The sequence below is a fragment of the Protomyctophum bolini genome (assembly GCF_963924005.1).
Source record: "Protomyctophum bolini genome assembly, chromosome: 14".
Classification (NCBI taxonomy): domain Eukaryota; kingdom Metazoa; phylum Chordata; class Actinopteri; order Myctophiformes; family Myctophidae; genus Protomyctophum; species Protomyctophum bolini.
The window spans coordinates 33,003,133-33,075,221 of record NC_137875.1 but is presented as its reverse complement, the minus strand read 5'-3'; the positions used below and the strand labels follow the sequence as shown (position 1 = coordinate 33,075,221).

The 72,089-nt window shown below is 42.2% G+C and overlaps 3 protein-coding genes across 4 annotated transcripts; 2 read left to right on the top strand and 1 right to left on the bottom strand.

The window, feature by feature from the left end:
* The first annotated feature begins 29,796 nt into the window (after positions 1-29,796).
* LOC308328739 (carbohydrate sulfotransferase 15-like) lies at positions 29,797-49,703 on the top strand. Of its 2 annotated transcripts, none has more exons than XM_080782849.1 (9): positions 29,797-29,990; positions 32,470-32,588; positions 40,621-41,266; positions 41,411-41,750; positions 42,988-43,131; positions 43,843-43,999; positions 45,590-45,746; positions 47,617-47,764; positions 48,009-49,703. In XM_080782849.1, the coding sequence occupies exons 3-9, from the start codon at positions 40,835-40,837 to the stop codon at positions 48,185-48,187; spliced, it is 1,557 nt and encodes a 518-aa protein (XP_080638975.1). In that variant the 5' UTR covers positions 29,797-29,990; positions 32,470-32,588; positions 40,621-40,834; the 3' UTR covers positions 48,188-49,703. The 2 variants fall into 2 exon arrangements, with proteins under 2 accessions (XP_080638975.1, XP_080638974.1); XM_080782848.1 differs by having other exon boundaries at positions 32,470-32,592.
* A 7,492-nt stretch (positions 49,704-57,195) lies between these two features.
* LOC308328856 (leucine carboxyl methyltransferase 1-like) lies at positions 57,196-58,179 on the top strand (the record flags this gene model as incomplete). Its single annotated transcript, XM_080782963.1, has 1 exon — positions 57,196-58,179. One exon carries the CDS (start codon positions 57,196-57,198, stop codon positions 58,177-58,179), a length of 984 nt encoding a protein of 327 aa, XP_080639089.1.
* A 10,134-nt stretch (positions 58,180-68,313) lies between these two features.
* On the bottom strand, positions 68,314-71,360 carry LOC308328855 (G-protein coupled receptor 26-like; the record flags this gene model as incomplete). Its single annotated transcript, XM_080782962.1, has 3 exons — positions 68,314-68,701; positions 69,328-69,441; positions 70,681-71,360. The coding sequence occupies 3 exons, from the start codon at positions 71,358-71,360 to the stop codon at positions 68,314-68,316; spliced, it is 1,182 nt and encodes a 393-aa protein (XP_080639088.1).
* Positions 71,361-72,089: the final 729 nt, after the last annotated feature.

Below are 72,089 nucleotides of genomic sequence, written 5' to 3'. Positions count from 1 at the left end.
AAGCCCCAGCGATTAATTAAAATTCCTCTTGAATAAAGCACTATTTTTGCACACACACACACACACACACACACACACTGTTGCCTTGTACAGCTATACAGCATCTGAGGACGATGCAGAGTTGGACAGGGGAAAATAAAATTCACTGGCACAATTGAATATCGTATGAAGGGGTTTCAAACAGCTCTTACGCGTTTCTAAGATGTCACAATAGGGAGTTGGCTTTTGAATTGGCAGATTTACTAAAGGGTAACGTTACAGCAGCCTAGTTATTCTCCCAGAGTTAATATTCACACAGACATGGCAGTGGGGGTTGGAGAGTACAGCCCTGGGCTGGAAAAGACAGCGAAGACCGAACAGCATGGGGTGAGGCCGGGCATCAGATAACTGTTTATGCCGTGATCGGGCGAGTCGTGTGCATCTGCCCTCCTACAAATAAACAACGCATTACCAAGTGCACCCAAGTGCAACATTAACGTACACAGAAACACAATATTTACAACCATGTGTAATCTCCACTGCCAAACATTTGGCTCCGTTAGGCAGGCGGGCTTCAGCTGAAACCTGCTACTTGGCCCTTCTGGACCGCAATGGGAAATGTGAGAGGCCATAACCGAAGTTACCGAACCGAGAGAGAGAGACAGAGAGAGACAGAGAGAGAGAGAGAGAGAGAGAGAGAGAGGCAGCTGTTTGGGACGTGTAGTCAAACATTCCCATGTCTTTGAACAGGAGCGCTTGGTGGGAGTAGATTAGTAAAGTTTAGGCCAACTTGACCTCACCATGGCAGCTGTGCGTGCGTGCGTGCGCATGCACGTGCGTGCGTGCGCGTGTGCTCGCACGTCACCTGGATATGGCTCTACCACTTATCATAACCTTCCTTCAACTATCACCTGGAATGACCCAACACTGCTAGTGTTTATTCTTTAACATGAACAGGTGAGACGGAGACATGTACAGTTGGTACATTATGTGTTTGTGTCCTGCTGTCCTAAATCGTTCTGAAATCTCTATCACTCCTTGATATATGATAGTTCTTGTTTATATTCAGTGCCAGTCATCATTTCACAGTGTTGCACAACGCTGGGACAAACTGTGCTGCATCCAGCATGCATAAACACATGCACACGCGTGTGCACGTGCAATCGTGCATGTATACTGTAGCACGCCACATGTTTTCTCAATTCTGGTTTCAGTGGTGGTGAGCCCTACCTATATTTTAGAGTGAATCCCACGTAACAGCTAAAATAAGCAAGTAAAGCAAATCCATAAAGCAAAGCACATAGTGATTGTATATGATGTCATTTGTGATGTGGAGGTTTTCTGGGAAAGCACTTGGGTTCTGTTTATGGTTATATGAGCTGCCATAAGTAGTCACGAATGGCCCAAGTAGCCACAAGATGGCACCATCTCACTTTAAAATTTGCTCCAGAATACTTGGAATGCTTAAAATACTACTGCAGACTGTTTTGAGCCAACACTTTTTGTACTGTATAAAATATACAGTAATAGCTTGTGCAATACAAGATGATAGCCTGTTCATTACAGCATATACAGTGCATATACGCCTACAGTACACATATAGAGTTATAGACCTATACTCACTGCTTGTACCATTACTGCTTTTGACTTTTATACTGCTATTTATATAACGTTTTGTCTGTTGTGTCTGGGAGCAATGCACCAAGTCAAATTCCTTGTAGCCTATGGATATGGCCGGGTGATCAATAAACAGATTATTGTATTGCATTGATGTAGGTAAAATATTAATCTTAAAAGAAATACAGTTTACACAACTAAATATCTAACTGTTGTTAATGTCAGAGCACGTCATTATTTGGAGCAAGGCATCCATGTTGAGATCTCTGACATTACAGCACCCTCTTCTGACACAAAGAACACACTACGTAGCTCATTCCACAAGAGGACAATGGTCAAGCCTGGCACGGTTTCAGTCTATGGCAGTGGTGTTCAACCCTTTTCATATCAGCGCTCATTATTTATTCAGCATTTGAGACACGGACCGTAAGATTTAGCCTCTCAGACTCAAAACTTTGAATATTTTGTTATCGTTGGATTTGGATAAGATTCCATGCTGCATTGATGTGGTACCACAAGGAGTGATAACAGGCAAACGATCAAAAATAACAATTCTTAACTTCTCTAATCATGTACACTTACACAATATTTTGAGTGTCAAATTAATTTACACTCTCAAGAGTTAAAGATCTATATTAAAGGGTCCATTTGGTTACCAACTCCCCATCATTTAAGTTGACCTGGGGACCACCTGGAACCCCCTCAAGGACCACTGGTTGAAAATGAAAACCACTGGTGTATGGTCACACACACACACACACACACACACACACACACACACACACACACACACACACACACACACACACACACACACACACACACACACACACACACACACACACACACACACACACACACACACACACACCAGTGTCAATCAATGATGGGCTAGTTCCATCTGTCTAGCCGGTGTTAGAGGGCAGATAGCCTGAGCTAACGTGTTAGGTTTCTGGTCTAGAGGGGCGGGTCGCGGCTGAGATTTGCGCACGGCCTGATTGGATCTCATCGATCTGTCCGTCACCCCCGGCCCCTCCTTTCCCCCCTAGTGCAGCGCTACGTCACATAATTTGGAGCGACGCCCACCCGGAAGGGTTGACCTCCACTTTTAGACCAGAGCGGCCAATGCGTTCCTCCAGGCTTTTAATTTTTGCACCAACAAAAATGAAAGCCTGGTACCGAGGCTAGAGGGCAGACATCTCTCCTTCATTGGAAGTTAATAAAGATGACCTGCCATCACCAGAGATAATTTGAACAGGAGCAGACGTCACTGGAAGAAATAAAAGCCAATCTCAAGAAGCAAAGGATCTTCATAAGCTTCTCAAATAGCCTGAACTCTTACTGTGACAGTGGCATATTAGTATTCACTTTCTTTTTTAAACGCATGACAAAAAAGGAAATTACAATGGCTGTCCTTTTTCTTTTCTTTTTGAGTGGTGCAACCACTCAAAAAGCAATGTCCGTGTCAACTATGTATGTGTTCAACTATGTATGTGTTAATGAGCACGAGTATGACTATTAGTCATTAGTTATGCGCTTTGCCAACCGCACAACTCACTGATAGTCATCTCTCTAATGAGAGAGAGAGAGAGAGAGAGAGGAGGGGGAGAGAGGGGAATTGCACCACTCAGTTTTTATAGGTGTTTACCCGATTTAACTCAAGTAAACATTATTTTACTCAAGTAATGGGGCTGTGTAATTTGTTCACTGCTGTATTCTAGTCAACACAGCACAGAAAGGCACAACACAACACGATGCAGAAAACAACAATCAAAACATTGTCATATATGGTCGTTTTTTGTGTTTTTAGGCCACCACAATGCTTTTCCAATGGGAGTCACATGGTTTGATCAAACATTTTTGTTTGATGGGGGGGAGGGGGGCAGAAGTTAACATCACCAGCAATCAGCAATCAAACACAAATGTTTGGTCAAACCATGTGACTCCCATTGTCAAAGCATTGTGGTGGCCTAAAAAAACAAAAAAATGACCAAACATCTGTTTGATGGTGTTAGATACTTGTGAATGAAATGAGGCCTGAAGAATATTAATGTGTAGGCTATAGCTCAATGATTTTCAGTGAGCAACAAATTAGGCTTTTGTTGGGTGACTAACTCCTGACCATTGAATTAAATTGGCAGGGCTTTCTGTTAGAGTTTGTGCTATTGTACTAGGATTAACCTATTGATTAACCTATTGAGTGATCAATTTCCTTGAGAGATGTTTAACATTGTTGGGCCTCATTCACACGTATCAAACGCAATCAAACAAAGGTTTGGTCATTTTTTTGTTTTTTTGGGCCACCACTTTTCCAATGAGAGTCACATGGTTTGACCAAACATTTGTGTTTGATTGCTGATTGCTGGTGGTGTTCTGCCCCTCCCACCCGATCAAACAAAAATGTTTGGTCAAACCATGTGACTCCCATTGGCCTAATTTTTTTTTTGCTTGATTAGTGTTTGATACGTGTGAATGAGGGACCTGCAGGTTGCTGAAGTCACACAATTAGTGACTAAAATAGTACTAGTAATAGTGCAGATCTGGATCTGGCACTTTACGTCCAACACTGTTCTATTATTACCACTGATTGCCATGGTAACAATAATTACATGAAGATTAGATCAATTACGACTGCATGAGATCCTAACATCCTCATTATTACAATACTCTGTGATTCTGTAGCCTAGAGCTTCTTAGAGGAGGAGGAAGAATCGTCAGTGGTGTAAAGTAACTAAGTGTATGTACTTTACACTATTGAGGTATTTTGACTTTACTGGCGTATTTCCAAGTTTCAATACTTTCAATTGTACTCCACTACATCTCAGAGAAAGATACATTTGAAAAGTTGTGAAATGGGACATTCTGCATAATGAGTACTTTCTACTTTTGGTACTTCAAGTACATTTTGATAGCAATACTTTTGTACTTTTACTCAAGTGATTTTTTAATTCCGGACTTTTACATTGCAGTGAATTGACACTTTTACTAAAACATTTGAGTACTTTTTCCACCACTGAGAATTGTATTGCACAACGCAATCCAAAGTAGCCCTTTGAAGAAACGTGTCATAAAATACAACTATAAAACGTTCTGCGTTCTCCACAGATTCACATCATAGACCTTCCTAACTCTGGTTAGCGGTGCCGGAGACTAGCTGTTCACAGACGGACGGACGGACGGAGTGTAAAACATACTCTCTCCCCATGCCTTAATCCTGGCTGTTCGCCTCTTGAATGCTGACCCTCTTTTCACTCGCACTTTACAGCGTGAAGCTGCTTTGTAAAACGATGAACTGTGATGAATTTGCTATTTATTTATTCAACATGAATTGTAACATATGATGTCTGTACTTTTGTATCGTGTTCTGTCTGATTATGTGATGTGAATATGTGTATGTATCGTATGTATGTTTTTAGTGCACTGAAACAAATTCCAATCAACTCTGTTGACATGGCAATAAAGTCTTGAATCTTGAATCTTGAATCTTAAGTTCAGCATGGTGGAGACAAGACTCAGGATTTTGCTGTGTATGGTTCCCTCCTCTGGCGACTAGGAGTATGCTTTCCCTCTGCTTAGTGGGACTCAGTGAAGGTCCCAGGGGTCGTGTCAAATGCCCTGCTTGTTCCTTTCCTGCCCGTCCCACTGATGAGTGTCACCTGGCCAGAGAGATAGAGGTCTAATAGAGAGGTCCGCTCTGTTAAGTGATTGAGCTGTAAATACACATTGACCTGAACTAAGACTCTCATCATCTCCGAACTCATTCAACACTCCTTGTCCTCTCCCTTGACATCTGGCTCTAGAGGCATTGCAATCACTCAACTAAGAGCACAGAGAGAGAGAGAGAGAGAGAGAGAGAGAGAGAGAGGGGGGGACTTTCTCTGCTCATGACAACACTATGTGGGCTTGCATGCCAATGTAGGTGTGCATAAATGTGTACGCGAGCGTGTGTGTGTGTGTGTGTGTGCGTGTGTGTGTGTGTGTGTGTATGTGTGTATGTGTGTATGTGTGTATGTGTGTGTGAGAGAGAGAGAGAGAGAGAGCGCACCAGAGCGTCAAACAGCAGCACCAAGATCATCTCTCCTTCAGCCCAGGCAATGGCAGGCATTATTTATGGACACAGCCGTAAAATGTGAAGACTTCGGTAATGGGATATGTCGATAACACCTGCAGCGGCACAATGTATGGCAGTTTACTGAGGAGATGAGTGGTGCGCCTGTTAGACAACTCAAATCAAAATTTCTCAATAAAGGCCTTTGAGTAAACGAGCCTAAAGCTTACATAAATCACAAAACGGAATACAAGACCCCAAGGGCATATTAATCTAAATGGTATTTATTATATTATAGTGGCACAGAGCGTTTATGATGGCAATTCTATAATTGTGTGAGCTGTTTTGACTTAACTTTATGTCCTCCCTGTAATAAAACACAAACAAAGGTGACTTGTGACGTGCATAATCATCTCACACGTATACATTCCAGAACTGTAAACCATTTGATCAACAATTATTTTCCTGGGATTTCTGCTTCATTCTTAGTGACTATCAAGAGTGACTATCACAGGGACACAACTTGAACTGAAACTTATTTAAGAGTCAAGAAGTTTGCATTGGTGTGGTTGACCTTAAAACTGTTTTGTTGCAAGGAGTTGTTTGTGACTAGTTGCAACTGGTTGCAAGGAGTTGCAACAGTGGTGTGGTTTGGGCTTAAAACATAAAGAGCCACTAACAAGATGAACAACATGATGAGGAGTCAAACTGGATAATCTGTAATTTGCAGAGATAAAGGTGAATCTATCCTGACGAACCCCTACCACCCGAGACGTCTCCGATGAGCTAGTGGGGATGAAGAGCACTTTCAGCCGAGGGTCCATCCATTTATCTATCCAACCATCTATCCATCCTACCAACAAGGACTCCGTGAGCCAATACATAAGAACACATGTTGCTTTACCGTTAAGTATATGGAGCTCAGAATGTAGAACATTTGCTGCTAGGATTGGGAAGGTTCCACGTGCAATCACAGCTCCTCTTGGCGTTATGTCAAAATGTCCTCGAGGAAGATACCGAACAACAGCTCCCTGGGTGCTGTTTAGTAGCTGCCCACTGCTCCAAATAGTTAGGATGGGCTAAATGCAGAGGACAAATTCTGGGTATGTGCAAATATACTTGGCCACCAGATCAAATTTCAGCCTCCCTGTAGAGGGAAGGACCCCAACAGGCATTAAGGAGAATGGATTGCAGTGCCGTAAAAAGGGTTTAATGCAATAAATTCACCGTCATTGTCACACACCACTACTATGTTTCCCCCAGAAATGATTCCACATTTCACCCCACCCGAGAATACTAGCTGGCCAGAGTCAACCCAGTGGCTGCTGCTGATGTCTGGTGGTAGTAGGAGGTGCTCCACATGAGCAGTGATGCCTGCACAGAGGCAACCAGCCATCCAGAGCCAGGGGACGCATATGGAGCCAAGTGGCCCTCCTCCCCCAAGGGAAAAGAGGACCCACACTGATTTACTAGCAGTGAAGGACAATAATCGCTAAAGGACAACATTTATGCCCCAATCATTTCCGGATCTTTGTCAGAGTCATGGGCCAAAAGGTCTGAGGATTAAGGTTAGAGGGGAGTAGAAAATACCCTGCCCATGGGCCGAAATATTATTGGCTTTGACAACATATTTCATTATTATGCTGAAGACATTTGGAAGTATCCATAATGAGGCTTTAGATTACCCAAATGTTCTTACAAAAAGTAAACTAAAAACAAAACAGGATAAGTGGTTGAGTACCGGTAATTAGACTCCTATAAGAAAACATATGTGGTAGGCTATGTGTGGTTCAAATTTGAACAACATTTTGTAAACAAGCTGAAATCTCCTTCAGACGTCATGCCCCAACATTCATATTGCTCCTCTTCCCATCGAAATCACATCCAAAACACTTCTGATGAGATCTAATAATTTGAGGGTGCAAGAAATGAACACACTTGTGTCTCCTCTTCCCCCCCCCACCCCCCCCCCCCCTCGCGCAACTGATGAATGGGTGCTCACTGCTTCTGCAGCAAGTGTTGCAGTCTTAGATTGAGTCAGTGGTCATGCTCGGTGTCAGAGGTGAAACTGCTATGGGGGGAGTTTATAGGGCCTGGATCAACAGTAATCCTCGCACCATGGAGGTCACAGTCAAGTTGGGGAGGGAAGGATTCCCTCAGCTGTTTGCTGTACAACTTCCATTAGCAATCTGCTGCCGCTACCACAGTCCATTGAGAGGGAGGATTGAAACTCCAAGCTTCAGGGAACACACACACACAAACACGCGCATAAGCGCGCGCGCACACACACACACACACACACACACACACACACACACACACACACACACGAGGGGCTGCTTACGGCGCAGACCTTGTTTGATGAAAAAGAGCAATTAGGGGAGAAATGAGGGGGAATCATCAGGGGAAATGGCTGATGAAGACTTTATTGATTAAAGCAGCTTCACTGATCCAGCGCTCACTGTAGCAATTACCACTGGCTCCTGCCGTCGATGGGGGGCCCCTCACGGCGCAGGGGCCCCCCGCTCTGGTATACAGACCACACGGGCAAAAGATATTAGCAGGGATTGGGACGATGCATTTCTGGATTCTATTTGATCGGATTTCCAAAGTTCTGTTAGGCCATGCCAGATTTTATATTAAGTGTGGCTATATGGCTTCCAACAATTCCACAATAAATCAAATCGATTACTCGCGGCGATGGATTCCGTATATAATGTGACACACGTGACGTATGACACAGTCGTTACATTGAATATTCATGGGATTGATATAATATAGCAATTACTTACCGCCCACCAATTATGGTATACCAATTAGAGGAGAAAAGGAGAAAGAGCAAGAGGAGAAAAGAAAGTGGACATAGATAATAGAGAGTTAAGGGATGAGAATTATAATCAATGGCCTCAGGGAAAGGAGCATTTGATTAGCCCATTTTGGGCGAGAACCCCTTTTGGTGTTTTTAAACATTATGTTATAATTTAGCTATTGAAAAATAGCAGATCTACAAGCTCATAGATGAGATCTATGAGATCTATAGCTCAGATCTATGAGCTTGTAGATCTGCTATTTTTGAAAAATCGTGATTTTTCTTTTTAAATTTTTGAGGTCAGGCCAAAATGGGTTAGACCGCTTTGGGGCTGTTATGCTGGCCTGCTGAGGGGGTGCATGGGGCTGGCTATGGGGTGGCAGTAAAGGACGGGGGGGTTCTGCATGTGTAGTCTGTCTCGTCGTCCCCATGAATAGTTTATCTTTCCCTGTCGTTCTCTTTTAACGCAGCCGCTGACCTCTGGCCTGGCGTATGTTAAACACACGTATGGAAGAGTAGTAGGCTGAGCTCCAAGCATGACTAAAGCATGAATGAAGCTTTCTGTCTGTCTGTCTGTCTCTCTTCTCTCTCACACACACACACACACACACACACACACACACACACACACACAGAGCAAGCCCCAGCGATTAATTAAAATTCCTCTTGAATAAAGCAATAAATGTCTCATTGCGGTGCATCTGAGTCAACATGCCTACATACAGGAGAGGCAAGTCTGGTCTTTTCAATTAGTTTGTTTGCTCAGCTAAGATGGCATGGTATTTGTATTCAAATCAGACTCCTGCCTTCTCTTAAGAACAATGGGAACTCTTGGCATGTTGACGTCTACATTAACTTACCAATGTATTACCTTGTGGATGTGGACACTTGCATGTGTATGCTTTGCTGTGGTATCTTCCCTTTGCATGGAGGTGGGTTATCTGCTGGGTCACCTTTACCCTTACATGGCGACAACTCATTACATAAGTAATCAATCTTCCCCTGAACCCACAACAAGACTTCGCCAGAGTCATCGGGTGGAAACTGGAAAGGGACGGGATACATTTCAACGTGTCACAACGAAATTGCCATCGTCAACTAAAATGGTAGCTTGGTTGGCAACCGGATTAGGACCAGCTTCCTATAGTTCCTCTTGGCCGAGACATGAATTTCAAAAGGTCAGACCAGGTGGACTTGGGAGCAAGAGCAAATTGGAGGTGAGGGGCAGAGATCTAATTAGAACTCTGACCCGGCTTCACATGACAGATGATGGTGTTTGGGGAGAACATCTTTCCTTCATTGGCCATTAAACTGTGGATCATACTGACTGACCTGCAAGTCAATCAAGCACCTCTGAAGGTCTTTGACAGCATCATTCTTAGCATCGAGGGGAAGTCGTGAGATTTCACTGTAGCCTGCATACTGTACATAGCCCAGTGACTTGTTTAAAGCTCACACTTTAAGGGGTATTGTACTTTTAAACACTTCTGTGGTTATTTTAATGTCAACTACTGTATATGTGTACCCCCAGACAGTTTTAAGTTGCTTGATTGAATATTTAGATATTTTATAATAATTGTATCAGGGCCTGGGAGGTCCAGGCACCTTGGCTGGTAATCCAGTCTGGCAGTGTGCTGCGGGTTCGACTCTCGATCCTGACGGCCTTTACTGCATGTCTTCCTCCCATCTCTCTCCCCATTTCCTGTCAGCCTACTGTATATCCCCTCCAAAAATATATAAAATAAAGGCGAAAGCCACAAAAAAAAACACACACTCTTCCCATCGTACCTTCAAATTCCATTTTAACCAATAGATTCACTGAAAACACTTGTCCTTGGTTCTGGTGACTGATATTGATTGATATTGATAAAACTCACACTTAAGCTCACAACGCATTGCATCACAATGTTTGCAGATCTGCCATTTGCTATATTGTTGTTGTTGTTGTGCATGTGTGTGTGTGGGGGGGGGGGCTGAAACATTTTGAAAATGTTATAAAATAAAAAATATTTGGGTAATGTAGTCATTTTTTGTATTGTCACGTTAGCAATAGATACTGGTTTGACTATCTGGCAGTGTAGACCTATTGGTGCCCCAGCGATGTCTAACGCAGCTCCAACGTGCTACATTACTGTTTACTGCATCCCCAATGTCCGACAACCTGGTGGCCTATTTGGCAAGGACACAGAAACAAAAAAGAGATAATCGTCAATTGAGAAATATAAAGGGACAAACACAATCTGTTCTGCGCTAGATGGAGATAAATGGTGCATATAAGCCAAAGCTGCCTTCCATTGCGCCTACCCAGCCTGCACCACGGCCGCACCGTGCACTGCCACAATGATGATTCATCTCACCCCCACTATTTATATTTCCTAATTGTAATTAGTACGAATTATCAATTATGCTTAGTGCCTAATTGCCCTTCATAAAGACAGCTCCCCAGGTTTAAACGGGTCCATTTAAATAATGTAACTAATAGCTCCTGCCTTTACGTCGTGGATACATCTTCATTGTTCCACGGGCGGAGCGTGATGGTTGCTCGTAATTTAGAGGGGCAATCGAGTGAAGGAGTGCAGGTGGCAATGTGGGAGTAATTATTGTTAATGAATTATGATGTGACCTTCTCAGAACAATGGCTAATCAATGCTCACGTTGAGTGACAGTACACCCAGCTGCAGATGCCAGTGAACGCATAGTAGTCATTATGGGCAGGCCTCGGCTCTATGGAGAGGTGGCAGCAGTCTTCCTCTCTCTTTCTCCATCTCTCTCTCTTTTACACGCATGTGTGTGTGTGTGTGTGTGTGTGTGTGTGTGTGTGTGTGTGTGTGTGTGTGTGTGTGTGTGTGTGTGTGACTGTGTGTGTGTGTGTGTGTGACTGTGTGTGTGTGTGTGTGTGTGTGTGTGTGTGTGTGTGTGTGTGTGTGTGTGTGTGTGTGTGTGTGTGTGTGTGTGTGTGTGTGTGTGTGTGTGTGTGTGTGTGTGTGTGTGTGTGTGTGTGTGTGTGTGTGTGTGTGTGTGGAGTGGACACGCATGCCAAGCTACTAACATCTATTCATGTACAGACAGAACAAGAGCTGAAGTTGTAAGGCCTATACGTGGCTTTGTATACACATGCTGGACACTGGTCAGGTTTTGTGCCTAAAAGTCTCCTTGGGGGCCAAACTGGTGCAAGATAAACTTTCATCACAACTATCATACTTTGTTCATTATGTCATAAACAACCAGCCACCTTAAGAAATGAATACAGAAAGTCCACCACGAAAGTATACAATACAATAAACTCTGGCTTTTAGCTGACATTTATGTTGCAGACCCGTGGTGACGTGCAGTTCGCAATCAATGCGAACTGTGTGTGTTCTGGATGAGACATAATTCAATACAAATCACTGTCTTCCTACTGATGTAAATATATAGAAAAAGGAAAAGTAGTGTCAAAAGTAGTGAAAATAGCAAATCTTCGACCTGACAATGTGTCAGATAAACAAATCTATGTGGCACAATTCTACTCTCTTCAGGACAGTCTAACCAGGAGGAATCTGATTCCATGTGGTTTCTTCCTATTTGGAGCTGTAGAAGGAGTCAAGGAAATTCCAATCTGATCTTTAGTGTAAGTGCCTGTGTTAATGTGCAGTGTAAATTGAACAAAGGCCTCCGTGAAAATGGCTTGGAGCCAAGCATAAAGTGGAGTCTTACAAGTTACAACAATGGGTCACTCGACTCCTGCAGTAGTCCTGGTATCTGATCTTGCAGCAGAAATACTGTTAACGAACCTTGAACTGAAGTACTGCTGCTACTGTATGGAGTTTTAAAGTTGAGGAGATTAGAGTGGAAGAGTTTTCAATGTCTGTCCACATGGCTTTCTGAATGAGGATGTTGGCCATCAACCGCAGCAGAGTTTGAACTGACCTTTACCTTGTGGTGACAGCGGCGTGATGTGACTGACAGTGTCCCTCAGCATAATTTACCCCCCCCTCTCACCCCCACCCCGTGTCGCCCTCCATCCCCTCCATCCACGATGGAGTCGACCCTTTTACAAATCACCCCCAACTTTACACATCTGCTGCCTGTCAGCATCTGCCAGATGCACTCACCCATCCCGCCCGTAATGAAAAACTCTCATTACTCGCCCCCACCCAACAGGTACAACGGGCCGTTAGGACAATTACTGGGCAATGCCACTGACCTTGTTGTTGGAGAGAGTCAAACAAACACAGAGGTCTCAGTGAGAAACAGGGCCGGTGGCAGCAGTGCCCGTCGGCACACTGTGGAGACAGGAGAACTGGCAAAGGAGTGATACTTTTTCTTTTCTTTTTTTTTCGCCTGCTAAGGAAGATTGCGCTGCATCGATCTCGACACATCGATGCCAACTGACTCACATTGCAGGTACCGTGGCAAGCTACCAACAGATTGTGAGACAGCACTGATGGACAACTGAGAGAGCGCCATACATGAACGGTTGCATAATTTATAACAACAATAAATTGTAGGAACTGTATGAACTGTATGTAGTTCTGTATTTGTATATATACCATGTATTTCTGTGGAATAATACATAATAATGACCTTAGTCTGAAATGCCTTTTAAATAAAGTTTAAAAGGTGTCTTGATGATAGTAATATGTAAACCAGTATCATTCAAAGGAATGCACTTAACAGTTGCTCCTGCTCAGCAGCGTTTCCCATTAAAGTTTAACGACGAAATATAACAATTACAAGGTTTAGGAATGCCGGACAGAAGGGCTAACCTCCGCCTCTAATGGTTGACAACACTCACTGATCCTTTGTTTCAGTCTCACTTTACAGGAGAGCTGGGGCGACAGTGGACGGCTATACAGACACAATAGATGCTGCATGTGAATAAAGAAGCCCGGGCTCATAATGGCGCTCCTGCCATTAGACAAATTATCTGACGTTTAGCAGACTCGGGGCAGCCTCCCTGGTGATGTGATGACTTTATTGACCCCAGAGGGGGGTCTTGTATGGAAGTGTGTCTCCTTGGCTCCCTGCGGTCTCCAACGGGGGAACTCTCCTCTGAACTGCAGCTCTGGCTGTTCCAGAACTCAGAAACGGGGCCAGATGCCGTCCCTGTCCTCTGGGGTCTACCTGGGGGCCTCTTTGTACCCCAGGGGTCCCGCTCATTGTCCCGCAGCTCCATACAAACAGATGTCTGACCACTGTTCCTTCGTAGGAAGTTATAAACCTCCAGCGTGCAGCCGGCTCCATTCATATGGAGGGCTTACATTAATGGCAGTACAAGTGCCATACATATGCTAATGTGGACACACAGACACCCTGTAGGAACGGCTTTTAACAAATGTTTGACTATGTAACTACCACAGAAACATACCATATCACCAGGCTGCACTGGGCCAGGAACGAGAAACAGCCATGTAAAGGAACAATCAACCTCAGCCATATAAGTAACACAGGAAGCGGTGTATGGGGAGGTTAGTTGACAGACTGTTAAACAGTGTGTAAATTGATCGGATCACCCTCGTCACAGGCATGGGCAGGAACTATAAGGCTAAAGAAATATACCAGACAAAGTTGTAGACAGAGTAATGGCAATTCGGTCTCCCTTTTGCCCCAACAATATAGGTAAGACCTCACAGGTCTATGTGCATGGTAAAATATGCTAATGCTTATAAACAAGAACATATTACCACTTGGCATTACATTGCCACCATGGCAGCTATACGGGCAAAGCAAAATTGTATAATTGTAAAATCTCTGCATTGTGTGGCAGGGGTGACTATGCCATTAATTATTTCATATCACATGATGTAAAATGATTGTAAATGATCATAAATGCTAATACTGTAGACTCAATATAGGACTCAATAATTGGATAAGCATTTCTTCCCTCGTGGTGATAACCAACTGGAAGGTCTAGCCTTCCAGTTGGTTATCCGAAATTAATGTCAGGGCCCAGCCAGCTTTATCAGTATTGGACACTCGCTAAGAATATTGATCCACATACGCACAGATCCCACCTACAGTTTAGCCATCTTCAGCCATCATGGTTTTAAACAGCCACATACTGTATGTTTTAATCATACCAATGTCTCAAGTGTGCATTGATTTATTGCAAACAGCTGTGAGGAAAACAACCATTCTCATGAAGTTAATCGATTATAAGACATTTCCATGAATGTTGTGAATGTTATTTGAATATGGATCCTGTCAGATTTACTGTGAATAATGATTAGCATGCATCAACGTTAAGTTAACTGAGATATGGGAAGCAAATGTATAATTTGTTATTGGCAACATGCCTGCATACAAGTTAAAAAGACAGAAGGCATAAAATATTTATACAATTTTATATTATTCTAAAGTATAAACATATAGTTTGGATGCACAGTAAAGTCCTCAGTGTTCATTTATCCATTTGTAACTGTGAGACTATAAAGGGTGTTTAAAAATGTAGACTACAAATGTAACCAAGTGGACCATTACAATTTACAGGTCCATTTGTTTTCATTTGCACATGCTCAGAAATAATTAAATTCAATATACTGTGGGTGCCACTTTGGAATAGGAATTATTTTCAGATTCAAAAGCAACTAATTCTATACTTTGTATTGTAGATGTGTTCTCAGGGATTAATCTTTCTTGTTTTGGGCAAAACTGTAATTAATTATGTTAATGACGACTGATAAAGTATTTCTAAGTTATCCTAAACCTACACTGAATGGCCAATTGCCAATGGTGTGTCTAATATTGATATAGGCTATATACAAAACAACTGCAAAAACCTAGACTGAACTAAAATTAACTAAAAGTGAGAACATCATCATGGTTGCGTTTAGCAACAAATTAATTTGCTGAGTTGAATAGTAGCCTAATGGGTGCCGCATTTATTATGCAAAAATTAAAATTAAAATCCTTTATCACAAATCTATCTAGAGAAAGTTTCTCTGTAGCTCAAGGGAACGCTCCCAATGAGCAGTATGACCGTTAACTGCCAAAGAGTCAGGCCATTTAGGGAGACAGGGGGTAATCTCCGATATGGATCAAGTGCCATCTGTGTCCAATTTACTTTCAGGTCGTGTATTATTGAATTTAATGATATGGGTGATTATCGACGAATCCTTTGAGGCCATTAACAGGTCGTGTGAAACGCTAATAGTGTTTGTGTCACGTGGTGCTAGGGGGGCCGCGTCCCCGCGAGTCGCCAGAGAGGGACAGACGCTTTAAAGACGGCTCTTAGCATCATGCTGTGTAGAGTAGACTGACCGAGCCGGCTGACAGACAGAAGCGGATCAAACGGGCTAGACGCCGCGAGGGATAACCACTCGATCTGCTCATGTGCTTTCATCAACCTTAAAGAAGACAACGATGAAACTATGAGAAGTTCCTCTCCACACGCGTAATTGCGCATGCACGTTGAAATTGCATTTCCATCCTCGTTCCCGCAACTGCAGAGCATATTGCGGTTGGTTTAGAAAAGAGAATGCTGGATTCCAAAGACTCTGGGGTAATAATGACTTCCAGTCATAGGATTTCATTTTCTATAATTGATATTCTGGATCCAAAGAAATTTAACAGCAAAAGAATCAACGGACACTCCATCGCCAAGTTCCCTGCGTCTAGTGTGGAAGCAGAAAGTTTGGACGAGAGCACTGCAGGCAACAGAGTTCAGCGCACGAAAACAGGTAGGAAAGTTCGAATATATACAGGCTAGATTGAATAATATGTTTAAAGCTCCCTTAATATAATATTATGTTTTTTATTTTCTATACCCCGATATGAGAAATCATCAAATGCACACGTTTTTATAGCTCAATCTATGTAGCCTACATATAAATGCACATCAGCTATTCAGATCATGTATAGGCTAAGCCTAAATGTGAAGCTGCAAGGTTCCAATTGTATTTATTTATTTAGTATAGCCTATAATAATACTTTAAAGCTTTCAATCCGAAACAAGAAACTAAACTGTCCAGCGGCCATGCTGGAACGGGTCGCTGTTTTATATCAGATTTATTGTCATCTCTGTATGACCTTCCCTTAATTTCCAAGGCTACGTTTCCTTTCAAGAAACCCACAAAAGGCTTTGCTCCCAGAGCCCCAGCGTGTGATTGGCATTGGGACAGGCCGGCAAGATAATTGTTTAAATCGTCCCATTGAGGATGCCCCCGTGCGCTTTGATCGATATCCCATTACTGCATCCTGCATATCTCCCTCCAGCACCTTGCAGGTACAAACTTCACACCCCATCCATGTCTGATCCTAAATACCGTTCGATTAAAACTTCCCTTTAAATAGATGACATTTATCGATCCACCGACAAATATGAAACTCCATTAGCACGTCACGGCTGAGACGGTGCAGCTGGATTTAAACTGGATTTCTTTCCGCAACATGACATTTGAGGCGATGTGTGGTTTATAAATTATTGAAGGATTAGTGACCAAGCCACCCTTTAGCCCCCCTATGAACCCTGCGGCTTCGTTCCACTTGCACAACCTCATCCTCAAACATTTGACAGCTGTTAGTCGACTTTAGGCCTTGTGTACTTTGTATATAAATGGTATAGCCTACCAAACTGTATATGAAGGGAACCTTCCGGTGTACTGTACACTCAAGATGTAGGCAAATAAATTTACTTACTTACCTACAACTCCTGGATTTGAAAAGTAGGCATCTACTAGGCAGGCTATAGCTCTGGCGCTGTCCTTTCAGCACCGCTGGCTAAGTTTCTTGAGCTGAAAATTGAAGGAAATAGGCTATATTAAAAGGGACACTTCACTATGTGCATGTGTAATATGTGGTTTTAGATATTTTAGATTTTAGCAGTGAGCCCAGTGTCTCTGATGTCATGGTTCATGGACACCGGGCTCGCTTCCTTCCTGGACTACAATTCCCATAATGCTTTGGTGCACTGCTCCTCCTTGTGGATAGGGGGACAACATGTAGTCCAGGAAGTAAGTGAGCCCAGTGTCCATGACATCACAGACACTGGGCTCACTGCTAAAAAAAAATCCCTTTAAGCCTAGACTATAGGGTTAACCACTTAATTGACTTAAATCCAATATTCTTATTAAAACAGACCTGAGTTGCAACTATATACAGTGCTTGGACTGCTTTTTTGCTAATGTTTGGATGCTGATAGTTCATAGGCGGCGGCCTACAGGTCAGTAGGCTAAATAGCCCACGCTGTCACCCCACCCATATATGCTGCAAGCCTGCAATGACCTGATTATTGATGAAATGTGTCTATGTTTTATAGGTGGAGACGTCATACATGCTGATGTTGCCGAGCCACTTCTGCCGCCCTCACCGACAGAAGCAGACTCCTGTTTCAGCGGAGAGCAGCAGGAGGACGAAGGGGACGACGAGCGCTACAGCAGCGCTGCTGCTGCGATAGCGGCCACTACCGGCGACCCGTCGCCGCACAAGCGACGGCGCTCAGACCAGGCCTGCGCTAAACCACGACGCGCCAGGACGGCGTTCACCTACGAACAACTTGTGGCCCTGGAGAACAAATTCCGCGCGACGCGATACTTGTCCGTGTGCGAGAGACTGAACCTCGCCCTTTCCCTGAGTCTGACCGAGACCCAGGTCAAAATCTGGTTCCAGAACAGGAGAACCAAGTGGAAAAAGCAAAACCCCGGCGCCGACAGCACGCTGCAGCCCGGCTCAAACTCTCTTGTGAACGTCAGTCCCTGTCCGTCCACTTGCGTCGTGAGTTCTGCAAGTTACCACCAAACTTTCCCTACCTTCAGCTCTGGGAATATGATCTTTCACACGGCCGGTGCTGTTCCTCTCTCAGCCACTGGAGGGCTATTGCACCCTTTCTTGTCCAATGGCTTTGTCCAGCCATCATATTTCAGCCCACATTTATGAAATGACTCGAGAAAACAATTGTATCTTAAAACTGATGACATTTGAGGCCAATGTTGATATTGATCAAAGTAGGCCTGTACTACCAGTACAGTACCCTCTTTTGGACATTTACTGCCTGTAGTATAGTCTACTGCCCAAGGACTTCTGACCTGTTGCCATGATGATGCCATGTCCCATTCTATGAATTCAAGAGAGAGAGAGAGAGAGAGAGAGAGAACTGTAGTGCCAACAACCTTTGTCTTGTCTAGGTCAACAGGAACTGGAGTGATGTAATCGCAGCTCAATCGAATGCCATTCAAACTTCCTCCTCAATGTTATATTCAGAAATGGACATTATCCAGAACCGTTACAAAAGGAAAAATATATATAAAACAACAACAACAACAGACCTGTTGAGTGCTTAGCTGTTTTGCTTTTGAAAACAATACGTGATTGCATTTTCTAAAACATTGGGCCTCTGTCTAGCACCTTGCTGTGTTTGTTCAAACGTTTGTATCAAAAGCACATGTCTGTTATCACTTAAAAATACATTATCAGTGTAAATTGAACATAATGGAGCACACCTTCTTGGTTTAAATTATTAAAACACCTTTGCGTTTTTACTAATTAAAAATGAATGCATTTTGAATGAGAATACATATAAGGACAATGTGTAATTGCACCATGTTGTCATAACAAAAAAGAAATGTGTTGCTTGTGAAAGTTATGTCTCAGTATCATTGTTGTTCAGAAGTCATTTGGAGCACAATTCTAAATGAGGTCCAGTTGACTGAATAAAATCTCCATCTCCTGGACATAAGCATGATGGAACACCAGAAATCATAACTTTATTGATGCCTGAGTGAGTTATTCAGTACTAGTACTATCTATCTGGAAGAAAAGACACAATGCCTATATGGATGTGAACTAGGGTTTGGAAAAAACTGTAGACCCAAGCGCTTGTGTCTAATCATCACTTGCATGCTACAACCACACAGTGGCGCCCTTTCATCATTCTCCCACACAATCTGTGGCTCAGAAATGTGAACTAGCCTATAGGGCTGCAATTTACAATAATACCTTTTTTACTTTTTTATGATAGATATACCTGTCAATTATGTCTATTACTTTAATTATTTGATTTAATATTATATATTATTATATATTTTCAGCAGATTAGTCTTAGTCTTTTGAATAAACCACCATTTATTTAGTAAATTTAGTCTTAGTCTTAATGCAATGTTAATTTTGACAGCAAATATTTAGTCTTAGTCTTTTGAATAACACATTTAGTTTTAGTCCTATATTTAGTCTTCTGAAATTGTTTAGTCTTGTCGCCTAATAACAAAAATCACTCCCGTGGGAAGTGAGGGGCGCTCTTATCATACGTCATCATACATCATCTCATTCCGGCCAATCACAATTTGCGTCCTCACTTTTGTCTTCAATGTTTGTGTTAACGCAATGTTTGTGTTTACACAAACCCTCAAAGCTGGACATAATAGGAGGGGCTGGCGCCCTTCACAAAACTGTCTTTTAGTCTGTCAACAGAATTAACACTGATATTAATTTAGCCATAGAATTACATTAAAAAATATGTAAAAATATACATACATAAAAAATCACACCCGTGTTAAGTGAGGGACGCTCTTATTGATAACGAGCACCTTATCGATCAGGCTTATCGAGCCGGTTTCACTATCGAGCATTTTCTATTATTTTGTGGAAAGATGGGAGATAATAATTTCTGAACAGAACCAGTATCTTTTACTAGAGCCTTCAAATACATTACGTTTCTAAGACGGAAGGCAATTGACCTTTTTACCAGTAAAATAATATTAAAGAAACTGGTTAATATGTGTACAGTCACTTTAAAAGTGTCATTTTGTTTACCCGGGCAGCGCTGGTTGGCAGGCATCAATACACTTTAGACATGTTTGTGCCAGCATGGATGATTACATTTTTTTATGCTCGATAACAGACTTGATAAACCCAAATCTTATTGATAACGGGTACTCAATAAGCTTGTTATCGGATATTTTTTCGGGTATCGGTTACCGAGTTCCATCCCTAGTTACGACAACTATGTTCACTTCTTCTACATAGACTTCTATTGGCGAATAGTGACAAAGGCCTGAACCGGATAGATGCAGTAAGTTACGACTGCATTGGAGTCTATGGGCTTTATAGTGACAAACGAGTTACATGAACCACGTGACCAGGCTGTTTTCTGGCACTAATGGGTGGGGACATGGGCTAACAGTAGTGCTTTTGTAACACTTGCTATGTATATGCATCCCACTGTTTCTCAACCAATTTCCTAATAATAATGACTCAACCAGACAATAACTCCTGTAACTGTAACTCCCTTTTTCTGTTAAATTTCTTGACCTCCAACTTGTCAGTAAATGTCATCATAGGTCATTCAGGTCACTCAGTTTCTCAAATAGTGGAAAGAAAATTATATAGACAAATCCTACATTACTAAATGCATGGTCAATGGTCAGGGACCACATGCAATACCTTCACGGACCACCGGTGGTCCACGGACCACCTGTTGAAAACCCCTGGATTAGGTTATCATTTTAAAACGGAATCATTATTGGAAAATTAAGCTCTGTCAGTTACAAAGTGGCAACAGGTCAATCTGTCACAATCTGACAACTCTCACTGCGTGCGCACGTGTGCATGCGTGCGCGCGCTCGTGTGTGTGTGTGTGTGTGTGTGTGTGTGTCTGTCACTCAAACTGCTTTGAAGAAGGGGAACCTGTACGTTTCAGACAGTGGTGTGCCACTTGAGGGGGTGTGTATGGGGGTGGGGGTGTGTATGGGGGTGAGGGGGTGTGTATGGGGGTGGGGGAGTTAGGGCAATTTTCTCTTGATCGGTTAAGGTTTGATGTGTCAAACCGTCAAAACTACCTGCAGCTGGGGTGCTGCTCTCATTGTGGCTCCATAAAGACCTGCAGCTGGGGAGCTGCTCTCATTGTGGCTCCATCCTCTCTGTCTGTTCCCCACTCTCTCTCGCTCTCTTTCTTTCCTCTTTGTCTCACATACACATACTGTAGGCTGAAATCTATATGCATTGTAACAGTATATCCCACTGTTCCAATGTGCAGACTGATGCAAATAAAAAGTGTGACTTTTCATTTTAACAAGGCCTAACATGTCTCATCAATATTCGGGGAAATCCAGCATGAATCATGTTCCCATGCTAGTTCTCGGCTAGAGGCAACAACCGCATGACAATGCTTTGAATAATTTTGTAGAGGTATCCGAGGGGGGGGGGGGGGGGGGGGGGTGGTCGTTTAGGTCTGGGAGAAGAGGGGTCGTGTTTAAAATTCATGCCAGAGCATTCTCCGGGGCAAGGTCAGACGTTAATAACATGAGCACCTTCACATCACATCACATGCCTACACGTTGTGTGTATGTGGGTACGTGTGTGTGTGTGTGTCTGCAGTCTATACGCGTGTAGTGATATGCTTAGGGCTATGGTGGTATGGGAGAAAATTCCATCTACAGCCCCTGCTGGCTTTACTTATCTTTTGCAGTGAAAAAAGGGGGAGGGTTGAATAAATAAAACTGACCTGATGATTGAGGTGTGTGTGTGTGTGTGTGTGTGTGTGTGTGTGTGTGTGTGTGTGTGTGTGTGTGTGTGTGTGTGTGTGTGTGTGTGTGTGAGAGAGAGAGAGAGAGAGAGAGAGAGAGATAGAGAGAGGACTGTGCATGGCGTGCTATCTTCGGCTAATGCAGTCCACAGGGACAAGAATCCTTTCCACTGAGGTTCACAGCTCAGGTGACAGGAGGAAAAGAAGGAGAGAGAGAGAGAGAGAGAGGGAGGGGGGGGGCGAGGGGGAATTTATGTCCAGCTTTGAGGGTTTGTGTAAAGACGAAGGTGAAAACTAAAATTGTGATTGGCTGGAATGAGATGATGTATGATGATAAGAGTGCCCCTCACTTCACACGGGTGTGATTTTCTTTTATAGTGCAAAAGACCCTGTTGATTTTAGAACAATGCAGCAGATGACACGTTATATACTATCCATTGTAAAGAGACGAGACTGTTGAACCTTATTCTACTTATTTTAACTCTCTCAGTCTGGATATAATAACAAAATGACAAATGATAAAAGACTAGAATTTCATATTCAATAATCATACGCATTATTATGACCCGTTTTGTTATACGTATAGGCTAGATCTATATGCATATTGAATATAGACCCTGTAGAGAGTCATTGCAAAATGCAATAGTTGTGGCCTGTTTGAGGTTGAGAACCACTGCTCTAGACCTGGCGTTTTCAACTGATTGTGAACCAGGGACTACCACTCTGACAAAAACCCAAACTGGGGATCACTGTTTTGGGTTGGGATTGGGGTGGCCCTTGAAGATTGCTTGGAATATGCTAGTGGTCTGTGTTATTATTTATGGCCTCAGCTGCCTGACTCAGAGAACCAAACACATCATTCCTCTTACCTATATACTTATACTGATTTGTAACATTCTCACTTCTTGAGATTCTAACTAGGGAAAGGGTTCTGTGGAATTTCTTGAACTCAGACTTCATCTAAGCCTCTAAGGCCAGTCCCTGGCCCTGAAACTGTTTTGTTGCAAGGAGTTGCGACTAGTTGCATTGGTGCGGTCTGGGCTTTGGGTCACCAGCTTCTCAAGTAGTGGACAGGTGGTCCATGTCTGTCTTTTATTATAGTGGCTATAAATTTATTGACGACGTTTCGAGCCAAGGCTCTTCATCTGGTCAAACTCTGAGTTTGACCAGATGAAAAGCCTTGGCTCGAAACGTCGTCAATAAATTTATCTTTTGGAGCATATGAGTGTGCGGGTTCCCTTCTTTTTTCCTATGTTCTGGTTCCAACCTTGACCTGCACATAATACTGTTAATAATATACTGTTAAATAATACTGATATTGTGGCAATACCACTCTGACAGAGAGAGATACATCGTTACAAATACATTGTTTACTGTCTGAAATCTCATCCAGAACGGCACAAGGAATGGACTGTGTTTCATACATGTTTCTCGAAAGAGTCTGTGCCTCTGTGGACATTGAGCCTATCCTCTTCTGTAAGCTTGGAAATACTTCTAGAATTTAAACACAAGCCTCCTCCAATGACCACTGATAATGTTTTTAATTCCACTGTCCTCATATCACACAAATACCAAATTACTAAGTTTCTCCAAAATAAAACAAAATATAATGATGAACAAAAGATGCATCCAGGGACCACATGAAATAGCTTCACTGACCACCAGTGCTTGGACAACTATATATTTTCACTCCGAGTGGTCAGTGTGCGTCAGTCAGTACTAGTACTCCCAGAGCATAGCACTCAGAATATTTGACAGAGTGAACAGCGACACTCTGAGTGCTCTGAATTTCTGAACAACCAGAGAGCAGACCAGGTGCAACCTGGTGCTCTGAGAGTGTATTTACGCACGCACCCTAACATCCAAACAAGTTTGCGGTCTAAACTGTAACATTGAATTATCTGAATAGACAAATACTTGTAAGCACTAGCATGCATTTTGGAGGGAATGTTCTCTAGATTTTACATGTTTTTGTTTTTATGCCTTAATACTTATTGGCCTCTGTGTGCAATATGGCCTTTAACGCAGCAGTGAGTCAAATCAATCAAGCAGAAGTGTTTATACATGCCTGTCACATCGGCAACAGCTCTGATATTTATACCCCCATACCATACACCACACTGCTACTGTAGCAACAAGTCTCTCGCTACATCTTCTCTGAAGATGTTTTAGCGGTAGTCTTACAACAGAGCTAAAATTAGGCATATATATCTGAAAAATATTCAGACGGCACAAAGCTCATTTGTACACCGTAGCGTTGTTTTTACTTAAGATAAATGATTGCTGTGGTTTCCAGAATCCAAACACTGAATAGGACAAACAGACAGAGGCCGGTATGATTTATGGTTCAAAACTCTCAAAGTTTGAACCGTGTGTCAGTCTGAAGAATCAGTTTACTTACTTTTTATTCAGGTTTTATAACAGAAGCCCAGGAATCAGTTTACTTTTAGTAAATTTGCATCATCTCATTTCAACACAATTTAAGTCTTCACCATAAATGTTTAACTTCAAGGATCAGACATTTGTAAATCCTATTCTGTTGCAATAAACAGATACGACAATGCCCGTCAGAGCTAGTAATGTCTCATTTGCACTCCATACTGACATTTCATTTTAGATTCCCTATTGGAGGCATTAAGAGGTGTAGATACTATATCAATGTTACAATTAACTGTGACCCAGGACTAGGAGAAACAAACCGCAAAAGGAAAAGAGTTGTAGTTGGCCTTAACGGTTACTATACTTTGGTCCGACATACCATTGGTCCGATCGACTACCTACCCCAAACCCTCACCCTAACCACAGTGAGCACGGGGCAGCACACTTAAACCCCCTATCCCGAGTCGGACCAATGCTCCTTCGAACCAATGATATGTCATACCAAAGTATGCTCCCCGGCCTTAACATATTGCACTGTTTGAGTTTTGCCATAACATCTTTTTGTATTTGTATTTTATTTGCTTTTCCAGAACAGCAGGGACCTTCGTCAAAGCAGGGGAAGATCAAACTGTTTTCCTCCTGTAAATTCGGTCCGAGAAAGTGCAAAGAATTCAAACCAACTCTTAATGGCCTTTTCATCAGCTCAGGGAAGAGAAAGCCAGTTTGAGGTTGAGGGGGGGGGGGGGGGGGGGATTCTTCAGAGGTTTCAGATGTCACCGTTTGAGAATTCAGAGGGAAGCCACACTGTGCCTTCCACCTAATCCCCGTCAGTTCAGTGGCGATTGCTGTGTTGTACTCCGGGCACAGTGGAAGGCACAAAATGGAAAGGCAACAACCGCCAATTACAAGACAACGCTGAACATGTTTCTGCACTCAGTGAATTATTATATGCTCTGTTCTGAATATTTACATTATGATTGCAGTAGCAGCTGCATCCTTCCATAAAGCCCTCGAACACACTGAGCTAAAACAAATTAGCCAGGCCTTGGACAGCTACTATGCAGGAGCACAGCCAGAATGCCAAATGCACAAGAGTCCAAAAATGCTGCACTCGGTTTGCCCGCAGTCTGTCATCCTTTTAGTTGTCTTGCACAGCTGTTTCCAGCCGTATAGGAAGGAAATGTAATTTGAAATATCCTGCTATCATAAATGAATAAGCTGTATTCCATGCTCATAATTAAATCAGTGCTTCGTTTGGAGTAAGTGCTTCTGTTTCCCATGGTTATTGACAATAGACGTCAGAGTAGAGTAAAAGGTGCTCAGATTCTCAGATACAATCCATATTTTGTCTCTTTCAGATGCAGCTGTAATTGACCTGTCCCTTCTTCCCATTCCTACTCTTGCAAAAGCAATTTGTTTGAATGGAAAAGTACCATGCACCAGCAAAAGGCATATAAACAGTGCCAAAACAATTACAATAACCCAATAGCACTTTAGCAGGAGCGAATATGATTTAGAATGGGACTTAAATCTAAATCTGACTTTAGAGCAAATATTTGGATGGCTTTCCAGTCTAGGGTCCCGCTCAACTCCAGTTTACAAGACAGTTACGAAAATGGCATGTCAGCATGTGAATGATGGAGGGAGTAAGTCTCGAATAAATCTCTGGCAGGCTATGGCAATACTAACCCCCTCCCCCATGTTTGGAACTCCCCCTCTCTCGCTAACCTTTGAACTCCATGTGTCATAATCCTTGTACCCATGCCAATTTGGAGGACGTTGATGTGGTTGCAAGGCCATTGGCCCAGAGTCAAGGAGTTCATGGAAAGACATTTTCCATGAAGAACGTTCTCTGGATGGGGGAATGACCGTGCGCGATGTGATCTGAGGGTTAAAGAAGATGCAGGGAGATTATGTATCCCTGAATCAACCCGAACTCTGGCCCAAACCAGCGCAAATCCGTCTGGTTCCCATCATCACCCCGAGAAGAGAGTGTGCCAGAAACGTATTATACAACATTGGGGACATTAGTATGAAAACATAGCCTACTACTGTCTGGTAGTAGCTTCAGTCACAAGAAACCATTACCTAAGTCTTCTGGCATGTGGTTGTGGATAGAAAAGGAGTTCTGCAGATTTCTGTCCTCTGTAATGCATATTAATGCCATTATATTTGCATGGCAAACAAATACACTAAGAAAAGAGGCATGGGAGTTCAAGTATCTGTGTGCTAAATAATACACTATTCGTAAGATCAACCAATTAAATGCAACGAGAGTAGGCCTACCAAAGACGCAACACTAACTAACATACCAAAATCCTGTTCATCTGTCCTATTGACACGAGTTTGTTTCACAGCGAATCCAACATGCATACCTGGTTGACCAGGGACAACTTACAGAGGACTAATTTACGACAGGAGGCTGCTCTCTTCGCAGGCGAGCAGGAACTCTTTTTACAATCTCTCAAATGACCACAACTGTGCCTGTCACTGGCTGGTTTTATGACAGTGTCAACTGTCAACACTACAAAATTGTTCTTCACATATTCACCCTCCCCATATTATCTATTGTCCATATACATGGTTCGATTTGTTGGGGGGGGGATGCAGATATGTTTTATGATTTTTATCCCTATCCTTATTTGTTTTACGAAGAAGAATATAGGGCGATATATATTTTATTTGTAAAATAGCTCTACATTCTGATTTATTAATCTCTGTTTATTAAAGACCTGGAGAGACCCTTGTTACTGAACAAACACTCTTTAACCTTTTAACACAAAATCTCTATTTTGTTTTACACATCTCACCATGTACAGTACATGTACAGTACACATACAGTAGGCTATATACACACAATCATGAGAGCACATCACACATTATCCCAGTACACATCATGTCAACATCTACCCTCACAGTGAGCCAGATGTTCGTAATGATCCACGTACACTTCTTGTTCCACTGCAAAGATCAGCTGTGCTAATTAACGCAGAAGAGAACTGAGCATTCTTAATAATTACGTTCTGTCTCGAAGTCAAAGACCACAGCAGTGCTGGAAGAGTGCGCAGTGGACTGCTGGCACAAGAAGCCTCGGACGTGAGCTGAGAGAGACAACAAAGAGAACTTAAATCTGTGCTTTTGACATCATGTTGGCTGATTTCACAGCCGAATGCTCAAAGAACCTGAGTTTGTGGCAGTAGCCAACACAACACAGAGGTTCAATCACTCACACACACACACACACACACACACACACACACACACACACACACACACACACACACACACACACACACACACACACACACACACACACACACACACACACACACACACACACACACACACACACACACACACACACACACACACACACACACACACACACACACCAGGCTTCTCCTACACATCACTGTCTATGCCGCTATCTATAGGAAATCCCAACATTTTCTAAGACTTCACATACCACCTCTTTCTTATACAGCCTTTCTGTAGAAAATGGAGCAAAAGATAAGCTCACTGTCAAGAATAGTTGAGAAAGTTTGTACGGGTTCACATTGGGTGTAATTGGAAGAGGTTTCAGTGAGGTTTCACAACCTGTGAAATTGAGAATATAGTGCTCTGAAATGCAGCTTCTCAGGCTATGTTTTGCAAGTGTTTCACTGCATTGGATCATAGGACTTGATTCCTTGGAAAAGGAGAGGTGCTTGTGTGCATGCGTGCCCATCCGTGTGCATGTGTGCGTGTGCGTGTGCGTGTGCGTGTGTGTGTGTGTGTGTGTGTGTGTGTGTGTGTGTGAGAGAGAGAGCGAGAATATGAGTGGGCTACCTCAGATCTATTTTATATCAAAACTATAATTATCAGACTCAGGTGACTGCAATGAAGACTCATCTGTTAAAAAACCCATCGATATATGCAGTTTCTGCTTCACAGTAAGAAGTATATATAAATCGCTATCACTTAAGCTGGGGAATTATCAGCAATTTAGGCACAGGGTCTCATGCATATGGATGCTCTCTGGAGGGGATGCAAATGAGACTTTATCACTATGCACAGCATTGTCAACTGGCTCTTTCACTTGTCAGGAATGAACTATATCTCACCGCTTTAATGCCACAACTGATGGGAGTTCAGAATATGAACAGCATGGCAGACCTCTGTAGTCTACACTTCGTTTTAGTTTCTTTCTATTTCCTCCCCTGTTTATTCCTCCTAAGAAACAGATGTCATGATGAATGGCAAAGAGAGCTGGCACCCGACAACAGAATCAATTTCCTTCCTGCGTGGAGGAGGAAAGCGATGCAGTAAGCGTTCTAAAAATGATTTTCTTTTTCCTAGAGGGATTTCTTTTTTTTATACTTCTATCAAAAGGATGTTGTCAAAGCCTAGGCTATAAGATAATGAGCATGACCATACACACAGTTTTAGTTTTCTAGTTGTAGAAATACTGTAAGCTCATTTACAGTATACAGAAGAAGATCTCACAACAGTATGATATTGCACATTTGACAACGTGACCCATGTAAAAACATAAAAAGTTATAACCAGAAATTAGGTAAAGGAAGGAAGTCGAAACAGGTGTAGCCCACTTCCTTTCAGCCTGCTATTTACTGTACAGTACAACTCCACTGGAAAACAACCGAGTCATTGAGAGAAATTGTACTCTTGGATGACTTGGAGACCGCGTGTACGGAGTAACGTCTGGATGGATGAAAGCCTTCTTATTGTCTTCCAAGTCTGACTTTTGTCGCTATAGTGACTGGCCAATAAAAAAAAGATCTGGGTACGAGATTGGGCCTAATATCAATTATAACTGAACATCAGCAGTCATTCATACAGAATGGTCATAGATAGACCAATAGAGACCAATATAATAGACAATACAAGGAGTTGTAATTGTAGGAACTAAGGTAGTACAATTTCAGGGTATCAAAGATCCTCACCCAGGAACCATACAGATGGCTGAGCTCAGCGGGGAGCTACGTATTAAGGGTTAAGTGTCTTGCTCAGGGACACTTCAACACAGCAACACATAGCCGAGGTTCGAAGTTCGAACCAGTGACCTTCTGTTTATAATAATTTTGTATCTGTGCTTCAAATAGTTGAGTTTTGAAAACAAAACAAAAAAAGGGGGGAACATTTTCAAACTTGATTGTCTCCAGAGAGACAATAATTATGCAGCTGTACATTTCACTTTTCACTGTATGGCTAAACAAAGCTTAATGTACAGAAAGTGTGGAAGAAATAATTATGTTTTACTTAAGTGTACAATTAGCAACATCACAATATCAATTCATTCATTCATCAATTATGTTTAGTATCAATAGGCTACACAGTGTTGGAAAGGGTAATAAAAAATAGGCTATTACTCGTTACTTTAAAAAAAGTGAAACTCTGAAGCTTTCATTGCATCAGTGCATGGCATGCACTCAATAAAAGCCATCACGCCCCCTCCCTTCTCTCCCATGAAGTGAAGTATCGTGCTGCCACTGCCGCGCCTACCAGAGAATCACTCAAACTCGCCGCGATGGGGAAACCACACTCTCCGGCAGCAACATCCAAACTGCAGGTCTGGATAACATAATTCATCGACGGAATCTGTTATGTAATCATATACGTTTCTCATCATGAGGTCGTCACTTACTCGAATTTATCTTCACCCAAGAACACTGGCCATCTCGATTTAGTATACGCCTGGACTGAAGCGACTAAAGTTCAAAGTGAGTATAATCTTGACTTGAACTGACGAGCAAAATAGTTAATTTAGAAAAACAATGACGGGGAGAATGCATTTTGCAACATTGTGATTCCGCGGATCTTGTTTTGGCAGATTTGTGTTTGTAAATGTTTTGTTTTGTTTTAAAGTTATTACATACAATGTTGTTATAACCTAATTTTACATAATCAATACATAAACAATTGCCACTCTCCATTAATGTATCAAAAAGGAATTCACAGACGGCGTTACGGTCGGGCCAATAATTTATTCTGTGGTTTATTATAATAAAGCTTCATATATGATCAGGTTAGGCTAGACTTCAAGAGAAGCCCCCCAAACATTTACTCTAATATAACAGATTAGGCTACTCGTTAAGTTATCATCATTATCGAACGACATAATCACATCAGTTAATTCCTGATTACTAGTGTAGCCTATTAACTGGACTCCTTTCTCAGCTCCCGAAACAAATGGTGTGCAGTGGTCATGTTATTAACTGTCTGCCTCTCTAAGCTAGGACTTTTGGTCGCGGGCTTCAAAATAAACCCCACGTGTATCAATTAGTCTTTTAAAACAAGAAAAATAAAATTAAAATAGGAATAAGTTTGATCCAAAACGCTAATTAGTTTCAATGGGAATATGTGGTAAAAAATACTTTTTTGCTTCTTTTGAAAATGGCATTAACAGTCTAGCTCTATTTGTAGCAGGCTGACAGACAGGTTGCACTAATTAGTCTTTAGTTGCACTATAAAGCTTACCTAAAAATGTAGGTAAAGAGCAAGCTCCATCATTTATTTTTGTTGTTATTCAGAAAGGGAGAAGAAGGAAAAAAGGAAGAAACATCTGTAAAGAAGCTTTGTCAAAGGGGATTGACCTTAAGGTTCAAGAGTTAATGGCCAAAAAGTAACACCATGTGCCACCATGAAGCAGATTTTGAAACATTTGGAGTGGAGTGTCTAGTCTACCATGGCCTATTGGAGGTGTGCATGCAAACTTTGATAGTTCTACCGATCAGCCCAGCTCAGCTGTGTCTGAGATTTAGCTGAGCACAGACATGGAGTGAAAACTTTATTCGCCTCTTGGCTTGGTGAAGACAATGAATTCAAATAATTTTATTTTGTACAGGCAAAATGTATCTGCCTCCTCCTGTCAATTAATGTGTGTTCATGCTGTGGTCACTTTGACAAGACTTTGTAAACTAACCGTGTAGCAAGACATTTCTCCCTCGCTGAACAGCTGCAGAATATCTCAGTGTCATTCCCTTGGGGAGTGGGGGGTAAAAGACACTTTCTTGGCCCGCTGCCAGAGATGGAACCACAACCAGGATCTGTTTTATGTAGCGAAGATAAAGTCCACTATAAACATAAACACATGTACAAGCCCTGAATGCTGTTTATTATTCTGTTTATTGTGATATTATTAGCATCACAAAGCGGTCTACATTCTGTCAGTTGGTGTTATGTTATTTCAGATTATTTAGGAATTAAATTTCAAGATGCCCCCCCACCCCCAACTCAGCATCAGGTGGTTCAGACTGAACTTGACTGACTGATGTCAACATACCAGGTGGTACTGCGCCTGTGTTTCCGTTTGACATTTCCTTCCTGTTCCTGTCCGCCTTCCCTCCCTCCCCCCGCTGGCTTGTTTAGGGGGCCTGGTGTCTTACTTGACAGGTATAGAGATGACCTTTAGATCAACCCATCCCTTGTGGACTTGCGCTGGCCAGCTTCTGAAGTACTCTTGACATATTAGGGCCGATTCATACTCCTATTTCTGACGAGCCGAAATCATTTCGGCACTACAGCGCCGAAACAGCGGTAAAATAGGAGTATGAATCGGCCCTTAGAGCAATCGAAATTACCCGGCGCTGGCGTGATGTTTATGTTTATTGTGTATTGGAGGCAAAAGGGAGAGCACTATGACAGAGGAGCTAAGACTAATTGAACATATTCTTACGTCATACCCCCCCCGAGTGTGACCAGCTGCTGTGTGAATATGGTTACGGTGTGCTTCTTTTAATGTGTAGGTGTTTGCTTGAGGATGTAAATTGTGGGAACCGATCCCTACTCCCGAAACCTTGTACACACCCAGACCCAACCTCAAGCAAGCCTGCACCCAGCCCTGGAGATTTTCCTGGCAGACAGGAAGTGGGTTTTAGGTTGCCCCCGAGTTTGCTGAACGAAATATCTGGAGCTGCTTAAGACGCCAAAGCCGTGCTTCTCTTGGCATTACATTAGGCGGCTTAGGTAATGTTAAAAGTATGAGAGAGATGGAGAGTGAGAGGGAGAGTGTGAGTTGGAGCACGGGTGGGGGGAGAGTGAGAGAGGGTCGAGAGAGAGAGAGAGAGTTATTGTTTAGACTTGACTCTGGGGGTCCACCACTGCAGGAAGAAAGGGATTCTGTAACATGGAACATTTGGGACGTGGGAGGAGAGGACAGAACGATGCTAATTTGTTTTGTGTTTGTTTCTGTTGCAACAGATACACAGAGAAAATGTTCAGCCTGCCTGGGATGATGACAAATCACCGAATTTCGACTCAAAGTGGACGCAGTTTATACTGTACTCAATAACATGAAGACCAGACCGTCAATGTACAATGTGAGTCATAGTGCATTCATAAATCATAACGCTCCAATATTTCATCATGTGTCATATACAGTAGTACCATTACTCATAGGCCTAATACTTTATTAATTGCTGGCTATTAAAAAAGTGGTGACAGTTCAGTTTTAAGGTGCACTCTGAATTATGTGCATTAGTGAAAGCTATTTATTTTCCCTACACTGCAGGGCCTAGAGCAACACATTTATTTATGTTGAGTCATTGAGTCGCAGAAAGCATCACAATGACATCTTATCTAACACTTTGCAGGTGCAAAAACATATGTTTTTATGCGTTACATTTAACCGCTTTCAACCTGGTGTGTCCCTATTTTGGGCATGTCATTATAGATGAAAATCTTGAAAATCTTTTCAAAATGTTCCAATGCGACGCATTGTAAGCTTGTAGATATTTAATACGACAAAGTATATAGTCCTAAGTGGTTAAACTATGATGATTTTATCCATGTGATAGAATTTAAATCAGTAAGCTCGCTACCCTGTTAACTATTCAAAAATAAAAAAAGTAAAAAAAGGCAAAGAAGTTTAGGGATAAGGGGTTTAGCGCTGACGAAAATGGAGCCCAATGTCTTTAAACCGGGAAGTCCCTTTCATAACATACCTGGCTATGATCACTTTTGATTTGCTTTGTGGGCATGTTTATGTGAACCTGTGCCCCCAGGGAAAGCCAGGGTGTGCTACATCATATTGAAGTGCATTAAGCATTGCTCAACGTAAAGGGAAAACAGGATTAGTATTGGTATGCCTGACATTAACCATATTTATAGTTATAATCACAAAGCTGTGACTTACCCTAAAAACTCTCACCGCAAATGCACATTTAGCCTTTATAAATCTCACCGCACATTACAGTAGTTACTAGTTAGTGACTTCATTGCAGGTTTTATTCCTTTTAAATGCTTATATCACTCATCTGAGGAACCCCTGGCGTTCATGAGTAAACAGAAATAGCAAGCCAGTAGCTACATGTATAGTGACTTGTGTGCAAACAAGCTTCGTTCACAGTTCATCACATAGTATATCAAATAAGTTGCACTGACAAGTTGTGTCTCCAAGCGCTTTAACATAACCCACAGCCAAACATACTGGTTTCAGTTCAAGAAACTACATGTTTCAGACGCACCAAGAGAGTAGGACCAAGCTATGATGTTACCAACCAAAGCTTTGTTGTGTATTGGAGCCATTGATTAGTCTTAATCGATAAACAGCAAGTGATCAGACAGAAAGACTCCCCTGCTCAGATTTAATTGACTGTTCCAATTTCTTTCTCTTCCAACAATAAGAATGAGTCAGTCGTTCAGTATTATTGCCATTTTAGGTCATTCTCTAGGGGTGCTATTTAAAAAAACATAAACATCCCATCTCACTGTGTACTGGACTGGTATGCAGCACAATCTGAGCAATTCTTTTTGCATTGTTTTGCTAACTGAGATGACTGGCCAGTGAAACTATAGTGTTTATAAATATTAGTTATAGAGTAAACTAATATTAGTTTTAATCCTTTTATTGAGTTGGTCAGGTCTCACCCTTGCTGTTCAAAAATATTTGGTCAGAATTTAATGCATTTGCATTTAAGATGATTATATTTAAACCAGTACAGTAGTGCACTGTCAAGGGCGAGGCATTTTATTATTATTAACAGTATATCAATAAATCAAAAAACAACTCCAAGCACATTTCCACACAGTACAATCCTTTGGCACTGTGTGTAATTGGCACTGGGTGAAAAAAACTGGGTTGCAAAATCGTGGGATGAAAATTATAGAAAAAATAAAACAATCCTTATTGTTATTGTTAATAAGACATGTTTATTCTATATACTGTATAGTGTACAGAGTGTCGCAGTCCCACCAGCTTTCAGAACGATGAGTGGCCCAGAAAATGATTCATTTTCCCCATAGGCTTCTCAAAAAGTATTTATTTAAAGACAAAGCCAATTCGGCCCGTGAAAAATCATGACAATAAGTGTTGTACCCTGCCTTCTTCTTTCTAATTATTATGCCCAAAATGGGGAATAATTTCCTGGGCCACTCGTCGTTCTGAAAGGGGACTGCTACTATCTATATGGTTGTAATGAATGGTACAGTATACTGAACAAATATGTGTGTAAATACCATGTCCACCATACCGTTGTTTTATCATTGTGCCCCTGTGTGGCCGCTGCCCACCCATGTTGCACCCAGACCCTGCCACCACCTTTCGTCTTGGCTCAACATTCAACTGTTAAACAGAAGCCGAATGTTTCACCTTCAGTCTGCTTGTTATGGTGGTTTTAAAGCGCTGACATGACCCTTGACAGAAACCGCATGCAAAGTTGCAAAACATACACAGACACATACGTAGGTATGCACACGCTTAAGTAAGACTCAGACACACAGATGTGAGTGCGCACACACACACACACACACACACACACACACACACACACACACACACACACACACACACACACACACACACACACACACACACACACACACACACACACACACACACACACACACACTTCAGTTGAGGAGCACATCTGCTCCCCATCTGCTCCCCAAGGTGGACTGTGGTGACCTGATGAAGACAGACTCCACCGTTGGAACATTCTCTCAGAAGAGAGTGAACGCACCGAGCGTATTCCGATTTGTTTCCGAGTTCCAGCTGTCACGATCGCTCAAGTAGGGCGATTGCTGAATGGACTCGGGAATCAGGTTCTGATGTAGTCATCCATCATTCATTCCCTTCTGACAGACACAGGGAAAACTCAAACGATCCCGGGGTTTGTCCTCTGTTCTCGGCAAAGGGGATGAAATGCAAGCTAGCGAATGGAATGGAAATCAAATCCGGCAGCGATGAGATGGATGAATCCTGAGATGGATGAATCCTGCTTCCTCTGAGAACTTTGGGTTCTCGGGGAGCATTAGCATATCCTGCCAAGATTTCATAAAAAAATGTCTCTGTGTCAACTCAAGTACTGTAACGGGGGAGAAGCCCTCGGGCCGAATACCTTCCCATATAACTGCTTGTTGAGTGTTGTCCATCAGATTACTTATGATCTTATTTCTCCCTTGTTGAGAAACGTTCTCCTGCTTAGTGTCTCTTCACAACATGACGTCGCCCGTCTCCCCCATCGATGGGGTTTTACCAAATGACTCCTCTGCTCATGCACTTCTGGGACTCTGCCAAGAGCTGTTCACAGGGTGTACAGTACAGAGCCAGCGTAATGTTTATGAAGACATTAATATGAAGATGTGATTCAGTGATGTAAATAGGTTTTCAATGTAATGAGTTCCGGGATGCAGGGATGTTCTTTTAGAGTCCCAGGGACATTTTATGAGTCCCACTTCAACGACGTTAGGAGTCATATTTTGACATTACAAATTGCAGCATTTAACTCCCTTTTCATTTTATATCGTTTGGTTATATTCATGTAGAAAACAGAAGAATGTTTATTATCACTAAAGCTAGCAAAATAAACTAGAATAAAAAAACAGTACAGTAGTAGGCTACAGTAGTGCATCCCGTGGATGCAGAGGTCGTTGTTTTATTGCGTCCCTTAACTATAAACTGTGTTTTTGGATGCAAAATGCACCCTATTTTAATCTCTGTGATTAAAACTTATCTAAGGGCTGAGTGTTGCAGGATGCAACTGACTGAAACTGAGGACACGAGAGGATAATGTAATGACCGTTACAACATATCCTCTGCTACTATTGTAGTCAGAAACGGTATGCTTTTTCGCCAAATGTTCACCCCAGAAACGCCAGTTTGACCATTTCTGAAAGTATGAAATAAGACACAAAGGCCACCCCTTACCCCTTATCCCTAAACTTATTTGTGATTTTTTACTATTTTCAAAAACCTTTTAAAACAGTTCAAATAGCCGATTTACAAGCTCATAACGTGTCGACGTAGATTGGCTAGTTGAACTATTTTTAAATGTTTTTTAAAATAGTAAAAAATGGCAAATAAGTTTAGGGATAAGGGGTAAGGGTGGCGCAAGATAGGGCCCAAAGTGATTAAAACCAAGAAAATACAACACGTTTGTCATATCACGATATATAACAATATGCAAAATCCCAGATGATATCACAATATCGGAATCAATATTTTCCGCCCTAGACTAGACGATATTTTGTAATCACCATTACAACATTTCCTCTGTTACTATTGCTGTCAGTCCTACCAGACAGACAGACAATCAAAATGCAGTCCTGTTTCTCTTCTCCCCATAATTCATTAGTGTTCATTCTCTTATACGTGTCCTCTGAAGACATTTTTCACATTTTGTGGAACCAATTTCACGCTCAGGTTTCACAGTTGGTCGGTCTCTGCATTAGACAGAGGTCTGAATCACCAATGAGAGCATGTTTTGCATATGGACGCTTGAGGTGTGCATCAGTACCAGTATGGGGATAGTCATTTGTTTCACTGTGGGTGTGTGTATACTTTGTGCATGCCAGAGAGAGGTAAAGACAAAGGGAATATGACAGTGTGTATATGTGTTTCCTTGCATGCTTCTATGCGTGTGTGTGTGTCAGAGAGAGACCGAGATAGAGAGCGAATTGCTGTTGGTGTCAATGAGCATGTATGTGTACATAGCATGTAATTGCGTAACATGCACCCAATTTAACACCACAAACTTTAATGAATAATGCAGGCGACTGCAAGGAATCCTCTTTGAGATGCAGAGTTTAACATTGATTGCAACAACCTTCACATGGCCTTCATAAGGGACTTTGAAACTACAAAAAATTTGTGTAATATGGTAAAATAAATCTGAATAAATGCTTGGATAAGTACTGTAGGTGGTGAACTAACTATGTGCATATCGTTGCCACCGGTTAGAAACATTGTCTGTCCATATTTCATAATGTTTCATAAATGAACGCCCTAATATGTTGTACAAGAGTCACAGAAAACTAAATAGCAGATCTAACAAGCTCAGCAATTTTCTATACTTTTGAAAATGTTTGAAAGTTTTTTAAAGTGAAAGTTAAGTTGAATCTTTCTGTGGGTTTTATACATTAAACCAAATAAGAAGGGCTTGCTGATCTAAACGATAACTACAATGGATCAAGTGGAACATGTGGTTCTGTGTTTCCATTTCTTGAAAAGCAATGGTTTTGAACATGCAAGGTTTCTTCCCGACAGCGACGGTATGTTGCAAGCGCATTGCCATTTGCCTCTGTGTCGATTGTCCCCCTGTGAGATTCCTCTGAGCCTACAGAGAAAATGGGGATTCCATTCCACGTGCTTCACCAGTTTACATAACCTCTCCATGCACCGCCATGCATCCTCCTACACACTGATTCATACTCCCAATACGTCTTATTGTAACATCTTTTAACCACTTAAACCACTTCCCCTGTCGGGTTGAAACCTTGCAAATGTCCAAAACGTTTACTTTTTCATTGTTATTTAAAAAAGAAGTAGCGAAAATAGCAGATCTACAAGCTCACACGTGTGTGTCATCGCTACACGGTGTGAGCTCTTGCATGATGAAGAAGGGCATTCATTTACCGAAATAACATAAACAGTTGAAATATGGAGATACAATGTTTCTGCTTCCGCACACCCAGGAATCAAACCGGAGACTCGCCGTCAGCCATCAGAGCCCAAGTGGTACGCACCCCAACCAGTCGGCAATCAGCATTCGTTTACTTTAAACCATTCTTTCCCAACTCACTAGAAAAACAACCCTGGGTGAAAAGACGTCTGAGCAGCATATCAGATCACAACCGCAGTACCAACAATAATAATTATACTGTATATTAATATATCCACATTTTTATTTGGAATGTGATTAAGTCAATCTGACACGTGCCTTTTTTTACTCATACCACCAATCAATCATAGACCAAGGAGGTCCTCTAAAGTTACTTTCTCTCACCCTATTTTCTCATCTTTTATATCTTTCTGCTCCTTTTTTATTACTTGACCCGTGGCTCACACAGTTTGTCCTCTCCCATCTCTCACTGATGTCTCCAACAATTTGGGATTTTGGTCATGAGCAGCCATTCTTTCTATGGGTAGATATAGTAGTGTCAGAAGCCAGATAATTGTGTCTACCTGAATTGAAATGTTCCAGACATGCAGTAAGTTGAATTAATGTGGTAACCTGCTTACTATTCAAGACGAGTTCCGTTGTACTGTGTGTATATATTATATATATATATATATATATATATATATATATATATATGAGACAAAAAAGGGACTCCTGCACATCCAAAAAGACCCGTGGTAGGTGCAAGTCTAGTTAGCAGGCATAGACATCAAAAAGAGAAAAACCTTCCAAGGAAGGGACTGCACACTCCAGGGAACAGAGACGGACAACTTACTGCATCAACTTATTTATTAGCACAACGTGTTTCGCCGTGAGCTTCGTCAGGTGCTATATATGAGAGAGAGAGAGAGAGAGATGTATTGTTCCCGACTTGCTTGCATTGGTCCCGGGTTGGGGGCAGCAATTTCGATGAATTGAATATAAAAGGACCCCAATGAAATCAAGTCATAGGCTTTCTTGGGTTTAAATCCTCTTAGCAGACCTTGTATTGAACTGTATTTCCTGTGCTTTTTTTCTGCAAACTGCTAATAAAGTATTCAATAACTCAAAAATCTGGTATAAAGGGCCTACCCGGGCCCTCATTGAGCTCACATCGACACTTTGTGAGTTCGTAGATCAGCTATTTGAACTATTTTAAAATGTTTTTCAAAATAGTAAAAATAAAAAGCCTAAAAGGTTTGACACAAAGGGTAAGGCACAGTGGGGCCCATACTGCCTTGTTGGTGGTCATCATAAAAGTAACTTGCCAATATACTAGATCTTAATTTTGAGGGGCGCTAGCCCCTCCTATGCCCAGCTTTCCGGGTTTGTGTGAACACAAAAAACATTGTAATTGGCTGATCACCCCATAGCGATGATTTGATTGGCTGAGCAAACTAGCAAATTACATATTGAAGACAAAACTGAAGGCAGAAAAGTGAAAACGCTAAAAGTGATTGGCCGGAATGACTTTTGTGATGATTTTATTTGGCTGAGCACAGAATGTGATGTATGATGATTAAGAGCGCCCCTCACTTCACACTAGTGTGATTTTTCATTTAAAAAGAGATAAGTCATTATTATTATTATAATACAGTTTTATTTATACATTTTAAGGGACCCTAACTCTACACACTACAACGGAACTCGTCTTGAATAGTAAGCAGGTTACCACATTACTGTACACTGCTTATACATTGTAGAAATTATACATAATAAATAATTCAATGGACAACATTATCTTGTGGCTTCAATTTAACAGGCCCTATTGCCACTTGTCACAGCAATTGAGTTTCATTTCAGGGTCCAGAGGGATTGTTAATTCTTTGAACAAGCTTAGAAAGAAAAAAAAGGTACGGAAGAGAAATTTGATACGTGAGGTGTGTGTGGAAAGTGCCTTTTTTACAGTTCAGTGTCTGGAATTCATCAGAGCACAGCTCTAGAAATAATCATCTCTGGTTTCGTATATCCACATGGTGGGGAAGGGGGGAAAATACATCCACTTGCCATACTGCTCGTCCACCTGTATCAATACATACTTGGCACCAAGTCGAAACCCTTCATCTGGAAATGTATATTTTCAGGTAAAAAAACCCCCACAACCCTCGATGGTGCTTTAGCTCACCAAGAGTGACTCTGTGTTTTTAGTTTTGAATTACAGACTAACTATTATGCTGTCCTTGAAAGACTCTTAGTAGAGCTCGCCTTCATGTGTGCTATATAGCGCCCATGGCAAAGCAAGGGATTTCCCTGGAGCAGGCCTCACACTCTGAGCCTCGCACACTTTTGGTTATTCACTCACCATTGCCTCACAAGTGGAACAAAGTGGCCTCAAATATACCCTTGTCTAAGAATAACAAACCAATGTGAGATTCACCTCAAAAGAATCTCGCAGATAGCACAAAAATAAATGGCCACGCCTTGTGCTTTAACAACTGTTTATGACATTTAATATATGTATTTGATTTCACAGGAAGACCTACGGAGAACACGGAACCACAAGATGGCAGCGATAGAGACAAACTACAGCGTGCATATTATGACATCTGGACCTCCAAGGGCTTTAGTATTTCCCCACATGTGACACAAGTCTTCTGTAGAGGAGCCATTGATCTGCTTCCTGAGACCGACTCCCCGCTGAGTTTCCCATTCCATCTTCTACATGTCTACCCTGACCCCATGTCAGTATGCCAGTATCAGACTCTAAGTATGGGGGCTGTCTCCAAACGTACAGCAAGCATGGCCTCCGCTGTTCACCGGGGGCCGAGTACTACAGCCTTTCTGCAGCCCCGGAGGTTACGCGGCTCCCTGTGTGGTCACTGAATAATCTGAAGAACATAACACAGGTCAAAGTGGTCAGCTTTCTGTTGGGTTTGACACTGACCTTCCTAATCATGGCTTCCTACATCTTGACCTGGGACAGGAAGGGACTGCCGCTCCCGCCTTCACCCTTTCAGCTTAGGCCCGTGGTCGTCCCAACAAGTACTGTGGTGTCTGAACTCCCCTCCGAAAAGAATTATATAGACATTAGACTGCTGGCGAAGATCATTGATTCAAAACTTGAATATATGCCCAGGAAGGTGCCTGATGAGAGGGAGGTGACTGCATCAGACTCCCAAGTAAGTCTGTGGGAAATAGACAGTACGACTCCTGTTTGTCCTCTTAATAAATACTCATACATGAAATATATTCAGTGTTAAGTGTTTACATATATGCAAAGGTTCCATGACAAGTGGTCTGTTTCCTATCTTCCAACCTCACAGCTGTTCTCGGCGATACCTCGCCGGTTCCTGCCCAACGTCAAGAGCCCTTGTTGGCTCGAGGAATTCTCTGGGGAAGTGGACGTGGATCCGTACGGGCGGAACCGCTTCACACTTCGCTCCAAGAGCTTCAAGACCGTCTGTGACTATCTCAAAACCAACTTCCAGGGACACTTGTACCACAGAGAGGGTACACAGTATCGGCTGCGTTGCCTTCCCTACTTCTATATTATCGGCCAGCCCAAATGTGGCACAACCGACGTGTTTCACAGACTGCAGCTGCATCCGGAGGTCAAGTTCACCACGATGAAAGAGCCACACTGGTGGACCCGGAAACGGTTTGGTTAGCCTTTTTTTTTTCTTTGTTGACTCAGTTTATGTCAAAAATATTATCTGAGGAACTATTCTGTCATAATATTCTGTCAATGCTTTTTGGTTTACCATAAAAAAAAGAGCGGAAGAGAAGTGACAGAAAAATCCAGAAAAATGTGCAATCGGATCCAACCAATCAAAAATTCAGAACCAATTACGTTTATTCATCATGTGCATTTGCACATACTAATAAATAAAATACCCGACTTGTTATTTGTTGTTCATAGGCTGTAGGCTCCAAATAACATTGCTAGAGTACACAGGACAGCCGTTTACAAACACATCGTCGCAGAATAGTTTTATAAAATAAAGTTTATGGACATGATGGGCTCCATTTTCATCAGTGCTAAACCCCTTATCCCTAAACTTTTTGGCCTTTTTACTCTTTTCTTTTGTAGAGAAAAGTCCTACAAGGACAGGTGCGTCGGAGCCAGCAAACAAATGCGAATCATGAGAAAAAACTGTCTTCACTTATAGAGCAGCAGTTTATTTCAGTTGAGTGACAGATTCCTGATGAAGGTCGTTTAGACCGAAACGTTGTCACGCTGAAGTAAACGGCTGCTCTATAAGTGAAGACAGTGTGCTGACAATTTTGTGTTTTTCAAAATAGTAAAAAAAAAGTCAAAGAAGTTTAAGGATAAGGGGTTTAGCACCGACGAAAATAGGGCCCAATATCTTGGTATAGTAATAAAATCCAAGCAGAAATATTATATAATGAGCACTCCTGTATCGTGAAAATGAAGTCTTTATCTCTGTGGATATATTCCTAAGCCTGCAAGCGGTTAAGAATTTTGGTATGCTGCGTGGGTGGTGGAGAGGACCAAGACCTCTTGTACACTTAGTGCTGCTGTGAAATGTGAAGCTACAAATTTAGTGGTTTTCAGAGCCAGCGCTGTTGTCAGTTCCTTTGCCTACCGACACACATGGCGCCACTGATTGCAATTTCTACCATCTACAGTAGGCGGTAGACACGTAGACATGCTCAAAGTACCGCATAGAATTATTGTTCATGTTATTGCCAGGCAGCTACCCACACCCTCTTGGCCAAACATTTTGATTCAGGTTAAAAAACTAAAACTAAAACAGAGGCTCATCAATGTACAATTTGGAACTTTGAGTTTGTCTTTTTTTATGAGGTGAAATTGTGAATGATTGAAGCAGTAAGTAATCGAGAGGGTGATTTTGCTTTCCTTGTCTTTGTGATTTAGGGTATATCCGTTTTAAAGATGGCTTCCAGGAGCGTTTTCCTGTGGAAGATTACCTGGACTTATTTGACTTGGCGGCCTATCACATTGAGGAAGGCCTGGTAGGAAATTCATCTGGAGACCATAGCAAGCTCCAGCTCATCACAGGTAAACACACGTGAAGGACAGCCTTACTGACACAGCCGTTAATGGATGTCTCTGTTGATTTTATTTGGTATGCGCTGACAGGACCTTTGTGCAGCCAGAGAGAGGAGCCTGAACCGGATTGTATGTTTTTCCTTTAACTGTATTGTCAATCCACGCACAGTTCCTTAGTGGATTTCCAGCTAATTGGCACCAAGCTAAGCTGCACAGCAATGCAGATAGTCAATTTAGATGACTAAAGGAGGATTTTATTCGGTTTAAAAGTTTGTTAGTCTCATTCTTTGGCCTTGGAGTGTGTGTCGCCTACAATCAAAAACCTGTCACACCTACAATACTTTACATTGTTATTGGCAGCAGCACCTCAGTAGATCAGATATTTTAAACAAACTGATATTTCTCCCCTCCGCTTGAAGACATACTAAGGATCGGAAAGATGTGCTTGTCCTAGAAGAACATACAAATAATGTAATTAAATATTATTCATCTTAAGAACGGCATTGAAGATAGTCATGAAATTATTTAGCTCAAATAAAAAAAATGTGGTATAAACAAAGTAGACAAGCAATAATAGTCTTCGTCGATCTGCATCTGAGCTTTTTAACATTACTGCTGATTGTTACGTATGTGGCTCTATCCCATTTTAACTGTATATTTCCAAACTGACTGGTTGCTGCTACCCAAGGTATAACTCCACATTTGACAATTGATTGGTAGGTGAAGCTAGCGCATCCACTATGTGGGACAATCAAGCCTGGAGTTATCTCCATATTGAGGAGCAGGAAATAGAGCCATCTCTCTTGGCCCAGGACTTCATCCACGCAGTCCAGCCCAATGCCAAGATCATCGTCATCCTCAGAGATCCAGTGGAGAGGTACAGAAACAACTCTGAATCAACAAACTAGTAGTTCTGGCCGTACTCTGTATTCCTCTTAGGCTAAATGGAAAGTGTTCTAAATGGAAGTTCTGCTTTAAGCTGAATCTGTAGTGTAAAGACAAGCTCAGTTAAGTCAGTAAAAGGACCATACTGGTGTCAACATTATTGTCTATTCATAGCTTCAGACATACTACCAGTTATATCGTACATAATCATAGATCATTTCCCCGTTATCAGGACAGGTCTTAAGACCTCAGGTCGAAACATGTTGGCATTGTAACTAATAAAGCCTGTTCTCCTCTTTTACATTTCCAAGTGCGTAAATCATCGTCTTTTCATGTTTTGTATCCCGCTGGATCCAGGAGCACCACGGACACTTTTATATCACCCTTTTCTCCGTGAGCACTTCAGAAATCAATCAGAGCTGTAAAATTATATTTATTGTGTTGGATCTGCCTTGTAGTCAATGGATTTAACATCAGTTTGGTCCTTTAACCACTTAACCGTATCTAGGCATGCAAACTGGTTAGGGGTGAATAATGTGGGAAGGTTGTGTGAGCAGGGAACAGATGAACTTGCTAGGGGGTCTGGGGTATGTCCCCTTTCTCTTGGTAGAAGACGCGACTGGCTACACTGTACAGTATATGTCATGTTGGCATCCTAAACATTTTTGCAATGGGCCTGTTGTCACGGAAACTGTTGACAGCGTCACCCTGTGTAAAGTATGGCGAGCAGAGCATTAGAACAGATTTAGTAGATATAATAATAATACGCCTAATATATATCCTAAATATATCATACAGTAAGCATCCTATATTGTGAGTAGATATTCGGAATAAGAAGAAGGGGGTACCTAGCTAAAATACTGGGCTCAAGTTACTACTATTCTCAACTCCCTCCCCCTAACGCCTAAAGGCAAGATACAGATCCTCATAAGACCTCCTCAAATGGAGCCTCTTACACAGCCCACTGACAGCTCCCTGCTAATACAGGAAATAGTCGTTACAGTGCCAGTAATGCATGGCTGTGCTTGTTTGCATAATAAATGTCTTTGTGGTAGAGAAATACACGTTGCATGGCCTTTTAAGGTATTTGCTCGAAAACGTCACACATCTGCTTTTTCTTTGATACTAGACATGCATTATTCTTTCACTTTGAGATGAATCATCATGGATGCATCACTCTTTCACTTTGCGTAAGCACACACAGATCCTTTACTTTAAGTGGGCATGCATTTTTCACTTAGATTAGATTGGAATACATCACCATTTTGCTTTGAGACACCCCCCCCCCCCCCCCCCCCCAAAAAAAAGCTATATTTCTGATTCAAAACAGAAACAAACCAAAAATAGCCAATCTACAAACTCACGTGATGCTTTTTGAGCTTCTTCCATTTTCAAATTGTTTAGTTTTTACATTTTTATCAGATCTGCTCTTTTAAAAATGTCCCCCCTTGCACCAGGGTTAAAGTGGTTACTAGATAATGTATCTCTTATAATGTGTTAACTCATAAACGTATAAAAAACCCTTAGTGATCCTGTAATCTCCCACCCATCATTATAACACTTTATAACTCTGTGCTCACAGGCTGTATTCTGACTACCTGTACTTTAAGATGACCAACAAGTCAGTGGAGGACTTCCACCTGAAAGTAATTGAGTCTATACGCTTATTTCAGTCCTGTGTGTCTAAGAGCTCCCTACACTTCTGTGTCTACAACACCACGCTCTCCAACTCCATGCCGGTCAGTTCAAGCTCAAGTATATTCTTTTCTTTCTTTTCTCCTTTATAATAGGCTCAGGCTAAATATATATATATATTTTTTTTTTAATCTTTTTCTAAAACACTGAAAGGTCATTCCATCAATGCTTTTTTTGTTTTGTTTTAAAACAAACACGACAAGAAACACAACAGCTGAGTATGGCAGGAGGCATTAACCATATCTCCCAGTAAACTATGCAGAATCTGACATATAAATATACATTTATATATGTAATATACGAATTTGCTTAACAATATGGATGCAAACAAACAAAATACTTGTGAAATTAAACCACATGGCCCTTTAAGATATCAAAAAGGGCTGAAAGGAGAAGAGTAAAATATATATATATTTTGTAGATGAGTTTGAATGAATGCTATAGCGAGACAATATGGCTACAGTTTTAGAAATATTGCCCTGATGACCAACAGTGTACACTGCTGTCCAGTACCTTAAGCAGCACTAAGCTTTGGTGAGACACCCTCCTGAGACAGTACACACACACACACACACACACACACACACACACACACACACACACACACACACACACACACACACATGACACACACACACACAATATGGATGATAATGATTTATAGATAAGCCGTAAGAACTTTCACAGATTAAGTTGTCAATACCGAACCTAGCAAGTTCACACCTTTGGGGCGTGACGTGCATGAGATAGATGTTCTTGCCATGTCCTAAAAATCTGACTTCTCACCCATGTCTCAGAACTGCTGAGGAAAGGACAGTTTCCTTCTGCTGCTTTGCATTATTAAAAGTGTTGGGCATTTGCTAGTGCTGACTGAGTGCTAGATGCTATTTTGTGCCTTTTGGCTTGGCGCCCATCAAACTCTGAAAACTGAGTTGAGCACATGCACCAGTTCCCGTGTTTCTTCTTAAAACCAGACTTGTCAGGAGGCGAGAATACGGCAGCAGAGATATATATATGCGAGAATTGACGTAGGCATAAAAAGGGCACTTTCTCCATGAAGGCAGAACACTGGTTGGCCTGCCTGCAGGGCCCATTTCTGGCAGATCCCCAGCATCAGTGAACGCTTCCTGTGTCAGTTTATGCACTTATCTCAATCTCTCTCAAAGCTGTGCGAAGCAACCCAGCTCAGACTCTGTGTGAGCATCTCCTGCCGCTGATGAAAGGCCCTGTGGCGTTCCTTGTCTCATCCCAAAGGAACGCCTGTCCCCTTACTGTACTGTATGTGTCAGTTGGTGTAAGTCCCACATGAACAGTGATATGAACCAGGCCCAGGAAGCCGTTCCAATGTTCTGGGTGACTGGCCAGTCTTTTACTGCAGTGACTTTGGCTGCTTCTGTCCACCACTCACTGCGTGAGTGATTCTTGCAGTTTCTTGCATTATGCAAGAAATTGACAAAGCCTAGTTAATATCAGTGTACTACTTTGAGAAGTGGGCTGGGGTGTTTATTCAAATGACAATCAACTTGAAAACAATTTGCCATAGTCTTTCACATTCACCAGGAAGGTACCCTTGTATTATAGCACCCTCTATAGGCAACACAACATTAGTGCAGACAGAAAATGCTGTTCTCTCTAGGAGTCTATATGACATTGAATTGACAATTTAAGTACTGTTAAGACCTGCATCGAAAGTAATCAACAAACTAACTGGTCAAACAATAGCCAAATTGTCAAATAATATAAGAAAGAGCTTGTAGATCTTCTATTTTCACAATATTTATCTGTGGAGCGGGGCCAAACAAAATAGAATGCCTCAACACTTTACTACATTGTAAAGTGCTTATCAGGGGGACAATTTGACACCAATGAACCATTTGACATGATGTTGAAGCCAGTTTTGAATTGCCTCCACAGGTAAGACTGAGCCTGGGTATGTACATTGTCTTCCTACTGGACTGGCTGGCAGTCTTCCAGAGGGAGCAGATTCTAGTTCTTCGTCTTGAGGACTATGCAACCAACCATAGACTGACAATGAAAACAGTCTTTGACTTCCTGGGAGTTGGTATGTTCACATCATATACTGTATAATCAGTGAGCGCAAAATGTCCACGGCACATTCAAATTAGCGTTTTATGTGAACCACACCGAATCACACTCGAAGTAGTGCTTTGAGTAAAACCAAGTGGATAACGGCTTGAAATAGTACATCTTAATTTATAATATGAAGTATCCATTTCATGTCAGTGTCTAATATGAAGTATCCATTTCATGTCAGTGTCTTCTTTCTCCTCTCCCCTGGTTGGCAGGGCACGCGGAGGCAGCGTTGACCAAGAGACCCATTTCAAACACTCGGCGGGCGGCAGACCGGAGCCTGGGTCCCATGCTCCCCGCCACCAGAGACCTGCTCAGGGACTTCCACCAGCCCTTCAACCTCAAACTGGCCAGCGTGCTAGGCAACAGAGACTTCCTCTGGACCGACACCTGAACGGATGTGTAGCGGTCTATAGCGGATGTATTATACAATGTATTGAGATGGATTACGGTGGGCGAAATGTCTTATCGACAGCTGGGGCAGCTGCAAGAGCTGAAGAAGTGGAACCGGTCTGAATAAAGAATAAGCTAGATGGAGAAGTCGTAGATCAACGGGGGACCAACATCGTTCAGACTATGGCGTCTTGCAAAGTTTAATAAATTCTGAGAGAGTGCAAATGGAACCGTGCACGGGTCCATTTGGTTCCATTTGCATTCGCTCGAAGTTTAAAGAATACCGAGTCTGGGGGATTTTTGTTTCGTGATATTTATTTGCCTTTAAAAGAACAAGAGCGACTCAAATGAATGTTAGTCTGAATTACTGGTGGGGAATGCCTGTATCTCCTCATACACGCATGTTTACCATGAGATAAAGAAAACACACTCGAACATCTGACAAGCTGATGGATGGACAGAAAGGAGAAGAGAATCACTCACTGCCAACTCATGCTACAAGTCACAAAGAAAGTACCGGAAATTCAACTAATGGAAAAAAGTATAGCTATGTGGCTGCCGACATGCGCTGGGTACGCTTGGTGGTACAGCCAAATTTATAAAGGCTTTTAAACCACTTAAAACCAATATATTTTGCTGACCGGGGTCCCCCAGGCGTCTATACTTTCCCCAATACCTGCTTAGTGGCTTTGTGGTTAGTGTGCCCACTGCCCACTATAGGACGAACTCACGGTTCAGTCGGGTTTGGGTCATTGATGCGTGGGTCGACATGCCCACACGAAGCTTACCCGAAACCGTTCCGACCCGCACCGCAGATTGTGGGCCCACGCATCACCCTGAGATTGGGAGGACGGGTGTTCAAACCCCAGCTGGGTCATTCATGATGTGATGAGTCATGAACACTATAAAAAAAGCCTCCCTGCTTGGCACTCAGCATCAAGTCCCTGTGTCCATACTGTGTCCAGGGGGTGTACTTGTACATCATGTCGAGGGGGTGTGCTTGCTTGTACATCAAGCTGCCTCACGGTAAGGAAACATCAGATAGATTCCTGTGCTATGGGCCACATGGCTCAAGAACGTTGGTTCCCAAGGCTGTTTATTTACTTAATACTTTCCCCTCTACACGTAATATCTTTGCTGAAAAATAGACGACATACAAGCTCGCAATTGTGCTGCACCGTGTTCATGTTGTGAGCTTAGATGGCGCATTTATTTGCCAAAGTATCGCCTATTATGACATGCCCAGAATAGAAATGCTAGGGTTCATGTGGTTACATTTTAAACTTGGGAGATTGAGTACCTGATTGAGTGTTTTTATACATTTTTGGTAGTTTAATAACTCATCTCTTTCTCACATGGATACAAACTCCATCTTTCAATGAGCACCTCTCCTTTTAAAAGGATTTTTAGCCAAGGCAGCGTTCATTACAATTGTACATATTACAAGTCATTGGCTTTGGCTTTTTGTATTGTATTGTTCAGCTTTTCCACTACTGCAGAATGAATGCACTGTTTGACGACCACAAGTCAAATAAATAATGATTTGACACAAATCAAGATGTACAGTAGTATATTGTATAATGTATATTGTGATGTTGTCAAGTTAATTTAATACCAGGTAAGTTCAATGTGCTTCACTTGAAAAACAAACACAAAAACAATAAAGGAGTACGGCCACCACCCGCATCCACCTGCACATAAACAGCATTTGTAAAACCCTACCCATCCACAAATTCTATATTCTCTGTGGTCATTCTTGGATCATCCACAAGAGGGCAGCTTAACCAAAGAACATGAACGACTCGTACATAATATGTCAAATACACTCAGAGTACAGACCCATAAGGGTTGATTGGTACACTCAAGAGTTTCAAACCTGCAAGGCTGGGTCCATTTGTTCACTCAGAGAGGCTATGTGGAGGTACAACAGGGGATGTGTGAAACAAAGTGGGAAGTAGAATAATTTATTTTATATTTGAGGGGTGCTAGCCCCTCCTATGCCCAGCTTTGTGTACCACATTTGAGATGATTTGATTGGCTGAGCATGGAATGTGATGTATGATGAATCGATGATGTATGACGATAAGAGCGCTCCTCACTGGTGATTTTTGAGGGGTGTTAGACTAGCCCCTCCTAAGGCCAGCTTTGTGTGTGCGTGTGTAATAGCGATGATTTAATTGGCTGAGGGCATAGATGAAGATAATGAGGTGAGAAAGTGAGGATGCCAAAAGTGATGGAATGTGAGGATGTATGATGATGTATGACAATAAGAGCACCCCTCACTTCACACGAGTGTGATTTTTTGTGATATCACAAGAATGAAAGAATCCTGTAAGCTCGCATTCATTGTAGTCTTAAATAGCCCACATGTAAGTTTGGTATAGAATTTATCATCCTCTGTGGCACTCATTTACATCTGATATATTGAGTACTACGACAGCACACTCTTTATTAGCCACCCTAATAATAATAGAATTGTCAGACGCAAATCTGGCAGCGCTTGTTTTATCAAGGTTGCCAATGCAATGCCATTGTAGTACTGCCAATGTTTAGTGATCACAACAACCGTATAATGGTCATGCTTATTCATTGAACCCAAGTGTCAGCAGCATGGAGCAAGAATATGCACTGTTACTGCACTCTGCACAACAATCTGTCAGTCTCTGCCACTGAGGGCATATTCACACTATGGTACCGGGCGCACACATGGGACCACTTGGCAGATGTTGTGGTAGTGTGAATGCATCAGGTCAGTATCACTGACCTCAGGTCAGTGATATCAGGTCAGTAACACTGGCCTGATGAAGATCTGTTGATCAAAACGTTGTCTTTAATTAACTACAATAATAAAGTAATTTATTTGCCTATAAGAATGGAGTGCGGTACCTCTACTATCATCAAACATCATCTCATTCTGGTCAATCACAATTTGCGTCCTCACTTTTGTCTTCAATGTTTGTGTTACACAACACTCAAAACTGGCCATTCATTGTCAATGGCCGCTGCTGGAGAATACACTCTCTGATTGTGGGAAACTCTCCCCATTTCTTATTTGTAGTGTTATATTCTTCAAAAGGGGGGTCAGACTCATAATTAATTCATAGCATTACATGAATGAATTACTGGACTTAATTACTCCGGCAACGGCACAATAATTACTGTCACTTTGAGAAAAGTGTGACACTCAAAGTGTGCCATACTGATCGGTAGACTATAGTGCGCTACTGTTTCCCAAATGTCAGGACAGGTGCCAAATGTGTCTATTGGTCTGTTGGCCACAGATTGTTAAACTGGGTCACGAAAACAATTCTATTTGTGAACTATGGTTTGATTACAGCACCTGCATTACTAACTGGCTACATAAACATTGGCAGGGTCTCAGAGTCTGAGGAGCATCACAACTGCAGTGACAATTGGTTAAAAGAGAGGTTACCATGGATGGCTCGCTTCTTGTGATATTGATGGTAATCCTCCAGGACTGGACAGGCGGAGGAGAGAGATAAGGTGTCTTTCGACTTTCTCTCGTTAGGGCTTATGTGATATGTGAAGACGTGCGTGTGTGTGTGTGTGTGTGTGTGTGTGTGTGTGTGTGTGCTCTTGTGAGTGTACGCACGTGCGTGACTGCGTGCACGCTTTCATGTACAGTAGGCCTATGCGGTCATGTAGTAAGCATGGAGATAAAAAATATATACATTTTGTGCCATGTGTGTATGTGTCCAGTATGATGTGCTTGTGGGCTAAGATGACGTTATGTATGGTCATCATGCGAAAACATGAGCTATTTATAGACAAATCCATGGAGCGGTGCCGTGTTACAGGCAATCAATGCTGAGGTGTCAAGCTGCCCTTAATGTGACACCTCAATTATGGCTGCGGCCAGGCACCCCTCCGTGGATTAGACTAATAGAGCTATAATTTCCACTAATTGAATGCTTCAAACAGAAAACAGCGCTAAAACAGCAAGGAAAAGCTGTCTCAGAATCCATGAATCCAACCTTATTGAGGAGCCATGCAACAGCAGGTTCTAAAACCCTCAGAAATGTTCCTTGACCAAACCTTTCTTCTTCCATATCTCAAAGTTTCCTGGCCCTACTACTCAGTGGTTTTTCAATTTAAAAATAGTCTCTTTCACGAACCACCACCAAACACTCTTTTTACCTAAAAATGGAACCCCCGGCTGCCTCACTTCCTGTACTTTTATAGCTGTTCCTGGTACCTCACTTCCTGAACCTAAGTATGCGTTTCCCCCACAGATCCCCCTATGATCAAACCTTGTCAACAGCTTACTTTGCTCCTTGATCTGGATTCTCTGTGGTATTCAGGGCAGAGGTGCTGTCTACCATCTATATTAAAAATATTAAATCGGACAAAGTTCTCTAACCACTTGAACACGTCCCCAGCATGCCTATCATGGGGGAAACATTCGCCAAAAATAGCAGATCTACAAGTTTGTGACGCGTTGCAAGCTCATAGATTGGCTATTTCAGGTACTTTAGGGACAAATACAATATCGAAATATAGAGATACATTTCTACCTGCCGGCCACGATCTGATGAAGTCACTGAGACATTCACATGCATGGGGGAGGGGAGCATTTCCCACAAGGCCTATTAGGTCCATTGTCCTCATCTAGCAGTAGCAACAACAATCATCGTCATAGGAAGGCAACCTGCATCGCTTATTCGCTTCCCACTTTCGGGTTCAAATGCAGACAGAATGATTCAAGTCTGTCTCTGTTCCGCTAGGCCTGAGCAAACTATGAGTTCACTTCCAGCCAGACGACAGTCATCCAGCAATATAGATTAATAGCACAATAGGCAGAGCAATGCTGGCGCAGTGTCCATTGCCTCGTGCAAAATGCAGGGAAGCTATTCTTTTCCATTAGTGTTAGTGTTAGATAAAAATACATGCAATTAATATACTGCAGGAACCCAGTACCAGCCTACACATAAAGGCCAGGGCAATTATGGTTGTTCATCAGGGTAGTGCAAACTAGCTCAGTGCCATGATTTGTTTGTTTGAACACAACATTCCAAGTTGAAAAACTGTGGATATTTAGCTGGACTGGATATGTATTCCAGGTAGTAAAGATGTATTTGTTGATAGATTGTATATTTACTCTTCATATATTTACATCCCACTAAAACCACGTCTCCATGCATAGTACAACAGTATTGTTGTACTCCACTAGTATATACTCCACTAGTATTACCCTAGGTACTAGGGGGACCCCACAGGGGGGTCCCCAAATTATTTTGAGGGGGTCCTCAGATGATTAGCAACATTGTTTTCTCACTCAAACAAACCAACAGTATAAGTGTGCACATTTCTAAAGTGAAAATCAAATTACTTTTAATACATTTTTAATACAAAATTGACCAAATATTCCATAAGAAAGAGGCAAACATTGTGAAAATCTAAAAGCTCTCAATGCATCGCATTGAAGTTTGAAGCTTGAAGTTCGGCTATTTTCACAATATTTCTCTGTGGAACCGAGTCAAACTACATGTAAGGCCTAGTGCCTGTCAGGTCCCCAGTTCAAATAGGATCATTTTTTGGGGTCACGGCCTGAAGAGCTTGGGAAGCCTTATTGTAAAAAAATGTGTTAACAAAGAGGGATTCAATTAAACTTGGTAGGATGCACATTTTATCTTTTCTCTGGAGGATAAACACATGATTGGAGAAAGGACATCACATTTGGATCAACCTGTAGTTAAAAATGTGATTTGTGTTGTGTTCATGCGTGAATCCCAGCTGTCAGATACCACCCATTTTATAAAACATGATCAAACAGTATAGTGCTTTCCCTGAACTGCGTCGACCTGACTGACTGCCAAACATGCAGATTTGTTTGGTGCTGTTGTCAAAGTCATACTGCTCACTTTGATTAAGAATAGTCTTCAAACGCACACACTGCACATATACAGTGTGTTACTAAACTTTGGGGGGCCGGGAAACCATGGCAACTCCTGTTATAGACCCTAGTTTGTTCCCAAGAGAAGAGTATACTTGCTCATGCAGATTGGGTCTGCCAGAAGCAACACTATTTCTGTCGGGTGGAAACCTCATATATCCAAAACTCCTCATTTTCAGGATTTAAATATTTAAAAACAAATAGCCAAAGCAGCAGATCTACAAGCTGAAAACGTGCCGCTTTGCACCTTGTTTCGAGCTTGTGGATCTGCTACTTTTTATGCTTTTGTGTGATGCTGTAGTATGATCAAAAAGTTAGAATATGTTGACAAGAGATCGAGCCGACAACAGCGTTATCTGAGTCATCATTATCGTTATTCGAGCCAGACTGTTGATTGGGCTCCAAGTGTGAACCAGATATATTTGTTTTCTTCTCAAAACAACATAAAAATCAATAGTAGCCGTTCAATATTCATTCTCTTGACTCATGCCAGGGAGACGTCTCTCTGCTTTATTTTGCCTACTGCCTATTTTATTGTAGAACTAGCTTGTGGTTAGAGTGTCCACCCTGAGACTGGGAGGTCGGGGTTAAATCCCCGGCCGGGTTATACCAAAGAAAAAAGGGACCCAGTGCCTCCCTGCTTGGCACTCAGCATCAAGGGTTGGATTGGGGGTGAGTCCCTGCAACATACTAGCGTCATGTCCAGAGGGTGTACTTGTACATCAAGCTGCCTCACGCTACAGAAACAGGAGATAGGCTCCTGCCCTATGGGCCTCATGGCTCTGCAAGGCTACTTACTTTACTATTTTATAGTGAGTGGCAACGTTGACGTCAGCAAGGGGGGGCGTGGATCGCGACTTGATACCGTGTCCATGTCTAGAGAGATGCTCTTTAGACTAGGCTACAGATAGAGTGAAAGCACATAACGTCAAGGCGCAGCACAAACCTGCTCGGGGCAAGTTATGACTTCCTTCAGAGCAGTGCCACCATGTTGTCAGAGGTGGATGCTCCGATGGGATGTTATAGGATAGTGGTTCTCAACCTTTTTTCAATATAGGTGAAAACTTCAGTTTTTCTTGGCGTTCAGCCGAAGGCCAACCTTGGCACACTCTGACTGTGGCACACTCTGTTCAGGAACTCCTGAGCTTGTTCCATGCGGTCGGAAGAGCAGGCTGATCTCGTCTGCGTAGGTCCTGTTACTATAGTAACTATACAAATACTGTACAAATATAGGGATTCCTACAATGTCTTGGTTGTGAGGGAAAAAGGGGAATAATGGAAAAGAAAAAGGTAAGACCACATGAGACTAGCATTCCACAGAAAACACCCTCTTGACAGAGATTCCAGGCATAGGTGACAGCAAGTCAGCAACACATCCACTTGGCAGATGTGTCTCGGATATGAAACGCAAACGCGCGCACGCACGCACACACACACACACACACACACAGTCCCCTATTGCTACAGTACATTACCCTGCGCTGGTGCCCACAGTTGTACCAAGCCTGCCTCCGTCTCATGCTGGAAGGGAGTAAAATGACCCTTTCACCATTACTCCATCACACTGTGCCATACAGTTCATAACCATCTATCTGCATACTCTTCTTCTGACTTGTTTCTTCTCTGTTTTTTTTTTCCGTCTCTCTCTCTGTCCCCTGTCTTTCCTGTAAACAACAAATATAACGGAGCTTGCGCAAAACGAATGTCACCTACTTCTTTATACACCTGTAAATCTGTGGTGTGACAATATATTTTTTAATTGATTCAATGGACTACTTTCTTACATTTATTTCCTAAATGCCAGTACTGTAGTCAGGCTCATTAATTATCAGAGGAAGCCGGGCTGCTGCGCTCAGCGTTGCACGTTCTGACAGCCCAGCATGGCGAGATGCTCAACATGTAGTTTGTCCACAGGCATTTGGGACACGCCTACAGATGCCATCAATCATATAGCTTTGCATAAGACCATTTTCCTATATTTCAAGAGAACCAAAGAGAGTTTGATGCCAGGGAACCGTTTCTTCCGAACAGACTAGTTCACCCCCACAAAGAACACCCTTTCATCATCTACTCATGGACACATCCACATCCCCGTGCCAATTGCCACCACTATATCGAGCATTTGCACTTGAGAATAATCATCCTTTTCTTCTTGTGAGCTTGCCGGTCCATTTGACCTTTGTGAAAGAGGCCTAACTGGGGTTCTCTACAAAGGGACTCCAATGACTATACAAGCCTCCATGCTCTGTTGAAGTATCACCTGATGGATTTCCCCCTAAGCCACATCTTCTAAGGTGGCTGAAATAATGATTGTGTGGATCAGGTTTATTCCGTGCCTTAGTAACAATCCCCCTCATTGGATTCTGTCTGCCTGTATCTCACCTTTGTCCCCTTTTTCAGACAAGCGGCTTAAAGGAGAATACCACCCAATTAACATTTAACAATGTCGTTTATATATCTTAGGGATGATATTTAGATGCTTTTGTGCATCACCTTTATCCATCCACATGATGTTGTCATTGCCCTAAACAAACATTAAAGTCCATAGACTTGGCTGGAAAACGATTTACATCATAAGTGCTCTAAAAAAACATTACAAATCCCATCGGCTGCCATACAGTACGTAGTCTTCAAAAGGCATGTATTGGAGGGGCTAGCACCCCTAAAAAAGGATATGTCAAGCCACGCTGTTTCATGTAGTAAAATCCACATTCTATACGGCAGGCTGCCCAGAGGGAAGTCCAAAGACTACTTCTGCCATCCATCACATGACACCCCTACAAATGTACTCTCCAGCAAGTAACCTCTTCTTATTTCCACACATCAGCCCTAAAGTATAATTACATAGTTTAATGGGAAGTGGGTCGTATTCTCCTTTAACAGCTAGGTGTCCATATATGGTCAATGATGTATGCTCTCCTCCTCATTCGCATGATGTCGCCATATTCTTATGCAACACCTCAATATGCCTGTCCAGACATGCCCCTCTTTGATCTCAATAATTGTGTGATGGGATTTTGAGCAAGTATAAGTCTTCCTGCTGTACTCATGTGGTTATATCGCCTGCAGCCTTCACTGCATTAGCTGAAAATGAAATGAGTGAAATTGCCCAGAGACCCTTCACAGATACAGACACTGCAGACGAGGGTGTGAGGGTGACGTGTGATGATGCAACGACATGCAAACAGTTTGCGTCCAGCCAAGGTTACTGGAAAGATCCATACATTCAGTACTTTGTGAGGTCTGTGGGGGAACGGAAGGCTCCTGAAATCAATAGAGGGTATTATGCCCGCGTGCAAGGAGTCAACCACCTCATCGATGCATTCATCAGAAAGACGGAGTGTAACTGTCAGATTATCAACCTGGGCGCTGGTCTAGACACCGCATTCTGGAGGTTAAAGGATGACGGCCTTCTACCTAAAAAGTATTTTGAAGTCGACTTCCCTGTGGTGGTGGCCCGGAAGATTCACAATATCAGGACAAAAACATCTCTATCAAAACCTCTCATCGAAACCAACTCCACAGACCCCTTACTATTAGACAGCCATAGCCTCGACTCGGAGCGATTCTGCATCATCGGAGCAGACCTTAGAGACGTCTCGGGCCTAGATGAGAAGCTCAAGAAATTCCAGATGGACCCTGAGCTGCCGACGCTGCTGGTGTCAGAGTGTGTGCTGGTCTACATGACCCCCGACCAGTCCTCCAACCTAGTGCACTGGGCCGCAGACACCTTCCACACTGCCATGTTTATCAGCTATGAGCAGGTGAACATGACGGACCGTTTTGGCCACGTGATGATAGAGAACCTTCAGCGGCGACAGTGTCACCTGGCGGGACTAGAGGCCTGCCGGTCTCTGGAATCCCAGAAAGAGCGATTCCTAAAGGCCGCTTGGGAGCGTGCAGATGCTCTGGACATGATGACTGTTTACAGTGTTCTTCCACAGGGGGACGTGACCAGAATTGAACAGCTGGAGTTCCTGGACGAGAAGGAACTTTTACACCAACTCCTTCGGCACTACAGCATCTGCTGGGCCACCAAGGACAAGCTCAAACTGGGTCTGTCACAAGTGGTGTTTTGAGTGTGAAATGACTAGCGCATGTCATTGGTGTGTCACAATCAAGGAAGAGGAAAGAAAGGCATATGGAATTGAATTGGAAGAAGCTGCCTTCGTCGAGCCTGTCCTGCCTGGTAGCAGTAAACGTATATACAGTATGGATTCTCTAAGCATCAGCAGGGATTTACATGACAAGTGTGACACGGGGTGGGATTGGGGAGCGGTGTAGACCTGCTCTTTCTTTTCTTTACCGTGCTTATACATACTGAAATATGAGCGCTCGCGTGGCGCAGCAGTGGTGAAGTATCTGTCCACCACCGCAGAGGTTGTGGGTTTGAAGCCACCCCGGTGCATCCGGCTTTGTGTATAGAAGAATCCATGAAGCATGGCGCCTAACCCTAACCCTCCGTGGATTCATCTACGAACGCCATTGGCCTGTGTTCGGGGGAGGGAAGCCACGCGGGGAGGGAATCTCTGCATATATTCCTACTGGGGAGGCACCTGTTGGGAGCAGTGTTGCCAGATTTTGCTAGAGGAATAAGCAACCAGGTCAATAAAAACAAGCCCTAAAGAAGCGCCTATAGGCCACATGAGCTGTACTGTATACGTCTACAAGCTCACAACTGCAACCCGCAACTACCATTATTTGCAAGCAACTTTACAGAAAAACAAGCCCAAAGTGGCTTATAATAAGCAGACTTGGCAACACAGGTTGGGAGGGAGGAGTAGAACAACAACAGACTTCCTCCCGTGGGGGCTCCTCACTGGCATGTGAGTCAGTAGAATACAACAGTAGTTGTATTCTATACAACATAGTTGTATTCTACTGACTCACATGTGGGAAGGAATTCATTGGCATAATGGCTAAAGTTGGGAGAACTAAAAACTAAAAATCACACCCGTGTGAAGTGAGGGGCGCTCTTATCATCTTACAACATCAATTACAACGTAATGTTTGTTTAAGCAACGGTTGCTAATGTTTGTTTTTGTCCTCAAAACAACGTCTATGGCGTTTTCTTAAACAAGCATCGTTGAAAGACAAACATTAAAGCTGTATATGAGGGGCTAGCGCCCCTCAAAAATCAAACCTGTGTGAAGTGAAGGGCGCTCTTATCATCATACATCATCATACAGTATATTACATTCCGTGCTCAACCAATCAAATCATCACAAATGTCATACCGGCGAATCACTTTTGGCGTCTTCACTTTTCTGTCCTTCAATATGTACTTTGCTCAGCCAATCAAATCATCGCTATGATGTGATCAGTCAATCACAAGCCAATGTCACTATAGATTATGTGTCTTTCCCATTCTAATTCTTAAAGTGTTGTGTGTGCACAGGTGGCGCTATTTTTAAGGGGCTCTAGCCCCTTCTATAAACAGCTTTTGTCCCGTCACGTCTCAAGATTGACCACGGTAAGAGAATTCCGGTCAAATGTCGGCTAAATTTTGTCCCCGCCCGTCTCAAGTTTTGCCATTAGCGATGAACGGAGAAATTATGTTATGACGTAAATTAAACATCAAAACATTCAACGCCATTGACATTGAAGGGAAAATGTACGTCATATATGTAGACGAGCAAATCAGCTAACCAATCACAGGCAACAGGCATTCTGATTGGCCAGAATTAACCAATCACAGGCAACAGCCATTCTGATTGGCTAGTATAGGATGATCCATGATGATATTATATCTAATTTATCATCAGATGATAAATTAGATATAATAGGCAAGAGTGAGAAAATTTGGCCTTTTTTATGTCGATTTGGAATTTTTTAAACATAGATTTAGAGGAATACAGACATCCCACCCTAGATTGAGGTTTGGGCCTTAGTTTGTGGTGCGTGACTTGGCAGCTCTTAAAAGTCCCAGAGTAGAAATCCCCATGCATGTATATTGGATAATTCAGCTGCCCTACAGCTGTTACCCAAACACTTTCCTGAAACATTCATTTCCACAAAATGTTTGTTTTGAACTGATGCTGCACTGTCGTGGTGTTTATGTAATGTCGTGACGCAAGCCTCTTTATTTCAGACCACCATTTGCATCTAGTAGTGAATACCATACTGTATCTGCTGAGCTTGCTGATAATGAATAGCCCACACAGTAGAATTGTGTTAAAAGCATACTTTTATCCATGTGTAACTCAGTCCTGAGTGTTACATTGACATTTTTACAGTGTAAGCATGCCATTGCAGAGCATCTTTTGGGACCAAAGTGGCCTTGATAGTGTTTTCATTTGTGGGGATGCCGCTGACCTAACTTTAGATGTTAGGACTTTTTTGAGGTTTGAGTTGTATACTGTATACCTTGCCATGATGAAACTCCAAAGATCAAGAAATCAAAAATCACACCTGGGTGAAGTGAGGGGCGCTCTTATTGTTATACATCATCTCATGAACAACTGAATTCATGTGATTGGTTAGCCGATTTGCTTGTCTACATATCACGTATATTTTACCTTCATTGTCAATGGCATTTAATGCTTGTGTTAATTGCCACAAATGTACGTCATATTTGGCGGACATTTGACATAATTGCTCCTTTCATTGTAAATGGCAAATATTAAGACGTGTGGGGACAAAATTTACGTCATATTTACATATTACATTCTGGCTGTATTCTATAAGCTTCAGATCACACACATTGATTGATTGATCTTGATTAAGGGGTGATAACATTTGAAGCGGGTGCTGCTGTTGGACTTTAAAAGCATTCCACCTAGAATCTGGCATGGCCCATGCCAAATGGGCAATGCCACACATGGGTATGAGTTCTGTACCAGTCTTGATTGACTATTGCCATTGTCTGGCAAATACATACAATATCCTTCCATGCTTATATACTGTATACAGTAACATATAGTGTCTTATATTTGTTATGTATTTTGTGTTACTTTTATGCCATGTTGATGAATTTAATACATAGGACCACAATGGAAACATGTACCCAGGACTTTGTGCTGTCCAATGTCTGACTGTCTGTACCCAATTGTGCCGTTTACATTTCTGACTAATAGGAGTATTCAATCAGTCAGTCAATCAATCAATCCATCCATCCAGAGGGGGGTGGCAGTAAAGATGGTTTGATTACATTCTTTCAATAAAAGAATGTAATGTGTGATCTATGTGCTATGTGAAAGCATGAGTCTCTTCTTAATGCCCCAAATTAGTAGGGGTCATATGCTCCAGGCAGCATGAAGTTTCATGGAAATCACATTTTGACTGCTTGGATCAACAGACAAGTTGTCTCAGTCTCGTATACTTCAAAATTGTATCTGCGTGGGTTTGAATCTTTTGAACCGCGTTATTATTTATAGGTTTTTGGAAATGCAACGTGCATATCTCAACAGTCAAATTTGCATGCACAACTCTTTTTTTCACACACACACTTCTTCTGGCAGTCCATCAATGTTAAAGATGACGTGGCTTCCTTTAGTGCTCGCAGACACACACACACACACACACACACACACACACACTTCATCCGCAGTCCTCACAAGACAAGACCACACACACACACACACACACACACACACACACACACCTCTGCTTGTCTGTACCAGATGGCAGCATGTCTTATCCTCTGTGTGTAATGGTCATGTTTGCTCAACATTTTGCTATAGGCATACAGACCGGAGCAAGCAACGCCCCTTATTTTGGACTACTGTGTAATGAAGTATATTACAAAATGCAAAGATATCGACGCATATCCTATTGAACACTGAAGGCTCTGTACACTGAAAATGCCAAACATATACTATACAGTATTATTGTACTGTTATACATCTCACAGCAGCCCAAACGTGCAATCTCTCTCAACATAAATCCAGTTGTTGGGTTGTTGTTTTATACAGTGCGGCGTGATTTGCCCGTGGGCTTTGGGAATACCATGACATTGCATAGCATGGCATTTGGGCTCAGCCTGTGCATGATTCACATCGCTGCCAAGGGCCAGTCCTGTTCATTCTATTGGCAGAGAAACAGACAAGCACGTCAGGCCGTTGTTACTCCTGCTTCACTTGCCACTTTAAAAGGAAGAAAGCCACAATAGGAGATTAGGAGTGGATAGTTGAGGGGACAACAAGCGATCTGATGACATGGTACAATGGAACAATTCAACTCCATTGAGGAGGAAATTATACCATTCATCGTACATGTAGACAACTATCCATCTCGATTCTCAGCTCAACATGAATAAATAGTTTCCCATGACCCACCGAATTCCTGCGAATATCATGCAATTCAAAGTCATTGCAAATGGCTAAAACATTGCGTGCATCGCATTGCTGAATTCACCCTCCTCCGTCAGGGTCTCTTAGGCCTCACTCACACCTTTCGATCTAGCATACAACATTGTTGCATGCTAGATGTAAACAAAGGGTTTGTTTACATCTTTCCCCAATGCATTTCCAATGGGAATCACATGGTTTGACACAACATTTTTGTTGTATGGCTTTCGGCTGTGTTTCGACTGCCCCCCTCACACTCATACAACAAAAATGTGTCAAACCATGTGACTCCCATTGGAAATGCATTGCGAGCTTGCATCAGTAAACAATTCTCATGCATCAGCTATACATCAATCTGTCGTGAAGGTGTGAGTCAGGCCTTAGACTTAAACCACATAAATGCTATAATTAGTTAACCGGAGTCCCGGCCACAGGGATCTTTGTTCTACACTACACATCTTTGCAATTTTCACCAAACGTCTCAGGGACACTAGGGTTCAAGTGGTTAAAAACCTTGGCCCAGAAGAGGTTGTCCAAAAGTACAAATTACATTGAATCTGTTAAAATTCTTTCTGGACAGCATGCCAAATCTCATTATATTAAACTTTTGAAACCATCCGCTTCTGTGCCAGAAACATGCTTGCACACACGTTTTAGAAATAACGGTGATGGGTCGCACACACCAAGAACTGCTTTAGTTTTTATTCTTGCATAGTGAATAATAGACAAGCGTTTCGGCTATCCAGCCTTCATCACCATGAGTCAGAGCGCGGTGGTCACAAAGAAAAGTGCACACACGTTTTCTCATTAAGCCCAGAGCACTGTTTGTCATGATGATGAAGTGTTGTACTATATGTTTACTTGGAAGTCAGATGGCATCATAGTGTACCACAGTCGCAAAAATGTGGTATCCAAAGTCAAAGTGTCCATGGAGAATTTACATGTCAGGCATTTAGCTGAGGCTCTTCTGTGGAGTGAGTTACCCCATATAGAAAGGTTTTATGTAATTAATTAGGACTGTTCTATGTACTATTATGTAAATTATAGGTCATACGATTAACCACGTAAGCCCTACAGTAAATAGTGTAGGCATTTATGGAGTTTCGGTTTAGCAGAACTGCAGTTTACCAAACAGTTTCCTTGCAGAAGGATAGACTAAGAGTTTCCTAATACAATGTTTTGGCTGCATATGAAAACAAATTAGTTTCTCATTCACCAACATTACAATCAAGGAGTAGTACTCTACTCAGAGATGATCATATAAGACAGAAGTATGGACTATATAAAGAATGAGTGTTGTTTGCTATACATGAACATATTCAGCAACAGCAAAAAACCTTTCAATGATTTCAGTGCAATGTTTCTTTGTGTGAGCTTTGCACATATACTAGGGTCTACAATGAGAAAAATTCATAGTGGTCTTATGGGGGGAAATCTTGTCTCTGCTAATTGGGGGAGCTATACTGTACCACCGCAGGGTGGGTGCTGACTGTGAAGTCAGCCAGCGTGCCTGCCTTCAATGCTCTTTCTTCCTCCACCTACGCAGCATGGCTTAATCACAAGGTTTGTGTACAAGAAACAGCAGAGGGTCTGTGCGTTTCTGTCACCCACTTGCTGAATCTAACCAGACAATGAGTTATATATACTTACAAAGGTGGAACGGCCACTTTCTGATAGGGGTGTTACTATGTTAGCAAGGTCTGCCAGCAGTTTAGACGTTTGGTTCGATCCTCAGCAGGCCCTGGCTTCACGTCAAAGTGTGCAAGACAGTGAACCCCTAACAGCTCTTGGTGAGCAAGTTGGTGCCTTGGCTGGCTGCCTCTGCTGTCTGTATATGAATGGGCAAAGGATGTTCATTATAAAGCACTTTCAATTGATGGAACATTAGAAAAGAGCTACAGGTATGTAAATGCAGACGATTTACCAGTTCCCATTATCCTGCAGTACTGTCGCAGCTGCCTGCCCAATAAAGATAATGTGGGGCCCTATACTTTCATCTCTTTTCTCCTTTGCCGCAACAATACTTTTCAATTTCATTCTCAACCTTAATTTACTTGTAAAAGAAAGTCTGAGCTGCAAAGCAAAGTCATAAATGTATTCCATATTTTAATGGCATGGTCAGACATCTAGAAGAAGAGCCTATGGTGTTCCCAAACCTTTTCAGCTCAAGAAACGGAAGAGAAATGCATTTGCATTATGCTTTTCACTCTATAGGACCCACGCTTACAAAAAAATACATTACGAATTACATTCAATCCATGAATACTTTTGGAATTTTGTGAATTATTTGTGTGTGTGTTAATTCATAAACTCAGATCCCCGGAACTCCATATTTGGGGAAATCCACACCTGTGTGAACTGAGGCTGCTCAACAACACCGCTAGCTGGCTACAGTTATAGGTCAGTGAGGTCACGCAGCGATATTGCAGCTGTTCGTACTGCAAAAAGACAGGCAGACATACACCGCTCAGAAACGGATGTCATCAATACATTTATTTTTGGCATTTAATGCATTTTAGTCCCCTAAATTAATTCTAGGAATATGTTCCTCCAACTTTCTGTTTTACAGTGTCATTGAGCCTCGCCTTCAATTAGAGAATTGTTCAATATTTAGCGTTTCAATTTAAACAACACGATTCTGACGGTGACGAACAGAAGCATTATGAATAAGCAGGAAAACAAAAGACAAAATGCTCAGCATTTATTTCAATAAGGTCACAAACGTATTTAGCCAAAAAACAAACACTATCTTGTTAAAAAATAAATATAGACTCTATGCCACTGAAAGGCTTAACACTCACACAGGAAAAGTACAGACAACACACTGACTTGCCAACATCATCAACATGTATAATTTCTTACAACTTTAGAAGTCACACTGTCAATTTGTGTGACGAGAACATTTTATTTATATAAGTCACTGGACAGCTGCCATCACATTCAAATAGTAAATCACCCTGTTTTGCCTTGTCTAACAATACAGCAAAGTGCTAAAACAGAAAATAACTTTTCCAATAATACAGCTAACTGCGTATCAGGCCTCATAATAAGGACCATACCGGTCAATACATGTTGTCGTCTATTCCAGTGGTTCTCAAAGTGGGTGCCATGACGCAAGTCCGCACAATACGCAGATAATATTTGGAATTGATCAATATCACTTCAGTTTTTCCACTTAAATCCTCTATTCTTAGTAAGACGGACCACCACACCTCCTGGCCAAAAATAGCCGTGATGCGTTGTGAGCTTGTAGATCTGCTAGATCTGTAAACTCGGGTGACCCGAGTCTAAACAGTTTGAGAACCACTGGTCTATTCACAACTTTGGCAATATATTGTACATAAACATATACAGTACCATGTCCCGTTAATTTCCAGAGAAAATGCAGAACAAATGCAGAATCAAAAAATGAAGCGTTACTTTGAGATTGTGCGTTTGTTTACATTTTCTCCATACTAGTCATTAAAACATTACCAAACTTACTTTAATTAGTCATGGAGGTTTGAATTATGTTTGTACAATACATCAATCTTTTCACAAGGGGCTATATTCAGCTAGACTTTCAAATGAATCAAATCAATCACTCAATGATATTTAATGTGTTGGATTACCCATCTCTAGAAAATGGTCTCTGCAAGCTGATTGTCATACTGTACTGAAATGAATGGAATCTGATGGCTTTCTCAAATGCTAATATGCTTCGAAAAAGGTTTGGCAGTAATGTCAAGTATACCGTGAGTGGTAATGAATGGGCTAAACATGAATAACACCTTTATGGTCCTTTACTGTTCTGTATAGCACTGACTCGCTTAACTTCTGTTCCTAGATCAAGTGAGAATCTGATTTGTGTGTCAATCTGAAAAGTGCCCTGAAACACAGTGTTTTCTTTGAAACACACACTGTGTTTTCATTGAAACACACTGTGGGCTCCATTTTTGTCTCAGACTTTACCCGCAGCTCGGCCCGCAATTCAGCTGCTGCCCGAAAATTACGAATATAGGAGCTTTCTCTGTCCCTTAATGGTATTTTCGTCCAGCGTCACCCTGCTATATTTTTTGCAGACACCGGTATTTGCGCCTAGAGGTGTGGTCATGGGCGTGTTGGCACGCTTTCCCCTAAATTGATATTTTGGTCACACACATTTGGGAAAGCGACAGTGGAGTTTAAAACCACCCGTAACTTATACCCGTAAGGTGCCAAATTAGTTTGGTAGAGCGACGTGGGCTGTGCGCCTGCATGGAGATGTCCTTGGAGTAAGGCTGCGTCATCTCTCCTTATTCTCTTTGTAATTTTCCTATAATCAGCAGAAGTGAGTGCCTTCTTTGTGTCCATTGTGTATATAATTGTATAGTCAAAGACGCATTTGTTCGTTCAGTTTCATCATCCCATAGTGCAGCAAATGGCGTTTAATCCAATTGACCGACCTTTCCTTTCCGTTTGATACCGTTTCGACAAATAAAAGCCTGAATTTCGTAGTTTACATATTTTGAATTTTTAAAAATGAGCAAGATTTGAGCGAGTTGTGACTCAATGAAAAGACGAGTGTTCTTGGCTCTGTGCGGGGTGGAGAAAAAAAAAGAACGACAGCAACGCAACACTCTTCCATGGGCTATAGACCGTAAGGCTATGAAGCAATATAGCACTAACAGGCAACGGATAAGGGATCTATTAAAGGCAATGGCACGTGGACTGGTGATTGGTTAAATTCTGTTTAATTATTGTAACGCCCAAACCACCTATGCATAATATAACGGGTAACGGAGGTGTTTAAGGGATTTAGACAGGTAACCAAAATACCAACTTTGGTGGCGGAACACCCTTTCCCCACCCAAATAGGGGCTTTAGAAACATGAGACAAAAATGGAGCCCACTGTGTTTTCATTGAAACACACTGTTTTCATTGAAACACACTGTGTTTTCATTGCATCAGTTACAGTACTTCATAGTCTGAATTTTCTGAAAGGCACTTTAGGGTTTTAGGCCTTTGAAGCTATACGTTGGAATCTCAAACCCACCAATATGTTGCTGATCTGCATACCGTAATCAAATTAAATTCCCCATTTCTTGTCACATATCGTTTGGAATACTTATATCTGGCTAAAAAATACAGGCTGTTGAGGTAAGATTTATTGAATTCTAAAGTAAATAAGGAATATCTATTCATTCCAGCTGACAGAATGTGTTACTTATAACGATACTGTCAACAAACTAGCTCCTGGAATGTCTCCCTAATTAAAACATCATATGGACTAAAATGACACAGATTCACCAATTTGCAAAACTGGCAAATGTCAGTCATTGAGAAAGACATTGTATTGTGCTTGTGTTGGCATTTTTCCAAAACCCATTATATTCAGCTACAAAAATTGTCCATGCCCATGCTTTTTCCAACAAGTGCAGTACACAGTAAAAATCCTCACTCCAAATGGAAACTCCTCTTCCATTTCTCAGTCTCTGAGTTAATTTCTTTTTTTACTGGTCAACATACTTTAATCCTATAAATGCAAGATTACAATTATGGGATCTTACTATAGAATATGTCCTGGCCTTCATAAATATACTGTTAGTGGTCAACTGTAACTGGGGTGGAATATTGGCAGGGTTACAGGGTATACTGTAAAGTCAGGAATGTTCATTTAACTCAGTGTAGAAATTACTTACGGGTCCATTTTAAAGGAGTAGTTCCCCAAAAACATTAAGTATTTTCTATCAATTACACACGCCATGAAGCTTGAATTCATGTTTTTGTTGGCTTCTTTGTAGACTGTCATACAATTATTGGCTTAGGAATGCGACAAAAACAAATAATGTCTCCATGAATTCAATGCTTCATGGGGTGTGTATTTGGTAGGAGAAGGAAATAATAAATGTTTTGGGGGAACTAATCTAACTGAATCTTACTGTGTACTGTACCTTAGTGTCTCTTCACTGGACAGGTGACTCGTTGGAAGGTGGGTGATGAGTGATAGTAGGGGTGGTGATATTTGGGTTGGTGATAGCTGGTTTGGTAGGGTTGGTTGTAGTTGGGATGGTGGTAGCGGCGTTGGTGGTAGTTGGGATGGTGCAGGTTGCGTTGGTGGTAGCGGCAGGGTTGGTGTCTCTCTTTGCCGTACCATTCTCCAGCCTACGAGAGGCAGAGTGTAACGGGCTCCTCTTCAGCACCTTGTTAGCGAGCTGGCTACAGGTGTTCCTGTATTGGTGACGAAGGAGTGAGTAGACAAACGGGTCGCTCGCTGCCTTGCTGTAGGCCAAACATTTTGTCAGCACACCCCAGTGAGGGCTTATGGTCCCAGAAAAGAAGAGTTCGACAATCCTGCACAAAAGATAGAAAGAAAATACAGTACATCATACTTGAGGACACTGGTCTGTAACACTGTAGAACTAGGCTTGCTCTTGAGAGAATTATGAACCCCTGGCTCTGATGAGAACACAAACTCTCATATCTGACATTTTAATATCTGTAATCTAATCTACCACATTTTGACAGGTTTACACCTCTAATTGCATGGGGGACACTGATATGAGTCACCACTATCACCTCTGACTCATCCCCCCTCCCACTGTTTCTCTCTGTCTCTCTTTCATCATTTGCCAAGGCTCACTATCAGGCAGAGGAAATCTACATGAACTAACAACGTATCTCGTTACGAAGAGGATGCAATCTAACCTCCTATGACGAGATGGGACTGGTAATAAATATATCATCATTGGTACTGAGCAATGGCCACGATAATATCCATGAAGAATTACTGATGAGGGCTATTCTATACCTCTTGAACGACATCTTATGATTGTCCATTTGTACCACAAACTAAAATGCTGGGTGACTAAATTTAAAATGCACGTAATCTCTTCACAAATCAAGAGACAAAGTACAACATAAATGTTCGCACGCACCGCACACACACGCACGTCTGTGCAGACGTCTGCTCATCTCACCTTGTGATGACATATGGGGTGAAGCACACCACAAAAGTGCCAATGAATGTGCTGATCTTCTTTGTGGCTCGCCGTCTCCTCTTCCTCTGTTGATCGAGGCATTTCTGCCGGACACTGCAGCCAAACGACACGTGCACCATTATCTACCCAGGGGTTACGGGCAGGGGTACAGCCAGGGTGTCATTCAGATGAAGGTGAAGATGAGGGGGTGACAGATGGATGGACAGGTGCCCTGGATACTATCAGTTGTGACTTGTGAGGTGCAAATCTGAAAAGGCATCGATCCTTTGACATCACGCTGATTGATTGTCCAAAAGTAAATTAACACCAAATCATTGGCAGATGGATAACATAATATCTAAAATATACACTCGTGTGAATCACTGGGTGAGTTGCTATACCTTGATGACACACTTGATAATAATGTGTGTGATCAGTGATGTGTAACTCTCACAAGCTTGACAGAATTTTACACATCAGGATCAGTGGGAGATCATAATGAGGAAAGATGGAATGTTCCATAATGAATCATCTATGGCTATTTTCATAATGTTCTTTTTCGGGGGGTAAATCTCTGTAATGAATTTAGACCATAAAATTATGCTACAATAAGGTAATCAAAATTGAAATGATGGTAAAAGCATCAGTTATCAGAACCCAAACACAAATGTGTATAAATTCAGACATGCTCACCCACCAAGGAGTCTGAAAGATAACTTTTACATTTACGTTTTATAATAGATATGAACAAAGATAAGTAGTTTGCTGAAGTTACACAGCATAGAAATGTTTACACTGAACCAATTATTCGATGAATAAAATTATATTAGATTAATTCTCGATTCTGAAATTATTGTTTAATTTAATTTCAATAGTGGCACATTGTTTCCAGAGCCAACTTAACTCACATAGACGTTTGTATGTCTCAAGTAGGCTATTAACTAAACTGTACATTTATCAATAAAGATATAGTATTCCCTTTGCTCTTCAAAGGCAGAAATACAACAAAAAAGACCACACTGCAACTGGACCAAAAGTCCAAGCTTAACATGTTGCATTGTTAAGCAACAAATTAACACATGATTTATATAGTTGGACCAAACTCGGTGCACTGAAATTATATTAAACAGCTTTAGTGAAAAACACTATATGCGACCTCTAAGTTTACAGTCGATGAATTTGAATACACAGGACCCCATTGGAAACAAGTAGTGCATTATTGGGTTTAATCGTATAGCATCCTTTTGTATAGAACTGTATACTGTGTGTGACTGTGTGTACTTTTGCAAACTGTTAAAGTATTCAATCAATAATCTCAGATAGGCTACTGTGAATGCATTCCATGAAAGCTACCTGGGATGAATGTCCACGAGGAGCACCAGCGTCTGCATGGTGATCACGTCGATGCGTTTGCAGTGAAACCTCGCCACTTGCAGCACTTTGAGGTACGTTACGCACAACACGACCAAGGTGAGGAGGAACGTGAGGGAGTGTAACGCCACCGTGAAGACGACATACTGCGTCCTGGCGCTGCTCGCCCTGGCGTTGCAGAGCGTGCACGACGCGTAAAGGTGATGGTACCCGACCCAGGAGAGGCAGGTGGCCGCCGCCGAGAAGCACAGCGAGTGCATCCACGTGTATCCCAGCGCCAGCACTGCGTCTCGGTGCCGTATTCTGGAGTGGTAGCTCAGCGGGAACACCACGGCCACCCACCTGTCGATGCTCAGCGCCGCCATGCTGAGCATGGAGTTCGTGGTGAGGAAGGTGTCGAGGAAACCCACCATTTGGCACAAGCCGCCGCCGCCTCCGGGGTGGTCCGTGGTTATTATCCCGGCCAGAGTCAGCGGCATGTTGGACACACTCAGCAACAGGTTGCAAAACGTCAAGTTGAGAATGAAAAGGCCCGGCACTTGTTTCCGGATCTGCGGGTTGTAGAGAAAGCAGATCAGCACCACGACGTTGGACAGCAGCGACACCGCGATGATCCCCGCCACCAACACGGAGGCAGCTATGTCCGCTGCTGCGTGCAGCATGGTGCGCGCTGGCGTCCCGGTGGCGTCCCCGCGCCGTCCCGCTCAGATATCCACACTAGGATCGATCGCTATATCCACAGCCTCGCTGTGAAGTGGCATATCGTGCACTCCAGCTACAACATAAAGATCCAATGCATTGTCGCTCCCCAAGTTTCAACTGATGGCACGGCGTCCCCAAAACATCGCCCATGAGTTGGCTGCAGTCCAGTGTGCTCATTAATCGTGAATGCAATTTTGACATCAGCTTGCCTCGAAATAAGTTTAAGGCAGGATGTGAAGTTATGCAGTGGATTTTCGAGCAACCCTGCAGGAATCGGCCATGGTCGCAAAGCGTTGCGCAATTGCGCATTGAATTGATGGGCAGCTTTGCAAACGCACACAGTCACAGACGTGCGTGTCCCACGCTCTGGGTCTCTCTCTGGTTGTGCTTATATTGCTCGAGCCTCAGTGCGACACACACATGCACACGTATTTGACACTCCGATGGAGTCAAAAATAGAGTATTGGATAAAAATAGAAACAGGCGCGATTGCGTGCAGGCATGGTTGCAGGTGCTAGACTGATGTCAGACGTGACGCTGAATAACAATAGCATTTTATTTTAGTTATAGCGGCCTATATTGGGACATGTCCTGGAAGTATATATAGGCACACTATAGGCTACACTCTATTACAAATATCAACATCAAAATGACAAGTTATCTATTTTTAGATTTGAAAATGAATAGCC

Excerpts from the sequence above, each read along its gene's own strand:
- LOC308328739 (XM_080782849.1), top strand. The coding sequence starts at position 40,835 with ATGCCAGTATCAGACTCTAAGTATGGGGGCTGTCTCCAAACGTACAGC. Across the intron at positions 41,267-41,410 it reads TGACTGCATCAGACTCCCAA|CTGTTCTCGGCGATACCTCG; the intron begins GTAAGTCTGTGG and ends CCAACCTCACAG. Across the intron at positions 43,132-43,842 it reads CAAGCTCCAGCTCATCACAG|GTGAAGCTAGCGCATCCACT; the intron begins GTAAACACACGT and ends ATTGATTGGTAG.